The 72089-nt window shown below is 38.8% G+C and overlaps 2 protein-coding genes across 2 annotated transcripts; one reads left to right on the top strand and one right to left on the bottom strand.

The window, feature by feature from the left end:
* Positions 1 to 260: 260 nt before the first annotated feature.
* Positions 261 to 32091, bottom strand: WBP2NL (WBP2 N-terminal like). Its single transcript, XM_037847336.1, has 6 exons — positions 32069 to 32091; positions 31634 to 31742; positions 31217 to 31358; positions 30924 to 31016; positions 22679 to 22792; positions 261 to 700 (listed from the first exon to the last, which is right to left on the bottom strand). Exons 1-6 carry the CDS (start codon positions 32089 to 32091, stop codon positions 261 to 263), a joined length of 921 nt encoding a protein of 306 aa, XP_037703264.1.
* A 25944-nt stretch (positions 32092 to 58035) lies between these two features.
* LOC119542538 (acidic repeat-containing protein-like) lies at positions 58036 to 59261 on the top strand. The gene is given in 2 exon segments (XM_037847337.1): positions 58036 to 58759; positions 58761 to 59261. Coding segments are annotated over 2 exon segments (1113 nt in total). The 5' UTR covers positions 58036 to 58147.
* The last annotated feature ends 12828 nt before the right edge of the window (positions 59262 to 72089 follow it).

The following is a 72089-nucleotide window of genomic DNA, read 5'->3' on the forward strand; positions in this document are numbered from 1 at the left end:
GGTTTACGGAAACTCTGTATTTTCTGCATGATTTTTCTGTAAACCTACAGCTTCTCTAATAAAAAAATAAATTTATTAAAATTAAAATTAAAAACAAATCTAGGCTTGGAAGAAAAGCTTCACCATCCTTCTAAGATTGTCCTTCCAAGGGCTGGAAAGAACTATCCTGGATATACCCTGGTATGATCACATACCTGAGTTCTCCTCTCCATCCTGACATGAATTTTAGGATGCCACTTTGCTTGATGAATCTTCAAAGCTTACTTCTTCGAAGGTGGAGAATGGGCCTGAGAAGATGAGGTAGAAGGATGAGAAGCCTCATTTCCAGGAGACTGTGATGCCACATTTCCTGCAGGTGGGGCTCCATATCCCTCAGGTTGTGCTTCATATCCCATAGGTGGGGCTTGATATCCCCCAGGTGGGGCTTCATATCCTACAGGAGCGGCTTGATATCCTGGAGGGGGACCTTGATAGCCCCCAGGTGGGGCTTCATAGCCCATAGGTGGAGCTTGATATCCTGCAGGTGGGGCTTGATATCCTGGAGGAGGGGCTTGATATCCCCCAGGTGGGGCTTGATATCCTGCGGGTGAGGCTTGATATACCAGAGGTGGAGCTCCATATCCTGGAAGTGGAGCATCATATCTTGGAGGCAAGGCTCCATATCCTGCAGGTGGGGCTCCATAGATAACAACTGGGACCGCTATAATGAAAAGAGAAAAAAATTTAGTTACCAATTTTTTTAGTGGTAAATGTAAACAAGGAAGAAATGAAAAGAAAGAAGATAAAACATAATAGTGAAGACCTCCATTTCCAGTCCAACATGTAAAGAGCTTAGAAGTCATTACTCTAATCCTCACAACAACAAAAGAGCTGAACAAACCAAAAATCAACAACTCTTCTTAGAAAACTGAGGTCTCACCAGGGAAATTGCCAATCTGAAAAGTGGAAAAACAGGTGAAGTCAGAGAACCACAAAAGACACCACTGGAACCAGCAACTGGTAGGAACAATTAAAGGGTAATTAACAACTGGAGGCCAAGAAAGGATTAGCTTGAGGGATAAAAACTGCTGGGAGCCCAAGGTTAGGAGTTTTACCTCAAGAGTCCCACCAAGTTCTCAGGATGAAGTCTGGAGAAAATTTCCCCTCATGCTTCTGGCAGGGGGAGGCAAAAAGTAACCATTTTGAAATATGCTTAGAACATTCTGTTTTCTTTAACAAAGACCTACTCTTACAGGAAAATATCTTACCAGAGCCTAACCAACATGAGTTTTACTAGAACCTAACCAAAGTAGGTTTTACCAGAGCCTAACCAACATGAGTCAGCAAAAAATATGCAACAACAGCCACTGTAGCTTTCCTATCTCACCTAATATAGGAGGTGAAAGTCACAGCCCAGGGCACAGGTCCATCAAAAGACTGAGACCTAATCATAGGAATACAGAACATTTCTCTTGTCCCCACATCTTACCACCAAATCAACAGCACTCCTGAATAATAGTAGATTAAGCTGAAATAGCTGCAAGGTTCAGACTCTCTTTAAAGAGTCTCTAGGGAAACACAAATTCAACAGGGAAAATAAAAACTGAACACTAGAAGAAATTTTATTTTATGACACCTACAGATATGGCAAACAGTAAACACAGTCTAACTCCTAGCCTGATAAACATAAAACCTCACACTAAAGGGCTATTTACCTAAGATGTTTTTACCTGATACATCACGTCTGCTTTCAACAAAAAATTACCAGACATGCTAAAAGGCAAAAAACAGTCTTAAAAGCCAAAGCAGGCATCCAAACAAGACTCAGATACGGCACAGATTTTGGAATTATCATACCAGGAATTTAAAATAAGTATGATTAATATGCTAAGGGCTCTAGAGGGAAAAGTGTATACATGAAACAACAGATGAATAATGTAAGCAGAGAGTGAAAACTCCAAGAAAGAATGAAAAGGAAATTCTGGAAATAAAAAACACTGTAACAGAAAAGAAGAATGCCCTTGATGGGCTCATCAGTAAATTGGACACAGCCAGAGAAAGAATCAATGAACTTGAAAATATGACATTATAAACAACCCAAACTAAAAAGCAAAGAGAATAAAGAATGAAAAAAAAAATGGTACAGAATATCCAGGAACTGTGAGACAATTAATTACAAAAGGTATAACACACACATAATGTGAATACCAGAAGGAGAAGAAAGAGAGAAAAGAAGAAATATTTGAAGCCTAATAGTGGCTGAGAATTTTCCAAAATTAATGAAAGACACCAAACTACAGAGGCAGGAAGCTCAAAGAACACCAAGCAGAAAAAATACCAAAAATCTGCATCTAGGCATACCATATTCAAACCACAGAAAATCAACCTCAAAGAGAAAATCTTGAAAGGATCCAGAGGAAAAATACATCTTACCTATAAAGGAACAAGAATAAGAATTATATCAGTCTTCTCAGAAAGCATGAGATCAAGAAGATAGTAGTGTGAAATATATTAAGTGCTGAAAGAAAATAAATCACCAACCCAGAATTCTTATCCAGGTAAATTATCCTTCAAAAGTGAAGGAAAGGAACAGGACTGCGGGAAGATGGCAGAGTAGGAAGCTTTAGGAATTGGTCCTTCCACCAAAACAACCATTGAACTGGTAGGAATTATTCCAGAATCAACTACTTTGGAACTCACATTTGCAGAATCCAGGAAGAGCTAGCTGAAGAGGCTGGTAAATTTTTGTAACATTAGCAAACGTCAATTTCTCTGAACTGGCCACCCACCCCCATCACCCAACCACAAGGCATGCAGCTGTGGGGACTGCTTGTGAGACTTGCTGGTGTCAGGCTGGGTGATAAGGAACTTCTCTTTCAAAACCTGCGGGTGTGTGGTGTGACTGCTGGACATTGCTTTTGGTCATTGCTTTTGATAACTGTGGAGTTCCATGGAGAGCAGTCATTGTTTCAACTCCTACAGGCAACTGCAGCAGAGGAGTCTTAAAGACACAGAATCATTTTTTTCCTTCCTTTTCCCCATTTGGAAGCAAAAATAGTTTGGAAAAGTCATATCTGATGGCTCCAGCCCACAAGAAAAAAAAACAGCAATATCAGAAGAGTAGAAGACTTAAATTTACAGTTACAACATAATACTCCAAATATCTAGTTCTCACCAAGAAAATAAAAAACACATAAAAGAAACAGGAAAGTATGGCCAATTCTCAGGGGAAAAAATCTTTTGACAGAAATCATGCCTGAGGAAGCGCATACATTGGAATTATTAGTCAAAGACATTAAATCAATTGTCTTAACTATGTTCAATGAGCAAACTGAATCCCTGAAGAAAGAACTAAAGGATATTAGGAAAAGATTGTCTGAATAAAACAAAAAGACAGGAATTATAAAAAGGAAACAGACAGAAATTCTGGAGCTGCAAAGTACAATAACTGAAATGAAAAACTCACTAGAACGATTCAACAGCACATATGAGCAAGAAGAAAGGATCAGCAAACTTGAAGACATGATGATTGAAATTATGCAGTGTGAGGAACAGAAATTAAAAAAAATTTTTTTTAATAAACAAAGCCTACAGGACCTGTGGGACACCATCAAGCATACCAACAAATGCATCACTGGTGTCCCAGAAGGAAAAAAGAGAGTGAAAGGGGCAGAAAAGTATTTGAGTAAATAATGGTCAAAACTTCCCAGTCTGATGAAAGACATGAATATACACATCCAAGCATCTCAATAAATTCAAAACACAATAAACTCAAAGAGATTCACACCAAAACATTATAGTGAAACTGTCAAAATCCAAAGACAAAGGGAGAATTTTGAAAGCAGAAAGAGAGACGTGACTTTCACATTCAAAGCATACTCACTAAAATTAGCAGCCAATTTCATATCAGAAACCATGGAAGTCCAGAAAGGTAGTGGGATGACATATTTAAAGTCCTTAAAGAGAAAAACTGTCAGTCAAGTAAAATCAAAGTATATATCAAGCAAAAATCTCTTTCAAGAATGAAGGAGAAATTAATACATCTAGAGATAAACAAAACTGAAGGAGTTCATTACTAGAAGACCTGCCCTACAAGATATGCTAAAGGGGGACCTTCAGGCTGAAATTGGAGGACACTAGATAGTAACCTGAAGCAATAAGAAGAAATAAAGAGCACAACAACATGAGTAAATATAAAATTCTATATTAGCCTCTTTAAGATCAACAATCAGATGAAGCCCCCATCCCCATACTGTCGATATTACTTTTCAGTATGAACAAGTTAGGGTGCTCACTGCTTAGACACCCCTGAAGATGGAGAAAGAGATTAAATGAGAGAAAGGGGTAGCAACAAACAAGATAATATTAACAAATGTCTATGAATGGTTAAACTTAAATATAAATATAAATATATATATTTACATGCTGGGGTGTTGGAATAGCTGGAAGGAGGTAAATGACATGGTGGAACCGTAACCTATAACATCCTTTGAAATTTTCTCTATAGCTACTCACTGAATTGTGCTTTGAAAGTCTTCACCTTTCTGTATATACCTTATATTGCATAAGGTGGAAAGAATTGAGACTGTGGAACTGTAAACCATAACAATTTTAGAAAGTACATAACTGCTTGTCAAGCTGTACATCAAAAATTAACATCTTTTTATATGTATGACATATTTTACAATAATGGAAATAGCTGAAATTGTGGAACTGTGACCCATGACATTCTTTGAAATTTGCTCTCTAACTACTTGTTGAATCTTACTTTGAAAGTTATCAGTATTATGTATATATGTTAAAGTTCATAATTTAAAAAAAGTGGTTGTAGGAGTAGCAAAAGACAAGATAGGATTTAACAAAGGATTATGACTACTGATATACAGTATATACAGATATTTCTTTTTAGTCTCTACTGTATTAGAACAGCTAGAAGGAAATAACTGAAATTGTGGAACTGTAATCCATAACATACTTTTAAATTTGCTCTATAACTACCTGTTAAACTGTACTTTGAAAATGATCACTTTTCTGTATATATGCTATATTTCACAATAAAAATGTTTTTTAAAAATCCTATATTACACTTTTTGTAACAGTTTTTTCCTCCCTACATAACTTAAAAAGGTAAATGTGAAAAATAATAATTAATATCTATGGATGGGCATACATGTAAGCTGAGACCATAACATTATAAGGGAGAAGGATGGAAATGACTAGGAGTAGAGCATTTGTACACTACCAAAACTAGGTTGGTATTAATCAAACCAAATATTAAGATCTTAATTATAATCACAAAGGCAACCACTAAGAAAATTACTAAAAACTATACAGAAAAGGAAAGAAGAGAATCAAAATGGTACAATACAGATTGTGGTTGAAAGGGGAGGTTTAGGCTCCTTATATGTCATTAGAAGGAAAGCTAGAGGATGAAACATGGGACTGTATAACATAGTGAACCCTACTGTGGATGATGAACGTGATTAATAGTGAAAATATATGAATGTTTTTCCATGAACTAGAACAAATGTATTTCATTATTAGAATGTGTTAATAATAGAGTGGAATATAGGAAAAAATATACCTAATGTAAACTATGGACTATAGTTAACAGTGATATTTCAATATTCTCTCTTCAATTGAAACACAGGTACCACATCAAGGCTATGTATTAATAATAAGAGGGTATAAGCAGTATATTTAAAAGAAGAAAACAATATATATTTTCTTTTTGGAGCAATGAAAATGTTCTAAAATTGATTATGGTGATGCATACACCACTCTGATTATAGTGAACCACTGACTGTATACTTTGGATGGATTGTATGGTGTGTGAATAAAACTGCTTAAAAATGGTACACAACAAAAAATCAACTAAAAGAAAAAAGTCAGTAATGAGATACATAAGGAACAAATATATTTTGTTTTCTAATTGCTTTATAACATTTCTGTTTAAATAGCAAAGTTTAAGTCCTTCCTTAACAGCTATTACCTTAAATGTAAATAGATTAAATTCTTTTATTAAAAGGCAGTAACTGCCAGACTGGATGAAAAAACATGATATGTGATCTACAAGAGACTCACTTTAGATACAAAGACACAAAGGAGATGAAAGTTAAAGGGCGGAAAAAAGTTTTCCATGAACACAGTAAGCAAAAAAGCCAGGGTGGCTATATTATTGCCATAAAAATATAGTCTTTAAGTTAAAAAAAAAAAAGTTTACCAGAAACAAAGAAGGACATTATATATTGGTAAAAAGTTCAATCCAGCAAGAATATTAATGATTACAAACATATATATACCTAACAGCAAAGACCAAAAATATATGAAGCAAAAACTGAAAGAAATGAAGGGAGAAATAGATAGTTCTACAATAATTGTTGGAGACTTCAATATACCACTTTCAATAATTGACAGAATATCTAGGCAAGATCAATAAGGAAACAGAGGACTTGAACAACACTATAAACTAACTATAACTAATGAACATATATAGAACACAAGGGTGGTTCAATATAAGAAAATCAATGTAACACACATTAAGAGGATGAAAGAAGAAAACAATGAAAAATCAATTGACCTCAACTGATGCAGGAAACAGATCTGACAAAATCCAACATCCTTTCATGATAAAAAAGAAAACTAGGAAGAGAATGGAATTTCCTCAACATGATAAAGGGCATATATGAAAACCACAGTTAACATCATACTCAGTGGCGAAAGACAGAGTGCTTTCCCCCTAAGATCAGGAAGAAGACAATGATGCTCACTTTCACCACTACTATTCAACATTGTACTGGAAGTTCTAGCCAGAACAATTAGGCAAGTAAAAGAAATAAAAGGCATCCAAATGGGAAAGGAAGAAATAAAACTTTCCCTGTTTTCTGCTGACATGATCCTAGATATAGAAAATCCCAAAGAAGCTACAAGAAAGCTACTAGAGCCAATAAATTCAGCAAAGTGGCATGGTACAAGATCAACATGCAACAGTCAGTTGTGTTTCCATACACCAGTAGTGAACAACCTGAAAAGAAACTTAAGAAAACAATGACATTTGCAATAGCAATTAAAAGAACAAATTATCTGGGAATAAATTTAACCAAGGTTGTAAAGGACTTATACACAGAAACTACAAAACATTGATGAAAGAAATTAAATAAGACCTAAATAAATAGAAAGACATTTGTGCTGGTTTGGATTTATGTCCCCCAAAATGCCATGTTCTTTAATGCAATCTTGTGGGGGCCGATGTATTAGTGTTGATTAGGTTGGAATCTCTGGATAAGGCTGTTTCCATGGAGATGTGACCCACCGAACTGTGGGCAATACCTTTGATTAGATTATTTCCATGGAGGTGAGGCCCCACTCATTCAGTGTAGGTTTTGATTAGTTTACTGGAGCCCTATAAAAGATCACAAACAGAAGGACCTCAGAGCAGCTGTAGCTTAGAGACATTTTGGAGAAACACCATTTTGAAACGCAGCCTAGGAGCAAGCAGACGCCAGCTCCATGCCTTACCAGCTAACAGAGGTTTTCCAGACACCATCAGTGCTCTTCAGTGCAGGTACCCTACTGTTGATGCCTGTTCTAGTTTGCTAATGCTGCCAGAATGCAAAACACCAGAAATGGATTGGCTTTTATAAAAGGGGGTTTATTTGGCTACACAGTTACAGTCTTAAGGCCATAAAGTGTCCAAGGTAACACATCAGCAATCGAGTACCTTCACTGGAGAATGGCCAATGGTGTCTTGAAAACCTCTGTTAGCCAGGAAGGCACGTGGCTGGCGTCTGCTCCAAAGTTCTGGTTTCAAAATGGCTTTCTCCCAGGACATTCCTCTCTAGGCTGCAGTTCTTCAAAAATGTCACTCCTAGTTGCACTTGGCGTATCTGTCCTCTCTCAGCTTCTCCAGAGCAAGAATCTGCTTTCAATGGCCGTCTTCAAACTCTCTCATCTGCAGCTCCTGTGCTTTCTTCAAAGTGTCCCTCTTGGCTGCAGCTTCTCTTCAAAATGTCACTCTCAGCTGCACTGAGTTCCTTCTGTTTGTCAGCTCATTTATGTGGCTCCAGTGATTTAATTCAGACCCACCCTGAATGGGTGGGCCAACACCTCCATGGAAATTATCCAATCAGAGTCATCACCTACAGTTGGGTGGGGCTCATCTCCATGGAAACACTCAAAGAATTACAATCTAATTAACAGTGATAGGTCTGCCCACACAAGATTACATCAAAGATAATGGCGTTTGGGGGATATAATACATTCAAACTGGCACAACGCCTTTGTTTGGGCATTTGCATGGACATAAGACTATAACTTTGTAACCAAATAAACCCCTTTTTATAAGAGCCCATTCATTTCTGGTATTTTGTGTAACAGCAGCATTACCAAACTGGAAACAATATCCCATGTTCATGGATTGGAAAAAATTCCAGCAAGTTTTGTTCTTTCAGAAATGGAAAAAACAATCCTCAAAATCATAGGGAACTGAAAGGGGTCCCAAATAAGCCAAAACCATTTTGAAAAGGAAGAACAAAGTTGGAGGAGTCACACTTCTCAATTCCAAAATGTACTACAAAGCTACAGTAATCTAAACAGTGTGATACCGGCATAAGGGTAACACCAACGGAACAGAATTGAGAGTCTAGAAATAAAACCATACATGTATAGCCAGTTGGATCTCTATAACGGTGCCAAATCCACTCAATGGGGAAAGAAAAGATTCTCAATAAATGGTGCTGGTGCAACTGGATATCCACATTCAAAAGAATGAATTTGGACACCTACCTCTCACCATATACAAAAATTAACTCAAAATGGATAAACAACCTAAATATAAATGCTAATAGTATAAAACTCCTAGAAGAAAACATAGGAAAATATGTTAGGGCCTTGTATTAGGCAATGGAGTCCTAGACCTTACATCTAAAGCATGAGCAACAAATGCAAAAACAGATACGCTTTACTTCATTAAAAATTAAAACTTTAGTGCTTCACAAAAGCGAAAAGACAACCTACATAATGGGAGAAAATGTTTGGAAACCACATATCTGATAAGTGTTCAGTACCCAGAATATATAAGAACTCCTACAACTCAACAAAAAAGACAAACAACCCAATTTTAAAATGGCCAAAGGACAAGATATTGAGGGTGATCTTAATGATATGGGAATGCTCAGGTGTGATTAATTTTCTCTTGGTATGGTAGGAGTATATTGGAAGGAATGAAGTCATTTCAGGATATTTGTTTTTCCCATTGCTTTGCTTTGTTTTGTTTGGAAATGTTTTTTGTTTGGTAAATAAAGTAATTTTAAATAAAAAAAGATAAAAGTGGAAATGATAAAATAAAATAAAATGGCCAAAGGATCTGAATAGACATTTCTCTAAAGAAAATATACAAATGGCCAATAGTTACATGAAAAGATGTTCAACATCATTAGCTATTTAAAAATACACATCAAAACTACAATGAGATACTATTTCATACAGCTAGGATGGCTATTACCTTTAAAATAGAAAATAACAAGTGTTGAGAAAGACGTAGAAAAATACGAACCCTAGCACATTGTTGATGGGACTGTAAAATGGTGCAGCTGCTGTGGAAAACAGTTTGGTGGTTCCTCAGAAAGTTGAAAATAGAATTACCATATGACCCAGCAATCCCACTTCTAGGTATATACTCAAAAGAATTGAAAGCAGGGATTTAAACAGATATTTGTATCCCAATGTTCATAGTAGTATTAGTCACAATAGTTAAAAGGTATAAACAACCCAAGTGTCCAAGAGCATATGAACGGATAAAAAAATGTGGTACATTCACACAATGGAATATTATTCTGCTATAAAAAGGTACATCCTACAACATGAACGAACCTTGAACACATCACGTTGTGTGAAATAAGCCAGACACAGGACAAATATTGTACGGTCATACTTACGTGAAATACCTAGAATAGAAAAATATAGAGAGACAGAAAGTAGATTACAGGTGTGGGGATGGGAGTGGGGAATGGGTACAAATTTCTGTTTTGGATGATGAAAATATTCTGGAAAGAGTGGTGAAAGTTAAGCAACATTTTCAATGTACTTAACTTCACAGAATGAAAGGAAAAGCTACAGACTGAGAGAAAACATTTACAAACTACATATCTGATAAAGGACTAGTATGTAGAATATGTAATAACGCAAAACTCCATAGTAAAATAAACAAACAACCCAATTAGAAAATTGGGCCAAAGACATGAAGAAACATTTCACCAAAAAGGATATATAGACAGCAAATAAACACATGAAAAGATGTTCAACATAATTAGCCATTAGGGAAAGGGAAATTAAAACTACAATGAGATATCATTATATGCCTATCAGAATGACTAAAGTAAAAAAATATTGACAGCACCATATGCTGGAGAGGATGCAGATAAAAATGAATCACTCAGGCTACTCCTATAGGGCAGCTGGTAAACAGCCAGGAAATGTATGAAACAGTTGATTCGGGAATTTCTGCAACAAGTCAGTCACCCATCATACACCAATGTGGAACAGGTGGAACTCCTGTGATTGCAGCAAAAAACTGTAAGTTTCCCCAGCCAGGGGGCTGGCAACCCTCTCCCCCAGGCACAGCAGACTATCTTGGAGCTGATTCCCAAGGGAAAAAGAAACAATCTGAACTGGGAGCAAGGAGGGGGCTCAACCCAGCACCAACTGCAGAATTAATTAACAAATTCGGATTGCTGAATAAAAGCTCCAAGCACAGATAAACCAGCCTTGAGAACCAAAGGAGCTGGGAGGAATCCCCCCCGTCCCCCCCACCCACCCCCAGCAGAGAGGAGGCAGGGCTGACAACAACAACAACTAAAAAAAACAGAGACTTGTAATCGGAAGTGTTCAGAATACTGGAAAAGGGCTGGGCTCCAAGAAAAAGGAGCACATAGAAACTGTTACTAAATAGGGCTCTGGCTTCCAAATCTGGGGAGCTAGGGTCCTGTTCTGGAAAGGGTTTTCTTTTCTTCTTTCTTGATCGCTGACTCTTCATATTTTTAGTTTTCAATAGCACATCAGAACTCCTGCTTCAGCACTGCCCCAGGCAAGGGGAATTTTTTGAAACAACTATTCTAAGTCCTTCATTACAATTACAGAAAGTCTCAGATATTTGCAGTTGGTCCCTGGATCCAGGCAAGGGTGGAACTAAGATAGGTCTGAGAGACAAAGAAGACAAGGGGGGCAGGGCCCAGCTCATGAGGTGGGCTTCCCTCAGAGAACTCAGACCCCAGAGGCTGGAAACCAGAAACCAGCCTGAGTCAGCCATACCCCTGGCAGGGACAGGATCTGCAGAGAATTAAAGGCACCTGCCACACCTCTTTACACTGATGGGGAGCTGTGGGCTGGCAAGCACCACCTGCTGGACAGGATAGGAAAAGCACAGAGTCTAGAGGATTCACAGGAGGGTCTGACAACCTGAGGAATCTCATTCTCAGAGAAACTTCACACCCCCTTCCTGAGACCTGGGCCTCTCTGGAATGGGAAAATCTGATTGGGGTAGATTGTATCTGGGAGACCCTCTCACAAAATACATCGAGTCAGGGCAAGAACAAGAAAAAGAAGAGGTGAAAACTTCTGATTAACTAAACAGAAGCTAGGTTAGAGGTCTAGAATAAGGTGAACTGCATGCTAAAGAACAGAGAACAAAGTCAACCAACAAGAAAACCGTAGGTAAAAGAGGGAAAACAAACTCCAGAATAGACTAATCAAGAAAATCACATGCCTAGACAGCTAAAAATAATGAAACATACTAGGAAACACAAAAATATGGACCAGCCTAAGGAACAAACTAATACTTCAATAGAGATACAGGAATTGAAACAACTGATTAAAGATGTTTGTGAAAAAGAGACCTGTGCTTCAAGAAATACTAAAGCGAGTGCTACAGGCTGATAGGAAAATACAGGTTTGGAGAAGAGTGTAGAAATGAACAATATCAGGAAGGGTAAAAGGACAGAGACAAAAAATAAGACAAGACATATGTGATGGTTAGGTTCATGTGTCTACTTGGCCAGGTGATGGTGCCCAGGTGTCTGGTCAAGCAAGCACTGGCCTAACCACTACTACAAGGACATTTGTGGCTGGTTAATAAACCAGAAGGCTGGTTTATTAAATCATCAGTCAGTTGGCTGCAGCTGTGACTGATTACACCCATGAAGGGCATGTCATCCACAATGAGAATGCAATCAGCTGGATTTAATCCAATCAGTTGAAGATTTTTAAGTGAGAAAGATAGAGGACCTTCACTTCTTCTTTAGCTGACCAGTGAAGCATTTCCTGAGGAGTTCATTATAGCCAGTTTGTTGTCTGAGAAGTTCATCGAACATGTTCATCAGAGTTGCCACTTTGCTGCCTGAGGAGTTCACTGAACATCTTCATTGGAGTTGCCAGTCTGCTGCCTGCCCTATGGAATTTGGACTCATGCAACCAAACAGTTGCATGAAACAGTTTTATAAAATCTTATATTTAGATAATCTCTTGTTCATTCTGTCTCCCTAGAGAACCCTAACTAATACAACATATAAAAGCCAAAAGAGAAAATGGTAGAAGAAACTACTGCCCTTAGAGTAATAACACTAAATGTTAATGGATTTTAACCCATTTAATTCCCAATACAAAGGCAAAGACTGGCATAATGAATTAAAAACCAAGACCCAGATATATGCTATCTACAAGAAACTCATTTTAGACAAAAGGACAAAAATAGGATGAACATGAAAGGTTGGTAAAAAAAAACACATGTCATGTGAACAACAACAAGAAAAAAGCAGAGTAGCTATATTACTATCAGACAAATTAGACTTCAAATGTAAAACAATTAACAGAGACAAAGGACACTACATATTAATAAAAGGGACAACTCATCAAGAAAACATAACAATCATAAATATTTATGCACTGAGCCAGAGTGCCCCAAAAGATGTGAGGAAAACACTGACAACACTGAAGGGAGAAGTAGATACCTTTACAATAGTTGGAGACTTCAATACACCGCTCTCATCAATGGACAGAATATCTAGACAGAGGATCAGTAAGGAAACAGAGATGCTGAATTGTATGACAGATGAACTAGACTTGACAGATGTTTATACAACACTACACCCTACAACAGCAGGATACACATTCTTCTCAAGTGCTCATGGATCATTCTCTAGGATAGACCACATGTTGGGTCACAAAGCAAGTCTCAGCAAATTTTAAAAAATTGATATTATATAAAACACCTTCTTAGATCATAATGAAATAAAGCTGGAAATCAATAACAGGCAGAAGGTCAGAAAATTCACAAATATATGGAAGCTAAATAACACATTCTTAAACAACAGTGGATAAAGGAAGAAATTACAAGATAAATTAGTAAATACTTTGAAACAAATGAAAATGAAAACACAAAATACCAAAATTTATGGGATGCAGCAAAGGCGGTGCTGAGAGGGAAATTTATTGCCCTAAATGCCTATTTTAAAAGAAAAGAAAGAGAAAAAAATTGAGGAATTAACTGCTCACCTGGAGGAACTAGAGAAAGAACAGCAAACCAACCCCAAAGCAAACAGAAGGAAAGAAATAACAAAGATTAGAGCAGAATGAAATGAAACTGAGAACAGGAAAACAATAGAAAGAATCAACAAAAACAGAAGTTTGTACTTTGAGAAAATCAATAAAATCAATGGACCCTTAGCTAGGCTAACAAAAATTAAAAGAGAACGGATGCAAATAAACACAATTAGAAATGGAAAAGGTGACGTAACTACTGACCTGACAGAACTAAAGGAGATAATGAGAGGATACTATGAGCAGATACACACTAATAAATTAGACAATCTAGATGAAATGGACAACTTCCTAGAAAAGCATGAACAACCAACATTGACTCAAGAAGAAATGACCTCAACAAACCAACCACAAGTGACGAGATTGAGTCAGTCATCAAAAAGCTCCCAAAAAAGAAAAGCCCAGGACCAGATGGCTTTACATGTGAATTCTACCAAGCATTCAAGAAGGCATTAATACGAATCCTGCTCAAACTCTTCAAAAAAAAAAAAACACTGAAGAGAGGGAAAGCTACCTAACTCATCCTATGAAGCCAACATCACTCTATTACCAAAGCCAGACAAAGATACCAAAAAAAAAAAAATTATAGACCAATCTTTTTAATGAATATAGATGCAAAAATCCTCAACAAAATACTCACAAATTGAATCCACCAGCACATTAAAAGATTTATACACCATGACCAAGTAGGATTTATTCCAGGTATGCAAGGCTGGTTCAACACAAGAAAATAAATTAATGTAATACACCACATCAATAAATCAAAGCAGAAGAACTACATGATCATATCAATCAATGCAGAAAAGGCATTTGACAAAATTCAACATTCTTTCTTGATGAAAACACTTCAAAGGATACGAATAGAAGGGAACTTTCTCAATGTGATAAAGGCAATATACAAAAAAACCCACAGCTAACATCTTCCTCAATGGGGAAAGATTGAAAACTTTCCATCTAAGATTAGGAAGAAGACAGGTATGCCCACTGTCACCATTGTTATTCAACATTGTGCTGGAAGTTCTAGCTAGAGCAATTAGGCAAGACACAGAAATAAAAGGCATCCAAATGGAGAGGATCTAAGATGGCAGCATAGAGAGGAGTGGAAGCTAACTAGTCTCCCTGAAACAACTAAAAAACACCAGAAACAACTAGTAAATAATCCAGAATAACTGCGGGGGGACAAATGTGACCGTCCACTCATCATACACCAACCTGAATTGGGAGGAATGCCAGAGATCACAGCATAAACTCTGTAAGTAAAAACTGCAGATCCAAGCTGGGAGACCTCTACCTCCACAGTACGAGCTGCAAAGCTTCATGGTGCCAGAGAGAAGCTCTCTCCAAGCAAGTGACCATAGCTCAGCTGAGCTCCAACTGGGGTTTTAATTAGCAAGTGTGAACTGCTCACTATGAGCTACAAATCCCCAACAAGCAGACAGAGGCTTTGGGTGACAACTGACCTTGGAGAGCTGGGGGGCGGGTAGCCGCAGACTAGCTCTGAAGGGGACTTCCTGTTCCTTTTTTGGCTTCGTGAAGAGAGCCTCAGCCATTTTCAGTTCCCAAGGCTCTGACTGGGACAGGGGAAGAGGTAGCACAGGCAGAGAGAGACCATTGAAATGCTAATGATCTCTCCCTAGGGGATCTATCTTCTCTAAGAGGAAAGGGGTGGGTCCCAGCTCTACTACCCACCTTCCATTCAAAACCAGACCCCAGAGCCTGGGGGAAAACAGCCATGGGCCACACCTCCTTACACCAGTCTGGAGTTACAGGCTAACAGGTGCCACCTGCTGGGCAGAAAAGCACAGTGACCTGAGGCATCACAGGGTGTACCAATTTTCTAAGACACACCCTCAGGGGAACTAGATACTGAATAGTTCTTCCTTCTGAGACCTGAGCCCATTCTGGTCTGGGAAAACCTGATTTGGGTAACCAAGGAAACCATGCCTAGACAAAAGAAAACTACAACCTACACTAAGAAAATGAAGTTATGGCCCAGTCAAAGGAACAAACTTACACTTCAACTGAGATACAGGAATTTAAACAAGTGCTAGATCAATTCATAAACTTTAGGGAAGATATGGCAAAAGAGATGAACCATATAATGAAAACACTCGGCGTACATAAGGTAGAAATTGAAAGTTTGGAAAACCAACTGGCAGAATCTATGGAAATCAAAGGCACAACATAAGAGATGAAAGACACAGTGAAGACATACAGCAGCAGCTCTCAAGAGGCAGAAGAAAACACTCAGGAACTGGAGAACAAGGCACCTGAAAGCCTACACACAAAAGAACAGATAGAGAAAAGAATGGAAAAATGCGAGCAATGTCTCCAGGAACTTAAGGACAAAACAAAAAGCAAAAATGTACGTGTCATTGGTATCACAGAAGGAGAAGAGAAGGGAAAAGGGGCAGAAGCAGTAATAGAGGAAACAATCAATGAAAATTTCCCATCTCTTATGAAAGACATATAATTACGGATCTAAGAAGTGCAGCATACCCCAAACACAATAGATCTGAATAGGCCTATGCCAAAACACTTCATTATCAGATTATCAAACATCAAAGATAAAGAGAGAATCCTGAAAACAGCATGAGAAAAGAGATCCATCACATACAAAAGAAGCTTGATAAGACTATGTGTGGAGTTCTCAATAGAAACCATGGAGGCAAGAAGGAAGTGGTGTGATATATTTAAGATACTGAAAGAGAAAAACCACCAACCAAGAATTCTATATCCGGCAGAACTATCCGGACAAACAGACAATGACAGAGTTTGTGAACAAGATACCTGCTCTACAGGAAACACTAAAGGAAACACTGCAGACAGAAAGGAAAAGACAGGAGTGAGAGGTTTGGAAAACAATTTTGGGAGATAGTAGCACAGCAATGTAAGTACACTGAACAAAGACGACTGTGAATATGGTTGAAAGAGGAAGGCTGGGACCATATGGGACACCACAATAAAAGACAAATGATAAAGACTGGGACTGTGTAACTCAGGGAAACCCAGGGTGATCAATGATCGTAATAAAAGGTACAACTATGTTTTTACATGAGGTAGAACAAATGAATGTCAACATTGCAAGGTGTTAAAAATAGGGTGGGATTGGGGGGAAAATACAGTCAATGTAAACTAGAGACTGTAATTAACAGAAACATTGTATTATGCTTCCTTTAATATAAAAAAGGCAATATACCAAAGCTAAATGAATATGGGGGAGGCGGAATAGGGGAACGGTTATGGGACACCTGGCATGGTGATGTTGTCTGACTCTTTATTCTACTTTAGGTTAATGCTGTCTTTCCTTTTGTCGCTTTCTAGCTATCAAGTTCTGTTTTTTTGTTTTTGTTTTTCTCTTTCTCTTTTCTTTTTCTTTTGACTCTCTGCCTTCTTTGACTCTTCCTCCATCTTTATGGAAGAAATGGAGATGTCCTTATATAGATAGTGGTGATGGTGCTGAATACATAAATACGTGACTATACAGGGAACCAACGACTGTTTACTTAGAACAGAATGTATGATGTGTTATCAAAACCATCTTAAAAGAAATGGGTTGATGAAGAAAACGTGAGGGCACTATAATGAGTGAAATAAGACAGACACATAAAGGCAAATATTGCAGGGTCTCACTGATATGAACTAATTATAATATGTAAACTCATAGACATAAAATACAAGTTACCAGGATATAGAACGAGGCTAAAGAATGGGGAGTGGTTGCTTATTATGAGCAGAATGTTCAACTAGGGTGAACTTAAATATTTGGAAATGGACAGGGGTGACGGTAGCATGTTGTGAGAATAACTAACAGTGCTGAATGGTGTGTGAAGGTGGTGGAAAGGGTAAGCTCAGAGTCACGCATGTCACCAGAAGGAAAGTTGGAGGTTAAAAGATGGGAATGTATAATACAATGAATCTTGTGGTGGACAATGTCCGTGATTAACTATACAAATATTAGAATTCTCTCTCATGAACTAGAACAAATGTATGATACTATAACTAGAAGTTAATAATAGAGAGGTATATAGGGAAAAAATATATACCTATTGAGAAAAAAATTTTAATTGTGGTGACAGGTGCACAGGTGTATAATGGTATCATGGGCAATTGATTGTACACTGGATCTTTGGATAATTTTATGGTATGTGAACAATCTCAATAAAAAATACAGGAATGTATAAAACAGTGAAAAAACATATGAAAAGATGCTCAACTTCATTGGGTATTAGGGAAATGCAAATCAAAACCACAGTGAGATATCATTTCTGGCCATTAACAATGAAACAGAAAATCACAAGTGCTGGAGAGGATGTGGAGAAAAAGGTACAGTTATTCACTGTTGGTGGGAATGTAGAATGGTGTAGCCACTCTGGAAGGCAGTGTGACAGTTCCTCAGGAAGCTAAGTATAGAACTGCCATATGATCCAGCAATTCCATTACTAGGTATATATTCAGAAGAACTGAAAGCTAAGACATGAACAGACATTCGTAAACAGATGTTTATAGCAGCATTATTCACAATTGCCAAGAGATGAAAACAACCCAAATGTGCCTCAGTGGACAAGTGGATTACCAAACTGTGGTATATACACACAATGTAATATTATGCAGCTGTAAGACAGAACAACGTCACAGAACATATAATAACATGGATGAACCTTGAGGACGTTACGTTGAGCAAAGTTAGCCAGAAACAAAAGGACAAATACTGTATGGTCTCACTAATATGAACTAACATTAATGAGCAAACTTTGAGAGTCAAAAGCTGAGAAACAGGCTGTCAGCAGATAGAAAGAGGGTAGAGATCAGGCACTTGATGCTGAAGGAGTATAAAATGTTCAATAGGCAATGATGAAGACTAAATATACAAATATAAAAATGTTGTTACATGTAGGAGAACAAATGAATGTGAACCTTGCAAGGTGTTGAAAAAAAGATGGCATTGGGGAAAAATATAATCAAAGCAAACTGGAGTCTACGGTTAACAGTAACATTGTAATATGCTTCCATTAAATGTAACAAAGGCAATATACCATAGCCAAATGTCTATGAGGGGGGATATAAAGGAGGGGTATGGGATTTTTGGTGGTGGTGGTGTTGTCTGACCTTATTATTACATTGTACTGTATGGTATTTTATTTTTTTCATCTTTTTATTATTCTTTTAAAAAATTTTTTGAAGTAATGAATATGTTCAAGTGCTGACTGTGGTGACGAATGCACAACTATATGATGATACCGTGAACAATTGACTGTACACTGTGGATGACTGTATGGCATGTGAATATATCTCTATAAAATTGCTGGGGAAAATGTAAACAGAGGGATACAAGTGCTGGAGAAAACACAGCGAGAGAGATATACTTATTTACTGTTGGTGGGGAAGTAGAATGGAGTAGCCTTTCTGGAGGACAGTGTGGTGGTTCCACAAGAAGCTAAGTATGTAGGCGACATAAGGTCCTGCAACCTCATTATGGGGTATGTACTTGGAGGATCTGAGAGCAAGGACACGAATGGACACTTGCACACTGGTGTTTATGGTGGCAGTATTCACAATTTGAAATAAACGGAGGTGGCCTATGGGTACATCGACTGACAGAAGGGTGAACTGTGGTGTATGCATACAATAGAATACTGAGCAGCTGGAAAAAGGAATGAAGCTGTGAGAACACAACTAGGTGAATGGATCTAGAAGATAGCATTTTGAGTGAGGTATACCAGAAACAAAAAGAAATATAATGCCTCACGAATATGGACTAACTATAATGTGGAGACTCTGAGAATTGAGTCTTAGAGCACAGCTTCTCAGGGGAATGCTTATTGTAATGGTCCCTAGATTGTAAGCTCTTGCAGCAGTCACATCTATTCCTGAGTTGTAATGGTTATCTCTAAATTCTGAGATGCTGAGCTTGCTGTGTATGACCTGGTCGGTCTCTGGAACTTTGGGTATCTGTGTGACACCCGAAACTCAGAGCTAGAGCTTGGCAGCTGTGAATGTCAGTATTACCTCACGCAGTAACTGTTTAAAAAAAACTGAAAAAGAGCTCAGACCTCAGTTAGAGATATGAATGAAGCAGACTTGGTTAGGACTAAGGCAAATCAGACCAAAGGGTAAAGGACAATATTGACTGTGTTTTAAAACTTCAACTTCTGTGTGAGACCAAAGGAAGAGATGAGATGTTTATTTGGTGCAGGACCTATATTTTCTGTAGCATACTAAATAATATAACTTGTACAGTTTATTCAAATACTATAATTACATGGAACTTTGAATAGGAAGTGAGAGATGGTAGGTTTGTACAGGGATGTATTGGAATTTAGTGTGAAATTCCAATACATCCCAAAGTAATTTGGGCAGAGAATGATGATATATTTGCAGGGAATCCTGGGGAATTGGGGAAGAATGCAGAAAGGTTGGACTTCCCCAGCTGGCTTGTTACTGGTGTTCTTGCAAATGCTAGGACTGACAGTTTGGTAGGATGAGCCCTTGATCTTGGGATGTGCCCTTGTGAAGCCTGTTGCTGCAAAGGAGAGGTTTATAATTGTGCCTAAGAGTATCCCCCAGAGAACCTCTTTATTGCTCAGATGTGGCCCTCTCTCTCTCTCTAAGCCCATGCAGCAGGTGAACTCACTGGTCCCCCTCAACTGGGACTCGACTTCCAGGGGTATAAATCTCCCTGGCAACAGGGGACATGGCTCCTGGGGATCAGCCTGGGCATGGCATCAGGGGATTGAGAAAATCTTCTTGACAGAAAGGGGTAAGTGAAATGAAACACAACAGTTTCAGTGGCTGAGAAATTTCAAATGTAGTTAAGAGGTCTCTGGAGGGCATTCTTATGTGTTATATAGATCCCTCTTTTTAAATTTTTAATGTACTGGAACAGCTAGAAGGAAATACTTGAAACTGTCAAACTGCAACCCAGTAGCCTTGATTCTTGAAGACAATTGTTAACTATGTAGCTTACATGGTGTGACAGTGTGATTGTAAAAACTTTGTGGCTCACATTTCGTTTGTCCAGTGTATGGACAGATGAGTAGAAAAATGTGGACAAAAATTAAATGAAAAATAGCGTGAGATGAGGGGCAATGGAATATTTTGAGTGTTTTTTTTTTTACTACTATTTTCATTATTTATTTTGGAGTAATAAAAATGTTCAAAAGGTGATTCTGGTGATGAATGCACAAGTATATGATGGTACTGTGAATAGCTGATTGTACACTGTGGATGACTGTAGGGTGTTTAAATGTATCTCAATAAAACCATATTAAAAATGAAAGAATGTAAACTGAAACAATCACTCTGAAAAACACCTTAGCAGTTTCTTAAAAAACTAAACATGCGACTACCATACAACCCAGCAATTGCACTCCTTGGCATTTATCCCAAAGAAACGAAAATTTATCTTTACACAAAAGCCTGTGGAGGAATGTTTATAGAGCCTTATGTGTAATAGCTAAAAACCGGAAACAATCCAGATGTTCTTCAACTGCTGAGTGGTTAAACAAACTCTGGTACATCCAGATGATGAAATATTACTCAGCAATAAAAAGGAACAAACTTTTGATACATATAACAACCTGGATGAATTTCCAGTGAATTATGCTGAGTGAAAAAAGCCTAGCCCAAAAGGTTACATACTGTCAGATTCCATTTATATAACATTCTTTAATTGAGAAATTATAGAAATGGGGAACAGATTAGTTGTTGCCAGGTGTGAAGGAGGTAGAGGGGGGTAGGTGTGGCTATAAAAAGGCAACATGAGGGATCCCTGCCATGATAAGAGTGTTCTGCATCTTGGTTGTATCCATGTCAGTCTCCTGGCTGTGATACTGTACTGCAGTTATGCAGATATTACCACTGTGAGAAATTGGGGAAAAGGTACAAGAGATCACTATTATTACATACAACTGCATGTGACTCTATAATTGTCTTAAAATAAAATGTTTAATTTTAAAAACCTAGCAACTCTTACTTTAGATTATAGACATTAGATTTTAGTAACCTTTTAAAAACTAAGGTAGCTATCGAGGTAACAAAGAAGCAGCCTTTAGTTGCATATAAAACTAAAAGCCCAAGGTATACTCATTATGCTGTGGTGAGAACCCAAAAAAGGACATTTGGGGTCTCATGACAGTCTGTCAAGAGATCTCTTGAGGCCCACCAGTAGATAGTGGGCCACATTTGAGAATCATTAATCATTCTGAGCAAAACTGCACGGGGTAACTGTTAAAGAATACAGACCATGAAGCCCAAGGCTTGAGTTCCTCCATGAGGTTGAAGAGAGCATCACACAGGCAAGATGGCTATGCTTGTGTGAGAAGGGTAGGGAGAAGCAGGAAAAAGCATAAGTTTCTGCTCAGACTGTTTAGTGATTTAGAGTTATATACCCCAGGAAAACATGTTCTTAAACTTAATCCATTCCTGTGGATATGAATCCATTGTAAGTAGGACCTTTTGATAACCATTACTTTAGTTAAGGTGTAGTCCAACTCAATGACAATGGGTCTTAATCCTATTACTGGAGTCCTTTATAAGCAAAATGAAATTCAGACAGAGAAAAAGAAAACCACAGGAAACAAGAGCTGAAGGTCAGTGGGACATGGAAGAGAAGGGAGAGGCCAAGAGAGGCTGCTATATGCACTGCCATGTGGAGGAGCCCAGGACGAAGGATCACTGGTGGAGTGCCAGTCTTCAAGAAGAAAGCATCACTGTAAAGACACCCTGATTTGGACTTTTTCTAGACTCAGAACTGTGAGCCAATACATTCCCATTGTTTAAGCCAACCCACTGCATGGTATTTGCTACAGCAACCAAGGAAACCAAAACAGGTGGTAAGCTGGTGATTCTTCCCACTAATGGGAGTTGCCCAGGTTTGTTTCATGTTTGTACATAAAAGTTAAAGAAAGCCCAAAACCAAAGCCAGTCACTTGCTGACTTGCCCCTGGGTTACATTGTAGAAATAAAGTCTTGGACTCAACCATTTTCCAACCTCCTAAACCTCTCCTGCTTCTCCTGCAGGAGATTTGGAGGTGAGTCTTCAGTGGCAAGTCTTGGGACCCTGGTATATCTTCCAGCTACCAAGAAGAACCGCCCAGCCATATCTTACCTGCACAAGGCGTCTGTGGAGTGCACATCATGTTCCCCTGCCCAGAAACAACCACATACATTCCTGGAGGGCCATACCAGTAATTTATAGTTCTGAGTGGAGCTCCTCTGGCAGCTGAGAAGACACAGTTAACAAATCAGGACTTGTTTACTCTTTTAAGTCAGATGTACAGCAGCTATCCACCCAATAATTAACAGAGTATTAACCACAAGGTTATATGTGTGACCAACAATGCTTCCAGGATCTAAGATAAAAAATATGCACGCCCATTGTTCTAAGCAGCGTGCTTCTTAAGGGCAGAGATTGTGTCTCACTTGGCTATTCATGATCTAGGAGAGCATATACCATAACACTTTTTCAGAAAACATTTCCAAGTGAGGATTCTATCAAGTTGACAAGATACGTGCTTTAAAGAAAAAAGTAAGGGCATTATCAGACAGACCTGGTTTCTAATCCAAGATCCATTACCTATAAACTTTGCAACCTTGGGCATGTCATATATCTGCCCTATTCTGTAAACTAGGATAACAACTGCTACATAGGATTGCTGTGCGGGTTTATTAATGATTGGCATTTTAATGAGTCAAAACATCATGATCATTCTCATCATAAATTAAAAGCAAGGATTCTGCAGGAAAGTGACTGTTCCTAAATGGATTGGGACACGGTACAGGGGAGGGGGTCAGAGGCTGAGATTCTGATACTGTTCAGAGACACCTGGGTACCAATTCTGCTTTCTCCCCTTTAATGAGGAGGTGGCTTGACTGTTGCTGAATGTGGCTCAAAAGTCCAAACAGCCAAGAGTGTGCAGTTACCTTAAATGGAAACGCATAGATTCTTACCATAAATTCTTCCAGAACTTCCAGAAGGTCCCTGTATAATCAAGCAGTGGCACAGCAAGAATCAAGCACACCCACCCAGGAAAACCCTACCTTCAGGGAAAGCATCACAACAGCCATGAGTCTCTGTCCTCACTATTTATGTCTTAGGATCTCTATTCAATTTCACTAATATTTTTAAAAATTTTATCCAATACTCTGTCTTTTGGTAGTTATTCTTCTATAAGAGCTTTAAAAAGGGTGAGGATATTGTCTTTCGTTTATAAACCATCCTCTTGTATTATTATATATTTAATCTGCCAGGTGAGTTTATCCATTTATCAAGTTCAATGAAATCCCCCTGGGAGTTGAATGGGCATTGCATCACATGAGCACATTTACTTTGTGCATATTGTCACCTGTATGATAGTTTTCTGAAGCGAAAGCAAAACATTGTTTCCACTCATGTTTTAAATTTTATTTGAATAAGTCCCACATTCCCTAGTTAATAATAATAGCTAACATTTACCAAGTACCCACTGTCCTCATTTAACAGATGAGGAAACCCAAACATAGGGAAATCAAATAACTTAACCAAGGTTACAAAAAAGCTACGGAATGTTAGTGCTGAGATTTGAGACCAGACACTCTGATTCTAGAGCCCTGGAGCCTGCCCCCTTTGCCACTACAGTATACCATCTCTCCAGAGTTAATTCCCAAGCTTTTGATATTTTGTCCCTGTGTGTAAGCTTTTTTCACTGAACTTCCTAATTGTATGTCCCAAATATTAAAAAAGAAAATACTAATGATTTGTGAGTTTAGTTTTTCAGTCGTGAAACTTCCAAATTGCTTTGATAACTCTATTTTTTATTGATTTTCAAGCATAAAATAATGTCACCTTCAGTGTGTTCTTTTTATCTATTCCATTTCTAAAAATATGTCTTTCATTGCTTCCTCATCTCTAAAAACTATACTCAACCATAACAAGCTTCACAGATATGGCAGCTGTAGCTACCAGGCACTGTGCTAGACTCTGTAACAGGAATGAAAGAGACAGACTTCCTCCTTTTAGAAGCTCACATTCTAATGGTGGGGAGAGACAGATAAATAAACAACAAATTATTGCACAGTGTTATAAGAGCTATAACAGAGGGATGAAAAATATACCATAGGCACTGTATCTCAGTGGAAGGATATGGGTTTACCAGATAGAGAAAGAAGAAAAGGCATTTGAGAAGGAGGGACATTTGATCTCCAGTAAGGACATTGTGGAAAACACCTTGATGAAGCTAGCCCTGCAGGGAAAGCACAGGACAAACAGGAACCTGGGAAAAACATCTTGGGCTCCAAAAATGGCAAGCTCTTAATGATTTACTTGAGGCTAGGGAACCTCACCCAGAGTGAGCCCTTGTGAGAGACAGGTAAGTGGAGATAACTCTGGCTATGACACACACCCTGCATTTAGTACCAGTATGGATCCAGATCCAGAGACAAACCCCAAATCACCCTGAATAATAAAAATAGGTAACATTTATCAAGTGCTTACTATGGGCCAGGTATGTTCTAAGCACTTAACATGTATTTACTCATTTAATCCTCACAACCGGTCCATGATGGACTTAATATTATTACTCTCATTTTACAGATGAGTAAACTGAGGCTCAAGGAGGTTCTGTGACTTGCCAAAGGTCACCCAGCTAGTAAGTGGCAGATTTGAGATTCAAACCCAGGCAGTTAGGGGGATAGGGAAAAGGAATTAAAGCACATTGTTTTTATTTTATTCAAATATGTCTTTCTGATTTTTTCCCAACATTCAAAACCCATAGCAAAGTAAGAGAGGGGTGGATATGTGATCCTAAAGATTGGATTGCATTAAGGCAATCTGGGGTGAACTTTGGCCATCCCTTCAGACATGAAAACACTGTTTAAGATATTTTACAAATATGGTCACATTTTATCTTCAGAACAACTCTGCAAGATATGTGTTTAGTACCCTCATTTTACAGGTGAAGAAACAGATTCAGAGAGTATGGGTACCCAGGGCTCAGGGCTTTCCCCAAGTGCCTTCAAGTCTGTGCACACAGCAGCTTGCGTGACCTAGGTCAGTTAAGGTTTGACCTATTCTCCTTGTAAAATCAGGCCTCCAGCACTGAGTATCATCTATAGCTTGCCTTTCTGAAACTACCTCCTCCCTGAAACTCCTGAGGTACTTTATCTAGAAGATAATCTATAATCCTCCCCTCTTCTTTGTTCACTACAATCCCTCCCTATGTCACAAGACCCCCGCCCCTGTGCTTATGTTCTCATACCCATCTGAATGCCTTTGTCCTAACCCTTATAAACCACTCCCTGGCACCCCTTGCTTTTGCGAAATATCTTCACTTTGAACTCTGAATCTGCCATCATTTGGAGCAGCTCCTGAATCCAGGCAACACGACCGACTTCCATTTCTTTGTAAGTAAGCCCCAAATAAAAACTTCATGCCTCTGAACATGTCCAGCATCTTCTTTGGCCTCTCGGCAGCAAAGACCCACTTGGGCCATGACAGAGAGGTTCATGCTCAATCAAAAGGGACAAGGTTTAGACGTCAGGTCTGACTCCAGAACTCATGCTGGTCCTAGAGGACCACCAGCAGCTGTCAAATGGGTGCAGCTTGTACATTCCCTGGCCTTACTCTCCTTGCACTGTTAAAACTAAAAGTAATGGTAACCAATGTTCCTACTTCTCAGCCTCCTGTAATCTGGCTCCCCTACTACCTTTCTCCTCCAGCACTTTGCTGAAACCGCTCATTGAGACTATTAATAAACTCTAATTTCTACATACCATGCACATCTTTCAGTCTTCATTTTCTCAAACATGTATGCAGCAGCTAACACAGATGACCAACCTCTATTGCTTTAAACTTTCTCCTCCCTTGACTTCTAGGGTAATAAATTCACTCAATTCTTCTCCCTCTCTGTCCAGCCCTTCTGAATGTTCTTTGCAGATAACTCTTCTTCTGCCCATCCCTCAAATGCTGAGGACCACTCTTCAGATGCACCTCATCTCCTGAGCTCCAGAATGCACATCCAGTGGCTTTTTCCATCTCCATGTACCTCATGATTTATGGTAAAAGAATTAAGAGTGTAGGTGCAAAAGAACACACATCAGCTATGTGGTATTCCTGCAAAAATGCATGACCTGAATATAATCATAAGGAAACAGACAAACCCAAATTGAGGGACATCCTACAAAATAATGAGCCAGTACTCTTAAAAATGTCAATGTCACAAAAAAAAAAAAGCAAGGCTGAATATATTCCAGATAAAAGGAGACGAAACAAATATAACAGTCAAATTCAATGCATGATCTGGAATTAGATCCTGCATTAGAAAAAAAAAATGGTACTATTAGGAACAGTAATGGGATAATCATTTGAATCTGAAAATAAACAATATATTAAATAATAGTATTATATCAATGTTGAATTTTCTGAATTTGGTAAGTACATAGAGGTTATATAAGAGAATGTCCTTATTCTTAGGAGATACAATCTCAAGTATTTAGGAATGAAAGTAATGATCTGTGTAACTTGCTCCCAAATAGTTCAGCAAAAGCAAACAAACAAAAAAAGAATAAGACAAATCAAATGTGGGAAAATGGTTACAATGGATAAATCTAGATGAAGGATTCATAGGAGTTCATTGCGGTATTCTTAAAACCTTTCTACAGCTCTGATTTTTTTCCAAATAAAGTTAAAAGAAAGAAGAAGAGATTAAGGGTTCAAGGTCCATTTCCATCACTACATCACATTTGCTAACTGTAAATTATATAACATTTTGACTCGGTTTCCTCAGCTTTAAATAGGAGATTATGATAGTACCTACCTCAGAAGGTTGTTGTGAGTATTAAATAAGTTAACACATGCAAAGGGCTTGGAACACCGCCAGTGTATGGTAAAGCATTCAATAAATGTTAGCTAGCATTATTTCTAAAGTTGGACTCATTTCCTCTCCAGCTTAGGATGCCTCTTATAGTCTTGACCTTGGTTTATAGCATCATGATCCATTTAGTCTTCTAAGCCAAAAACTTCACTCCATCCTTCTGGGTATCCCCAGCACTTTGTTCTTGTCTCTGTTACAGCGCATGCCATAAGTATGATAATATATTCACGTATGGGTGTCTGTTTCTACTAGATTGTGGGCTCCTCAAAGGTGGGGGGCACTGGTCTGTATCTCTAATATCCAACAAAATGAATGGAACTGAGGAGGTGTTTTATAGAGACTTGATGATCAGCATAAATTAATGAATACATGACTGAGTAAATGAACAAACACATGAGGTCAATTCTTGCCAGGTTCCAAAACCACATATTTTTATATTGTTTGTTATGCTAGTTTTACATTCAGGTATACATTCCATTTGGTCATAATGAACTTTTTTCCACATACCATTCTATCATTTTTCCTACAGGTTTTTACATCCATTCTCTTAAACAAGAATAACAATAATTTTCATTTTTATTATTAATATATTGGTAAGCTTTGGGGATTAAAACCACAAATTGTGTGTGTTTAGAGGGGGTTTAAACCTAGAATCTCCTTAAATCTCTCTTATCACACCAATTATAAGCAAAATTTTGTCAGTAAGTGCTTTTCTTTTGAAGAAAGAATCCATAAATTTCATCAGATTCTCAAAGTGGTCTGTGATTTAAGAAACATTGCCTTACCTGTAACCCACAGAGTAGCACTACAAATATAAATAAGTGTCTGCATAATATACTGCTAAGGTATGACACTAGTACAAAGAGTTAACAACAGAGTGGATATATGGAACAACTACCCATTACATATTATAGATTATTAAATTTAATAGGAATATCTTACCAGCACTACACTAATACTAGGGATGATTAATTAGCAGCTGATAAGAGCTCTGGGATGTTTTGTGTTATGACAATTATTTTTAAATTGAGAGTGATGATTGTACAACTAAGCGAAGATAATGTGACACACTGATTGTTTATCTTGGACAGAATATATGCTATGTGAAATTAGGAACCCCCCACTTAATAAGTCAAGCACTCAATTTTGAGGCTTGCCCTTGTGAAACTTAGGGCTGTAAATGGGAGGCTAAGCCTTCCTATAATTATGCCTAAGAGGCACCTCTAGATAACCTCTTTTTTTGCTAAGATGTGGCCTTTCTCTCTCTAAGCCCAACTTGGCAAATAAATTCATTAACCTCCCCTCTACATGGGACATGACTCCCAGGAGAGTGAATCTCCCTGGTGACACAACTCCCAGGAATCAGCCTGGCCCTGGCAGCAAGGGATTGAAATGGCTTCTTGACCAAAAAGGGGAAAAGAAAGGTAGCAAAATAAGGTTACAGTGGCTAAGAGATTTCAAATACAGTCAAGAGGCTATCCCAAATGTTTCTCTTATGCAAGCTCCAGCTAGACATCCCAAATGGCCACAGTATGCCATGCCCTTACCAACAGTAGGCCTGAAATACCTAGGTCCCCATCTGAGATTCTATAAAAGTTTCACTCACTAAGTTTATCTTTCAGAAACTTAAATTCACCAGAGCGTTCCTATGCCAGACGAGTCCTAAAACCCAAAGGCAACAGCCTCTTTAGGAACAACAATCAGATGCAGCCCCCTTCCCCATAATGTTGACACCAACTTTCAATGTGAACAGTTTAGGGTGATCACTGCCTAGGCACTCTTGAAGATCGAGAAACAATTAAATGAGAGGGAGGGGTAGAAACAGATAAGATAGGATTTAACAAAGGATTACAAATACTGAATCTTTATATAAATGCAATTTTTTAGATGCTAGGGTATTAGAATAGCTAGAAGGAAATAACTGAAATAAATGGTGGAACTGTAACCCATAACATTCTTTGAAATTTACTCTACAGCTACTCAAATTGTACTTTAAAATTATCACTTTTCTGTATATATCTTATATTTCACAACAAGGAAAGATCTGAAACTGTGGAACTGTAACCCATAACATTCTTTGAAATTACCTGTATAACTACTTGTTAAATTGTACTTTGAAAGTTATCACCTTTCTGTATATATGCTATATTTCACAATAAGGAAATAACTGAAATTGTGGAACTGTAACTCCTAACATTCTTTGAAATTTGCTCTCTAACTACATGTTAAATAGTACTTTGAAAGTTATCACTGTTATGTACACAAGTTAAATTTCACAATAAAAAAGTATACAAAAAATACAACCTAAAAAAATTGCCTTATAAAATACAGCTTAATTTACTTAAAAATAATATGGGGAGGGAGTAAGTGTGAGTGGATACAGGTGAAACAAGATGTCCATGAATTAATAACTGTTGAAGCAGGGTGACGAGTACATAAAGGTTTAATATACCACCCTATTTATTATGTATATATGCATATATTTATATACTCTTTTTCAAAATAAGAAGTAAAAATGATAATGAAGCATCACTTCTGCCAGTCAGGCACTGAATATTTGAGTGTTTATCAAATTTCTGGAACTATGCTAGGCACTAGGGAGTTAGTGATGACTAAAAGAAATATGACCACTGCCCTATCAGACCTTCTATTTTTGTGAGGAAAACAGTCATTAAATAACAGGGAGACCTGGACTAACCTGGAGGGGCAGAGGAAGCTTCTCTAAGGAAGTGATATTTCAGCTGATACATGAAGCATGGGAAAGTGTTAGGCAAGTTCAGTTCCAGTGAGGGGTGGACGGCCAGGGAGAAGTATGAAGAGCAATCCAGGCACAGCAAGCAGTGTGAAGGTGCAGAGAAGACAGAGAATGAGGCACAAAAGAAGTCCATTCTGATTGGACTATAAAAGGTGAGAGAGAAGGAGGGGGATATGAAGTGAGGCTAGACTGAATAAAAGCATATCATAAAAGGATTATTTTTATTCTACGTGTGGAAGAGTACTTTGGTACATCCATTAGATAGGTGCTGTAGGGATGGCCTCTATCCCCTTCTCGTGGAAGACTGGCACTAAACCTAGTTCATAGCCAGAGTGGAGAGAAGACAAAAAGTCATACCAGAGAAAGAATAGCTATGGCAACTGGGGCTCCCTGACTAAAGAAGAGCCCATTCAATGGACATATGAGAGCAGTGTTCAAATGGACAAAGAACTATCAGGTCTCATTAGTCGTCTAAGTATCTGACTGTCAGCTTCCACTAGACTGAACACTCCTTCAGGGCAGGGAGGGACTGTATGTATGTAAGGAGAGTATGAATCTTTGTGTTCCCTGCATGGAGTATGGTACTTGGCACACAGTAGGTAGGCTCAGGAAATGCCAGCTGAATATCTGCACAACTGCCAACTGCCTGACCACAGAGGCCAGAAAACCTTGACTGGGCAGCAGTCCTACCTCAATTCCACAGACCTCAAAAGCCCAAAGGGCTCAATATTTTTATCAGCATCACTCACCAGCAGAAGCAGCTTTTGTCATCAACTGGGCAAACTGGATCGCACCTCCTTTTCGGAAGGATAATTTAAACATGGCCTGTCCTTCCCAGCCACCTGGGGGAAGAAATCGCACACCAAGTGACTAGCACAGCTGGCCACAGAAAGACAGCTACAAACGCTGAGAGCAGCACTACCCAAAGACGCAGAGCAGCTTTTGTTTGAATTCCAATATAAGCCAAGTCTGCATCTTAATCCTTCTGGAAGCTTTTAAGGAAAAAAAAAAAAAAAACATACTTCTGAGGAGGAACACTTACCATCCGGAGCTGCCATAATGGTTCCTTTAATGAAGTTGGGGGCAAAGATGGGTTGTTCAACAGAGCAGTCCTTCATCAGATTGAATGGCATCATAAAAGACAACATGGGATCGCTAACTGTGTGTGAAGTCACGAAGAGCACCTAAGAGATAGGAAAGAAACTTTGGAAAAAGTGTAGAGAATTTGTCCATGGACTGAGATATGTAAGAGCAAATCTAAGGATGAGGCTGCTCTGGCACCCTGGCCTAACTGAGAAACATCACTCATTTTCTTCTACCACTCTTCAATATGGAAAACCTTAAAAGTGCAAATGTTTAAAAACACTGTGTTAAAAATACTTCTGTTTAAAAACTTCCCTCCATTTTAAGGAAAACATACATAGAGTTCAAAGCAGATCAAAGTAGAAGTAGAAATTACCCGGTATGAAGTGAGAAACAACGTTCCCCTCTTTGTCCCACTAAAGAGAGTGGATCCCTCTGGCTGCCGTGGGAAGGAGAGCTCCACATCCCGACACTGCTGCAAGACACTGAGGAGAAGAGCACACAAATGAGAAGGCATTTAAAGTGACACATATAAAGCTTTTATAGCACAATTCCTAGCCCAAAGTAAGCACTCAGTAAATATTAGCTGCTGTTGCTATAGGTACTACTATTTCTATTATTATTGTAACTGACAACTCACTCACATTTTCCTTCTCTTCCTTTGTCTCTGGATTGATTTCTTTTTCTTGTCTAACCAACTTCTACTTTCAAAGTTTATTCATTTCTTGATTCTTATACTCTTGTGCACTAAGTATTATGAAAGAGAGGAAATGTTTCTTTCACTCTGGTAAAGAAGGTAAGGTGCACAGACTTTTCCAGTGCCCTCTGACTCATTGTTCCCTCTGCCTGTTGTGTTGTCTCCCCAATATTAATTTGACAAACTCGGACTCATCTATTCTCACATGTAGAATTCTGTTCAGTTTTTCTTCCATAGTAATTATTATGTATTTATGTGTATGTTTGTTCAATATCTCCCCCAAATGATCATTAGGGACCATGTATGCCTTCTTTGCCACTGTAGCTCAAACACACAGTGGGTGCTACTAAATATTTATTGAAAGAATGAATGAAACATAAAGGCAGATAATAATAGAAGCAATATATGATATGCATCACATAAATTGCACAAAAATGTCATAGCAACTTACTGGAAGGAGAGATTAATTTTGGTTGAAGTAACTAGGAATGGCCTCAAAGAAAGGTTGTGATATGAGCTGATTCTTTTTTTTTTTTTTAATCTTCATTTTATTGAGATATATTCACATACCACGCAGTCATACAAAACAAATCGTACTTTCGATTGTTCACAGTACCATTACATAGTTGTACATTCATAACCTAAATCAATCCCTGACACCTTCATTAGCACACACACAAAAATAACAAGAATAATAATTAGAGCGAAAAAGAGCAATTGAAGTAAAAAAGAACACTGGGTACCTTTGTCTGTTTGTTTGCTTCCCCTACTTTTCTACACATCCATCCATAAACTAGACAAAGTGGAGTTTGGTCCTTATGGCATTCCCAATCCCACTGTCACCCCTCATAAGCTATATTTTTATACAACTGTCTTCGAGATTCATGGGTTCTGGGTTGTAGTTTAATAGTTTCAGGTATCCACCACCAGCTACCCCAATTCTTTAGAACCTAAAAAAGGTTGTCTAAAGTGTGCGTAAGAGTGCCCACCAGAGTGATCTCTTGGCTCGTTTTGGAATCTCTCTGCCACTGAAGCTTATTTCATTTCCTTTCACATCCCCCTTTTGGTCAAGAAGATGTTCTCCATCCCACGATGCCGGGTCTACATTCCTCCCCGGGAGTCATATTCCACGTTGCCAGGGAGATTCACTTCCCTGGGTGTCTGATCCCACGTAGGGGGGAGGGCAGTGATTTCACCTTTCAAGTTGGCTTAGCCAGAGAGAGAGGGCCACATCTGAGCAACAAAGAGGCATTCAGGAGGAGACTCTTAGGCACAAATACAGGGAGGCCTAGCCTCTCCTTTGCAGCAACCGTCTTCCCAAGGGTAAAACTTATGGTAGAGGGCTCAACCCATCAAACCACCAGTCCCCTATGTCTGTGGTCATGTTAGCAACCATGGAGGTGGAGTAGGCGAATACCCCTGCATTCTCCACAGTGAGCTGATTCTTAAAAGACCAGAGGTGGAGGCAGGGGACAAGCCAGATAAGGAGCAAATAGCATTAATGGACATGCAAAATCAGATTCCAGAAAGCAAACTGTATGTTGAGGAGCAGCTCAGTGGTGTCACTTCATCAAAATATAGCATGAGAGAGGCGGGCCAAGATGGAAGAGTGGTGAGGTTTGGTTTTAGTTACACCTCCAGGGCAGTAACTGGAAAGCCAGGAACTGCATGGACTGGACACCAGAGAGCAATTTGACTTTGGGCATACTTCATAAAACACCCATGAGCGCGTAGAGCAGCTGAGATCAGCAAAATCTATAAGGTCTCGTGGCCAGGGGACCCATGCCCCTCCCTGCCAGGCTAGTCCCGTGGGAGGAGGGGCTGTCAGTGCTGGGAACGAGGAGGGAGAACTGCAGTTGCGGCTCTTACCAAAATCTCAGACAGCTGATCCAAACTCCAAACATAGACAGACTGAGACCAGACACTGGAGAATACAGGAGCAGTCAGCCCAGCAGAGAGGAGATAGGGCTAGCAAAAACAGCAAAGAAAACCCAAAAATAAAAGCAGAGACTTTTTGGAGTTCTGATGAACATAGAAAGGCGAAGGGCAGGGCTCAGACAGTCAGGCTCATATGCAAATCCAGAAGATGAGTTTCCTTGTCTGAAGAGCCAGTTTCTCTGCTTTCTTAATTGTTCCTTAATGGCCGTAATCTCCTTGTCTCTTAGCATTTCAATAGCCCATTAGATCTGCAAGGAGGGCCCTTCTTTTTTTTTTTAATCTTTTTCTCTTTTTCTAAAACAATTACTCTATGAAGCCCATTACTGAAAGCCTAAAAGACTTGTAATTTGGACCCAGACAAGAGCAAAGTTAAGAGAGCTCTGAGACACAAGGCAATAAGTCCAGTGGCTGAGAAAATTCGCTAAACACCACAACTTCCCAAGAAAAGGGGGGTGTCCCCTTACAGCCATCTTCCTGGTGGGCAGGGAACACTCCTGCCAGCACCAGCGCCACAGCCCAGAGCTGCCTCAAACAACCCAGTGGGACAGGAAGTGTTTCCAACAACACACACACATACCACAATATCCAGCATGTACAGTAGCCTTTCCCAAACCCTCAGCTAATTGTCCCAGAGCTGGGAAGGCAGAGCTGTGTGAAAAGGGGGAAATTAACACGCCCCATTCAGACATCCTTTCAGCAGACTGGGAATGCTCGTACACAGTCCTGCAGCCCAGAACCTCCCTTGGGGGACGGTGCTCACCTGTGACACAGCACAGTCATCCCTCAGCAAAGGACCTGGGAGTGCACACCTTGGAAGAGGGACCCACTCACAAGTCCCAGGGACCATACGCCAATACCAAGGACTTGTGGGTCAGTGGCAGAGACAAATTATGGCAAGACTGAACTGAAAGATTAGACTATTGCAACAGCTTTAACTCTCCAGGTACACCTGGGAGATTTGATTATTAAAGCCGCCCCCCCAACCACTCAGACACATGCCCCATATGCAGGGCGGGCAACACCAACTACACATGCAAGCTTGGTACACCAATTGGACCCCACAAGACTCACTCCCCCACTCACCACAAAGACAAAGTGGGGGAGAACTGGCTTGGGGGGAATAAGTGGCTCGCAGACACCACCTGCTGGTTAGTTAGATAAAGTGTACTCCACGAAGCTGTAGATCTGACAAATTAGAGGTAAGGGTTTCAATCAGTCTACATATCCTAAAAGAACCCTATCAAGTTAAGCAAATGCCAAGAGGCCAAAAACAATGAAAATTCGTCTAGAAAAAAACAGATGATATGGATAACCCAAGCCCAAACACCCAAATCAAAAGATCAGAGGAGACAAAGTACTTGGAGCAATTAATCAAAGAACTAAAGATGAACAACGTGAGCATGGCACAGGATATAAAGGACATGAAGAAGAGCATGGCACATGATATAAAGGACAAGAAGAAGACACTAGAAGGGCCTAAAAAAGAAACTGCAAGAATAAATAAAAAAAATAGATAATCTTATGGAAATAAAAGAAGCTGTTGACCAAATTAAAAAGATTCTGGATACTCATAGTACAAGACTAGAGGAAGCTGAACAGTGAATCAGTGACCTGGAGGATGACAGAATGGAAAATGAAAGAACAAAAGAAAGAATGGAGAAAAAAATTGAAAAAATCAAAATGGACCTCAGGGATATGAAAGATAATATAAAATGTCCAAATATAAGAGTCATTGGAGTTCCAGAATGGGAAGAGAAGGGTACAGGTCTAGGAAGAGTATTCAAAGAAATTGTTGAGGAAAACTTCCCAAATCTTCTAAACACCATAAATACACAAACCACAAATGCCCAGCAAACTCCAAATAGAATAAATCCAAAGAAACCCACTCCAAGACATATTCTGATCACACTGGTAAATACGGAAGAGAAGGAGCAAGTTCTGAAAGCAGCAAGAGGAAAGCAATTCACCACTTACAAAGGAAACAGTATAAGACTAAGTAGTGACTACTCAGCAGCCACCATGGAGGCAACAAGGCAGTGGCATGAGATACTTAAAATTCTGAGAGAGAAAAATTGCCAACCAAGAATTCTTTATCCAGCAAAGCTCTCCTTCAAGTTTGATGGAGAGCTTAAATTTTCACAGACAAATGCTGACAGAATTTGCTAATAAGAGACCTGCCCTACTTGAGATACCAAAGGGAGCCCTACCAACAAAGAAACAAACAAAGGAGAGAGAGAGATGGAGAAAGGTTCACTATTAAAGAGATTCAGCATGGGTACATTAAAGGACATTAAGACAGAGAGGGAAAATATATATCTGACAAATATAAACCAAAGGATAAGATGGCTGAGTCAAGAAAGGCCTTCACAGTAATAACTTTGAATGTAAATGGATTAAACTCTCCAATTAAAAGATATAGATTGGCAAAATGGATAAAAAAAAGTGAACCATCAATATGTTGCATACAAGAGACTCATCTTAGACACAGGGACACAAAGAAATTGAAAGTGTAAGGGTGAAAAAAATATTTCATGCACACTACAGCCAAAAGAAAGCAGGAGTAGCAATATTAATCTCAGATAAAATAGACTTTAAATGCAAAGATGTTATGAGAGACAAAGAAAGCCACTACATACTAATAAAAGGGGCAATTCAACAAGAAGAAATAACAATCATAAATGCTTATGCACCCAATCAAGGTGCCACAAAATACATGAAACAAACACTGGCAAAACTAAAGGAAGCAACTGATGTTTCCACAATAACTTTTGGAGACTTCAACACATCACTCTCTCCTATAGATAGATCAACCAGACAGAAGACCAATAAGGAAATTGAAAACCTAAACAATCGGATAACTGAATTGGATTTAACAGACATATATAGAACAATACATCCCAAATCACCAGGATACACATTCTTCTCTAGTGCTCATGGAACCTTCTCCAGAACAGATCATATGCTGGGACATAAAACAAGCCTCAATAAATTTAAAAAAACTGAAATTATTCAAAGCACATTCTCTGACCACAATGGAATACAGTTAGAAGTCAATAACCGTCAGAGACTTAGAAAATTCACAAATATCTGGAGGTTAAACAACACATTCCTAAACAATCAGTGGGTTAAAGAAGAAATAGCAAGAGAAATTGCTAAATATACAGAGACAAATGAAAATGAGAATACAACATACCAAAACCTATGGGATGCAGCAAAAGCAGTACTAAGGGGGAAATTTATAGCACTAAATGCATATATTAAAAAGAAAGAGCCAAAATCAAAGAACTAATGATCAACTGAGGAAGCCAGAAAACAAACAACAAATCAATCCCAAACCAAGTAGAAAAAAAGAAATAACAAGGATTAAAGCAGAAATAAAAGACACAGAGAACAAAAAAAAAAAAGAGAGAGAGAGGATAAATAACACCAAAAGTTGGTTCTTTGAGAAGATCAACAAGATTGACAAGCCCCTAGCTAGGCTGACAAAATCAAAAAGAGAGAAGACCCAAAGAAACAAAATAATGAATGAGAGAGGTGACATTACTGTGGATCCCGAAGAAATTAAAAAAATTATAAGAGGATACTATGAACAACTGTATGCCAACAAACTGGATAATGTAGAGGAAATGGGCAATTTCCTGGAAACATATGAACAACCTAGACTGACCAGATAAGAAAGAGAAGACCTCAACCAACCCATCACAAGCAAAGAGATACAATCAGTCATCAAAAAGCTTCCCACACCTCGTTTCCCCCTCCTGCTAATACCACATGTCTGAGAGGGCAGCAGGACCTATCAACTCTCCTTTCAAAAGATGTCCAGAATCCGACCACCCCTCACCACCTCCATGGCTGCCAGCCCGTTGGTGCAGGTCACCATTGCCTCAACCTGACTGCAGCCCCAGCCTCTTGACAAGTCTCTCAGCTGCAACCCTCTTCTGTCTATTCTCAATTCAGTAGCCAGAATGGTCCTGTCAAAATGCAAGCGGGACTTGGGTGATGAAGATGTTCTGGAATCGATCATGGTGATGGCTGCCCATATCTGTGAATATACTAAAAGCCATTGAATTGTATACTGTAAATGGATATTGAATTGTATGGTATGTCAACTTTATCTCAATAAAGCTGTTAAAAAATAAAATAAAATAAAATAAAGCTTCCCACAAATAAATGCCCAGGGACAGGTGGCTTCACAGGGGAATTCTACCAAACTTTCCAAAAAGAACTGTCACCAATCGCACTTAAACTCTTTCAAAACATAGAAGAAAATGGAACACTACCTAACTCATTTTATGAAGCTAATATCAATCTAATACCAAAACCAGGCAAAGATGCCACAAAAAAAGGAAAACTACAGGCCTATCTCCCTATTAAGATGCAAAAATTCTCAACAAAATCCTTGCAAATCGAATCCAAAGACACATTAAAAAAATCACACACCATGACCAAGTGGGGTTCATTCCAGGCATGCAAGGATGGTTCAGCATAAGAAAATCAATCAATGTATTACAAAACATTAACAAATCAAAAGAGAAAAATCAAATGATCATCTCAGTAGATGCTGAAAAAGCATTCGACAAAATCCAACATCCCTTTTTGATAAAAACACTTCAAAAGGTAGGAACTGAAGGAAACTTCCTCAATATGATAAAGAGCATATATGAAAAACCCACAGCCAGCATAGTACTCAATGATGAGAGACTGAAAGCCTTCCCTCTATGATCACGAATGAGAGAACGATGCCCGTTGTCACCACTGTTACTCAACATTGTGCTGGAAGTGCCAGCCAGGGAAGTACGGCAAGACAAAGAAATAAAAGGCATCCAAATTGGAAAGGAAGAAGTAAAACTGTCATTGTTTGCAGATGATATGATCTTATATCTGGAAAACCCTGAGAAATCGATGATACAACTACTAGAGCTAATAAGCAAATTTAGCAAAGTAGCAGGATAAGAGATTAATGCACATAAGTCAGTAATGTTTCTATATGCTACAAATGAACAAATTGAAGAGAAACTCAAGAAAAAGATACCATTTTCAATAGCAACTAAAAAAATCAAGTACCTAGGAATAAACTTAACCAAAGATGTAAAAGACCTATACAACGAAAACTATATAACTCTACTAAAAGAAATAGAAGAGGACCTTAAAAGATGGAAAAATATTCTATGTTCATGGATAGGAAGGCTAAATGTCATTAAGATGTCAATTCTACCCAAACTCCTCTACAGATTCAATGCAATCCCAATCAAAATTCCAACAACCTACTTTGCAGACTTGGAAAAGCTAGTAATCAAATTTATTTGGAAAGGGAAGATGCCTCGAATTGCTAAAGACACTCTGAAAAAGAAAAACGAAGTGGGAGGACTTCAAAGCTTATTATAAAGCCACAGTTGTCAAAATAGCATGGTACTGGCACAAAGATAGACATACTGAGAAATGGAATTGAATTGATAATTCGGAAATAGACTCCCAGATTTATGGTCAACTGATCTTTGATAAGGCCCCCAAAGTCACTGAACTGGGACATAACAGTCTTCTCAACAAATGGGGCTGGGAGAGTTGGATATCCATATCCAAAAGAATGAAAGAGGACCCCTACTTCACACCCTACACAAAAATTAACTCAAAGTGAATCAAAGATCTCAATATAAAAGACAGTACCATAAAACTCCTAGAAAATAATGTAGGGAAACATCTTCAAGACCTTGTATTAGGTGGCCACTTCCTAGACTTTATACCCAAAGCACAAGCAACAAAAGAAAAAATAGATAAATGGGAACTCCTCAAGCTTAGAAGTTTCTGTACCTCAAAGGAATTTGTCAAAAAGGTGAAAAGGCAGCCAACTCAAAGGGAAAAAATGTTTGTAAACCATGTATCTGACAAAAGACTGGTATCTTGCATATATAAAGAAATCTTACAACTCAATGACAATAGTACAACAGCCCAATTATAAAATGGGCAAAAGATATGAAAAGACAGTTCTTGAAGAGGAAATACAAATGGTCAAGAAGTACATGAAAAAATGTTCAGCTTCACTAGCAATTAGAGAGATGCAAATTAAGACCACAATGACATACCATCTCACACCAATTAGAATGGCTGCCATTAAACAAACAGGAAGCTACAAATGCTGGAGAGGATGTGGAGAAATTGGAACTCTTATTCATTGTTGGTGGGACTGTATAATGGTTCAGCCACTCTGGAAGTTTGGCAGTTCCTTAGAAAACTAGATATAGAGTTACCCTTTGATCCAGCGATCACACTTCTTGGTATATACCCGGAAGATCTGAAAGCAGCGACAGGAACAGATATCTGCATGCCAATGTTCATAGCAGCATTATTCAGAATTGCCAAGAGATGGAAACAACCCAAATGTCCTTCAACAGATGAGTGGATAAATAAAATGTGGTATATACACACGATGGAATACTACGCGGCTGTAAGAAGGAACGATGTCGTGAAACATATGACAACATGGATGAACCTTGAAGACATAATGCTGAGCGAAATAAGCCAAGCACAAAAAGAGAAACATTATATGCTACCACTAATGTGAACATTGAAAAATGTAAAACAAATGGTTTATAATGTAAAATTGTAGGGGAACTAGAGATAGAGAGCAATTAAGGAAGGGGAAATGATAACCCAATAAGAACAGATAAGCTATTGTGGGTAAATTTAACATTCTGGGAATGCCCAGGAATGACTATGGTCTGATAATTTCTGATGGGTATGGTAGGAACAAGTTCACAGAAATGTTGCTATATTAGGTTATTTTCTTGGGGTAGAGTAGGAACATGTTGAAAGTAAAGTAGGTATCTTAGGTTAGTTGCCTTTTTCTTACTCCCTTGTTATGGTTTGTTTGAAACGTGTTTTTTTTAAATTGTATTTTTTTTATTTTTTTTTATATAGTTGATTCAAAAAAAAAGAGTTAATGAAAAAAAATGCAGAGCCCCCTTGAGGTGGAGAATGCAGGGGTATTGGGCTTCCCCACCTCAATGGTTGCTGATGTGCTCACAGACATGGGGGACTGGTGGTTTGATGGGCTGAGCCCTCTACCACAGGACTTGCCCTTGGGAAGACTGTTGCTGCAAATGAGAGGCTAGGCCTCCCTATAATTGTGCCTAAGAGCCTCCTCCCAAATGCCTCTTTGTTGCTCAGATGTGGCCCTCTCTCTCCAGCTAAGCCAACTTGGCAGGTGAAATCACTGCCCTCCCCACTACGTGGGATCAGACCCCCAGGGGAGTGAATCTCCCTGGTAACATGGAGTATGACTCCTGAGGAGGAATCTAGACCCGGCATCATGGGATGGAGAACATCTTCTTGACCAAAAGGGGGATGTGAAAGGAAATGAAATAAGCTTCAGTGGCAGAGAGATTCCAAAAGGAGTCGAGGGGTCACTCTGGTGTGCACTCTTATGCACAATATACACAACCCTTTTTAGGTTCTAATGAATTGGAATAACTAGCAGTAAATACCTGAAGCTATCATACTACAACCCAGAACCCATGAATCTGGAAGATGATTGTATAAAAATGTAGCTTATGAGGGGTGACAATGTGATTGGGAAAGCCACATGGACCACACTCCTCTTTGTCTAGTTTATGGATGGATGAGTAGAAAAATGGAGGAAAAAAAGAAAAGGTACCTAGTATTCTTTTTTTACTTCAATTGTTCTTTTTCACTTTAATTTTTATTCTTATTATTTTTGTGTGTGTGGTAATGAAAATGTCAAAAATTTATTTTGGTGATGAATGCACAACTATATAATGGTACTGTAAACAATTGAATGTATGCTTTGTTTTGTATGACTGCATGGTATGTGAATGTATCTCAATAAAATGAATAAAAAAATGTAATGAAAAACAAAAAATATATATAGCATGGGAATGACGTTGGTGGGAATCATGAGATGAAGCTGGAAAGGCATGTCAGGACTAGAGCTCAGAGAGCCTAGACATTATGTGATAGCCAGTGAGGATCTGTGAGCTGCCAGATTCTCAGCAGGGCAGTCACATGATCAAGGACATGGTGGTATATAGGAAAAAACAGTTTCTAAAATAGTCTTGATGTGAGGTAGTAAGAACTAGAACTAGGGCAGCGGCTATAAGAATGAAAAGGAAGAGAGAGATCTTTAAAAGACTGAAGATACAGGATGTCCATGAAAACAGCAGAAAAGGGAACCCCAAAAGTCTATCCCTCCACAGAAGAAATGAATAAACTGGCAAAAACTGTCAGAATCAACTTTTTTGAATACTGGAATATAATTGAAAGCTTACAGCAACCAGGAGCATGCTTAACCAAGAAAAAACATCTGAAATTAGGTACAAGAGCTTTGTGGCATTTTAACATAACCTGATACCATCTTTCACTACCAAGCTCAGAGTAGCCTGGAAGACAACAGCACATATCCCCAGTACAAGTAATTAGTACCAGAGGAGTAGAATGTACCTATCCTCAAAGTGAAAATCCTTCTTGATGGACCAATTCAAAGGGTATGCACCAAACTTGGAACTCTCCCAGGACTCAGACAGCTATCAATGAGGCATTTGTCAAAACCATTGAAGTTTTAAAACATTCAGTTTCAACCTTTACCCTTTGGCCTGGTTTGCCCTGGTCTTAACCAGACCTGCTTCATTCATATCACTTATTGAAGTCTGGGCTCTTTTTCAGCTTTTTTTTTTTTTTTTTTTTTTGACAGTGGCTGTATGCACTAATACTGACATTCATATCTGCCGAGCTCTAGCTCTGAGTTTCAGGTGTCTCAGAGATATGCATTGTTCCAGAAACCAATCAGGTTATACGCTAGAGGATCAGCATCTCAAAGTTTAGAGATAGGCATTACAATTCAGGGATAGAGTTAACTGCTGTAAAAGCTTACAGTCTAGGGACTATTACAATTATTATGTCCATGTTAGGCTATGTTTTAGGATTCAACCCTGAGTTTACACACCACAGTTAGTCCCTATTGATGAGACATCATCCCTCTCACCATGTTTTCTCCAACACTTTTACTCCTATATATATATTTTCCTACAATTTTATAGAGTTATATTCACATACCATACATTTATCCACAGTGTACAATCAGTTGTTCATGGTATCATCATAAAGTTGTACATTTATCACCACAATCAGCACTTGAACATATTGATTCCAAGAAAAATTGTTTTTTTTTAGCAATAAGAAAAAAAATGATAAAAATAAAAACAACGTCATACAATACAATATACTAGTAAAGACAGCAAATAACACTACTACCAAGAATCCCATATTCCTCCCCTATATCCCCCTCTCATATACATTTAGCATTGGCATATTGCCTTTGTTACATTTAATGGAGGTATATTACAATGTTACTGTTGACCATAGACTCCAGTTTGCTTTGATTATGTTTTTTCCTGAACACCATCCCCTTTTCAACTCTCTACATGGTTGACATTCATTTGCTTTCCCACATGCAAAAATATTTTTATATTTGTATATTTAGTAACAGTCATTGGCCACTCCAATTTTTGCCATGTTATACAGTCCCAGTCTTTATCATCTATCTTTACCTCTAGTGTCATACATTCTCCTATCCCACCTCTTTCAGCTTTACTCACAGACATCTTTGTTCAGTGTACTTACAATACTGTGCTACCATCACACAATATTATGCTATCTATTTCTGGATCTATGAAATCAATCCTAAACATTCTGTAGTCCTTCAGCATCAAATGGCTGGTCTCTGCCCTCTTTCTATCTCCTGGTCGCCTGTGTTGTCAGCTTTTAACTCCCAAAGTTTGTTCATTAATGTCTGTTCATATTAGTGAGACCATACAGAATCTGTCCTTTTGTTTCTGGCTAACTTCACTCAACATAATGTCCTCAAGGTTCATCCACATTATTACATGATCCATGTCTTTGCTCTGTCTTACAGCTGCATAATATTCCATCATGTGTATATACCACAGTTTGTTTATCCACTCGTCCTTTGATGGACATTTGGGCTGTTTCCATCTTTTGGCAATTGTGAATAATGCTGCAATAAACATCGGTTTACAAATGTCTGTGTCTTTGGTTTCAGTTCCTCTGAGTATATACCTAGCAATGGAATAGCTGGGTCATTGGCAAATCAATATTTAGCTTCCTGAGGAACCTCCACAATGTCTTCCATTCTACATTCCCACCAACAATGAATAAGTGTGCCTCCTTCTCCACATCCTCTCCAGCACTTGTCATTTTCTGCTTTTTGGATAATGGCCATTCTGGTAGGTGTGAGATGATATCTCACTGTGGTTTTGATTTGCATTTCCTTAATAGCCAGTGAAGTTGAGCATTTTTTCATATGTTTTGAGCCATTTGTATTTCCTCTTCAGAAAAAATGTCTGTTCATGTCTTTTGCCCATTTTTTAAATGGATTGTTTGTCTTTCTGTTATTGAGATGCAGGATTCCTTTATATATTCGGGATATTAAACCCTTATCTGATATGTGGTTTCCAAATATCATCTCCCATTGTATAGGCTGCCTTTTTACTTCAACTTCCATATGAGACCAAGGGAAGAGATATCTATTTGGTACAGGATCTAAATTTTCTGAACAGTACAACTTCTAAACGGTACAACTCTACAGTCGATTTGTTCAAACACCACAAATGCATGGAACTTTGAATAGGAAGTGAAATACGGTAGGTTAGTATAGGCTGGAGTGAAATAGCGACATATCCGAGTAATTTGGGCACATAATAAAAAACATATTTACAGCCTCGCCCTCCCCAGCCCCAAGGATCTGGGGGAAGGTGCGGATGTGTTGGACATCCTCACCTGGACTGGTGTTGATGTTGTCACAAAATTGCGACTGGCGGATTGATGTGCTGAGCCCTCGATCATGGGACTTGCCCTTAGGAAGCTCGTTACTGCAAAGGAGAGTCTAAACTTGCATGTAATTGTGCCTAAGAGTCTCCCCCTGAGTACCTCTTTGTTGCTCAGATGTGGCCCTCTCTCTCTCTCACTGAGCCATCTCAACAGGTGAACTCGCTGCCCTCCCCCCTACGTAGGACCCGACTCCCAGGGGTGTAAATCTCCCTGGCAATGCAGAATATGACTCCCGGGGATGAATGTGGACCCGGCATCGTGGGACTGAGAGTATCTTCCTGACCAAAAAGGGGATGGAAAATGAGACGAAATAGTTTCAGTGGCTGAGAGATTTCAAATGGAGTCGAGAGGTCACTCTGGTGGACATTCTTATGCACTATACAGATAATACCTCTTAGGTTTTAATGTATTGGAATAGCTAGAAGTAAATACCTGAAACTACCAAACTCCAACCTAGCAGTCTGGACTCCTGAAGACAATTATATAATAATGTAGATTACAAGGGGTGACAGTATGATTGTGAAGACCTTGTGGATCACACCCCCTTTATCTAGTGTATGGATGAGTAGAAAAATGGGGATAAAACTAAAGGACAAATGGGGTGGGATAGGGGGATGATTTGGGTGTTCTTTTTTCACTTTTATTTTTCATTCTTGTTCTGGTTCTTTCTGATGTAAGGAAAATGTTCAGAGATAGATTGTGGTGATGAACGCATAACTATGTTATCATACTGTGGACAGTGGACTGTATACCATGGATGATTGTATGGTGTGTGAATGTATTTCAATAAAACTGAATTTAATTTAAAAAAAAAAAAAAAACATTTAATGTCCAGTGTATTAACACTGACACCTAGGGCAAGGGATAACAGTTAGGACAAACAATAGGTAAATGGAAAATCCTAAGAGGAAAGACTGGGGAATGAAATGCTGTGAGGAATAATGGCTTTGTAAAGCTCCCACATAATACCAGTGATAGCACATGGAAACACAGAATGCCATGTGCATGCTGAGGACTGGGCACATGCTCAGGTAAGAACTTAGAAGGACCTAAACTCTCACCACTGGCTTATCTTCAGGCTCCGCATAAGCAGAAAGGGAAGGCTAAGGCTGAATTGCAAACTGCCTGGCTGAGTGTTGAAAGCACATGCACAACACACACAAACAACTCACTAGCTGATCACTAAACTGAGACAGAAACTTAAGTGACTATACATGAGAAAGAATATACACTTTACAGGGGTAGTTCAGAAAAGTCACTAAAAGAACAAACAAAAACAACTACAACAAACAGTAACAACAAATTCTGACGAGGGCAGAGAATTTGATTTCCAGAATTTCCATATTATAATATTTAAGCTGTTCAGTTTTTAATAAAACATTATGAGGCATGCAAATGCATGGTCCATATACAGGAAAAAAGAAATTAACAGAAAATGTCCCTAAGGAAGCCCAGCCTTTAGACTTTTCAGACAAAGATTTTTAAATCAACTTTCGTAAATGTCTTCAAAGAACTAAATGAAACCATGTACACAGAACTAAAGGATCCAAACCATTAGAATGGCTACTATTTTTTTAAAAATAAAGAAAATAATGAGTGTTAGAGAGGATGAGGAGAAATAGGAACACTCATTCATTGTTGGTGGGAATGTAAAATGGTGCAGCTGCTGTAGAAAGACATTTTGGTGATTCCTCAGTAGTTTTAAATATAAAACTACCATATGACCTGGCAATCCCTCTACTAGGTATATACCCAAAATAATTGAAAGCAAGGACTCAAACAGATATTTGCACACCAATATTCATAGCATTATTCACAATTGCCAAAGGATGCAAGCAACCCAAGTGTCCATCAAAAGATGAATGGATAAAAACAAAATATGATATATATACACAATGGAATATTATTCAGCCATAAAAAGGAATGGCGTCCTGATACATGCAATAACATGGATGAACTTTGGAAGATATCATGTTGAATGAAATAAGCAAACACAAAATGACAAATATTGTATGATCTCACTGTTTTGAAACAATTACAATAAGCAAACTCATAGAGTCAGAATCTAGAATACAGGTTACCAGGGGATGGAGTGGGGATAGAGAATGGGAAGTTAAGGCTTAAAATATACAGGGTTCCTGGAAATGTTTTGGTAATGCATGGTGGTGATGGTAGCACAACACTGTGAACACAATTAACAACACTGAAATATATATCTGAGTGTTATTAGAAGGGGAAATATTGGATCGTATATATGGTAACAGAATAAAGATTTAAAGAAAAGTCCATGGAACAACACTACATGGACAGTGAGCCCTAAGTTAAACCATGGACTTTATTTAATAGTACAATTATAAAAATGTGCTATGGTAAATTGTAACAAATGTTCTACACCAATGCAAGGCATTGTTGGTAGGGTGGTAAATGGGAATCCTGTATTTTATTCATGATTGTTCTGTAAACCAACAACTTCTCTAATAAAAGAAAAGGTAAAAACCAAAAAGAACTAAAGGAAAATATGAGAATCATACCTTACCAAATAGGAAAATACCAATTAACAGAAATTATAAAAAAGGAACCAAACAGAAATTGTGGGATTGGAAAGCACAATAACTGTAATGAAAAATTCATTAGAAAGTTTCAACAGCAGATGTAGAAGAATCAAAAAACTTAAAGATAGGTCAATAGTCAGCCTGAGAGATGCAATGAAGCATTCTTATAAGAATTGGAAAGAAAGGGGCAGAAGACATACCCAAAGAAATAATGGCCAAAAGCTTCCCACATTTGAAGAAAAACGTTAATCTATACATCCAAGAAGCTCAACAATCTCCAAGTAAGACATACTGAAAGAAATCCACGCCAACCTACATTATAGTCAAACTACTGAAAGACAAAGACAAAGTGAGAATTTTGAAAGCAATAATAGAGAAATGACACATGGAATACAAGGGATCCTCAGTAAAATTAACAACTTTCATCTCATTAGAAACTATAGAGGCCAGAAGGTAGTGGGAAAATATATTTAAAGCGCCAAAAGAAAAAGGCTGTCAACCAAAGATTCTATATCCAGCAAAACTGTCCTTCAAAAATGAAGAATTACAAGGAGTTAATAACAGAGGGGTATATGGGGGGGGGAAATGTAACTATTGCAAACTATGGACTATAGTTAATAGTCATATCTTAATGTTCTCTCATCAACGGTAACAAAAGTACCACCCCAATACTATGGGTCAGTAATGCGGGGGGTGCAAATAAGGAATATGGGAGGATTGGGATTTTCTTTTTTATTTTTATTTCTTTTCTGGAGTAATGAAAATGTTCTAAAATTGATCACAGTGATGCGGGCACAACTATGTGATGATACTGTGAGCCACTGCTTGAATACTTTGGATGGTTTGTATGGGGTATGAATATATCTCAATAAAATTGCATTAAAGGAAAAAACAAAAACAAAAAAAAAATGAAGGACAGAAGGACTGTGAGAAGATGGTAGAGTAGGAAGCTCCAGGAATCTGTTCCTCCACCAATAACTATAGAACTGGCAGGAAATATGTGAATCAATGATTTTGAACTCTGGAGTATAATGGAATACTCCACAGCATTCAGGGAAGAAAATCTAGTGGAATATTTTCTAGCATTTGGGGAAAAAAATAAAAGAACACTAGACAGTAAGTTCAAGCAATAAAAAGAAATAAAGAATATTGGTAGATGTAACTACATATGTAAATATAAAATCCTCTATTATTGTAACTGCTTCTTCGTCCCTATATGACTTACAAGGCAAAAGCGTAAAATAATATTTAAAATCTAAGTTAACTGGCATACAATGTATAAAGATGTAATCTGAGACAATAACAATATAAAGGGGGAGGAATAGAGTACATAGGAGTAGAGAGTTTACTACTGAAACTAGGTTGGTACTACTCAAACTAGGTTATTATTAGTTTAAGATGTTAATTGTAATTACAAAGTTAAACACTAAGAAAATAACTAGAAAATACAGAGAAAAGAGAAGAGGAGAGTCAAATGGTACAATACAAAAAGCAACTAAATTTTAAGAAGGAATAATTGAAAAAAGACATAAAGAAAATAAATAGCTAAATGGCAGAAGTAAATCCTCCTTAGTTATTAACTTGTTAATGGCTTAAACTCCCTATTTAAAAATAGCTATTGGTAGATTAGATGAAAAAGCATGATCCGTCTATATATTGCCTATACTTTAGGTATAAAAATACAAAGCGGTTGAAAGTAAAAGATGGAAAAAGATATTCCATCAAAACAATAATCAAAAGAGAGCTAGGGTGGCTATATTGTCAGCAAAAATAGACTTTAAGTTAGAAAGATTATAAGAGACAAAAAGGATATAATATAGATAGATAGATAGATGGATGAAATGTTCAATCCAGCAAGATATGATTACAGGCATATATGTATCACACAATAGAGCCCCAAATATATGAAGCAAAATTTGACAGAATCGAAGGGAGAAAAAGATAGTTCCATCAAAATAGTTGGAAACTTCAATATACCACTTTCAATAATTGATAGATCATTTAAACAAAGGATAAATAAGAAAAGAGGACGTGAGCAACACTATTAACCAATTAGATGTAATGGATGTATATAGAACACAGTAGAATACACACTCTTCCAAGTGTACATGGATCATTTTTCAGGACAGATCATATATTAGGTTACAAATTATATCTTAAAATTTAAAATATTGGAATGTGCAAAGGACCACAATGAAATAAAGCTAGAAATCAATAACACAAGGAAAATTGGAAAATTTACAAATATGTGGAAATGAAACGACACACTATTAAACAACCAATGAGTCAAAGAAGAAATGACAAGGGTAATTAGGAAATATCTTGAGACAAATGATAATGAAAATACAACATACCAAAACTTACGGGATGCAATGAAGGCTGTGTTCAGAGAGAAATTTTATGTCTCTAAATGCATAGACTAAAAAAGAATGAACTCGGAGAAACTAAGATGGCGGCTAGCTGAGACAGGGCGAAAAAAAGGTCTCTGTGAAAAACACTAGCTAAAAACCAGAAAGTGACCGAGAATACCGGTTACAGCGATGTGCCCGGTGGACGAGGGCTCCTAGCTCCAGAGGGGCCGTATACTTGGTGAAACCAGGAGTCGGCATTCTGAAATGAGTGAGTAAACTGGCTGGAAGACCCGCAGCCACGCGGCAGGCTGGGGAAGCCAGGGTTCAGTGTTTGGAGACCAGCTGGCTCTTTAAAAAAGAAAAAAAAAAAAGGAGAGGCTCCAGCAGCAATTGTGGGAACCATGCAGTAAAACACAGCAAGAGGGGGCTGGGCTGGCCTCTTGCTGTCTGGCCAGGAAAATAGCCCACAGAACATATCCTGGGTTCGGGGGAACGGAGAGGAGAGCCGGAAGCAGAAAGAAACCCCGCAGCTCGCAGCTGGCACCCTGGAGGGCTGGATAAACTCCTGCCTGGGGCCGTGCCCACAGCCCAGAGCCCCGCCAGTTGTCCCAGAGCTGGGAAGGAGGAACTGTGCGAGGAGGAGGGGGCTGAGACACCCCATTCGGCCATTTTTGCTTCGGGCTGGGAGTGGACCGCTGCACAGGCCGGTGGCCCAGGGCTTCCCTTGTGGGACGGCGCGCACTGGTGACGTAGCACCGCATTCCCTCAGCTGAGCTCCTGGAGGAGCGCGGCTGGGAGGGGGGATCCGCTCGGAGAACCCAGGGACACTACGCCAAGTCCAGTGATGTATGGATCAGCGAGAGAGAGGGTCTGGGGCTGAACTGAAATAAAGGCTTAGACTCTTGTGGCGGCCTTGAATCTCCAGGATCCTGGGGGATTTGAACATTAGAACTGCCCTTCCTCCCTGGCCACCCATACACACGCCCCACATTCAGGGCGGACAGCTCCAGCAACACACCCAAACTGAGTTCTCCAACTGAACCCACAAGAATCATTTCCCCACACACCACGGAAAAAAGGTTGAGAACTGACTTGAGGGATATAGGTGACTCACAGACGCCATCTGCTGGTTAGTTAAAGTGTACATCACCAAACTGTGTACCTGAAAAATCAGATCGATATCCCTTTTTCTTTACAACTTGAAAGAACCCTATCAAGCAAAACAAATGCCAAGAGGTCAAAAACAACAGAAAATCTTAATGCATATGATAAAACCAGAAGATATGGAGAATCCAACTCCAAGCACACAAATCAAAATATCGGAAGACACACTATACCTCGCAAAATAAATCAAAGAACTACAATCGAGGAACGAAAACATGGCAAAGGATTTAACGGACATCAAGAAGACCATGGCCCAGGATATAAGCGACATAAAGAAGACCCTAGAAGAGCATAAAGAAGACATAGCAAGAGTAAATAAAAAAATAGAAGATCTTATGGAAATAAAAGAAACTGTTGGCCAAATTAAAAAGACTCTGGATATTCACAATACAAGACTAGAGGGAGCTGAACAACTTCTCAGTGTCCTAGAAGTCCAAAGAACAGAAAATTAAAGAACAAAAGAAAGAATGGAGAAAAAAATTGAAAAAATCGAAATTGATCTCAGGGATACGATAGATAAAATAAAACATCCAAACTTAAGACTCATTGGTGTCCCAGAAGGGGAAGAGAAGGATAAAGGTCTAGAAAGAGTATTCAAAGAAATTGTTGGGGAAAACTTCCCCAACCTTCTACACAATATAAATACACAAAGCATAAATGCCCAGCGAACTCCAAACAGAATAAATCCAAATAAACCCACTGCAAGACATATTCTGATCAGACTGTCAAATACTGAAGAGAAGGAGCAAGTTCTGAAAGCAGCAAGAGACAAGCAATTCACCACATACAAAGGAAACAACATAAGACTAAGTAGTGACTACTCAGCGGCCACCATGGAGGTGAGAAGGCAGTGGCATGACATATTTAAAATTCTGAGAGAGAAAAATTTCCAACCAAGAATACTTTATGCAGCAAAACTCTCCTTCAAATTTGAGGGAAAGCTTAAATTTTTCACAGACAAACAAATGCTGAGAGACTTTGCCGATGAAAGACCTGCCCTACTTCAGATTCTGAGGGCAGCCCTTCTGGTGGAGAGACAGGGAAAGAAGAAAGAGATACAGAGAATTTTAACAGACATATGTAGTACCTTACATCCCAAATCACCAGGACACTCACTTTTCTCTAGTGATCACAGATCTTTCTCCAGAAGGGACCATAAGCTGGGACATAAAACAAGCATCAAGAAATTATAAAAAAAAAAAAAATTGAATATACTCAAAGCACATTCTCCAACCACAATGGAATACAAATAGAAGTCAATAATTTTTGAACTGTAATTCCACTAGTTACTTCCTACATGATATAAAATACACAAACTCTAATAACAAATCAGTGGTTTTGAACTCAATGTAAAATATGTAATTTTAGACAACTATATAAAGGTGGGGGAATGAAGGAGTATAGGAACATAGTTCATGTGTCCTATTGAAGTGAAGGTGGTATCAAAGAAAAACAAGATTGATACGGATTTAAGAGGTTAATTTTAAGCCCCACAGTAACCACAAAGAAATTATCAGAGAATATAACCATAGAGATGAAAAGTAGAGTTTGGGTTAAGAGAAATGGGGGAAGGGGCAATGGGGAGTTAAGAAATGAGTGTAGGGTTGCTGTTTGAGGTGAAGGGAAATTTCTAGTAATGGATGGTGGGAAAGAGCATTACAACATTCTAAACGTGATTAATCCCACTAATGAAAGGCTAGGGAGGGGGTGGAATGGGAAGATTTAGGCTGTATATATGTTTCCACAACTGAAAAAAAAAAAGACAGTCTACCTAGATGACAATTGAATGCTAAGGATGAACTTAAATGGGACTGGAGGATAGAGGACAGGTGGCTCAAAGGGACACAGTTGAGACATAAGGAAAAGGAAATATAGAATGTAAGCTTTGTATCATTGTTGAATCTATTGTACTTCTTAGCTGCACTTAATGGGATTGCATAAAAGAATGCTCTTGTTCATGGGAAGTGTATACGTGAATTATAGTGTATGCTCAAGGATGTGTGCAGCTAACTCTCATACGTTCAGAAGACAGAGCAATAGATGATGGATGATAGATAGCGAGGGAAAGAAATAGCGATGTGACAGCATGTTAAAGTTAGTGGATTGAGCTTTCGGGGGAGGGGGGTCAGGGTATGATGGAATTCTGTGTATGGGGCTAGTATTGTTTTTGCAACTGTTCATATAACTTTGAATTTATTTCAAAAAAAAAACTCTAAAAAAAAAAGCAAAAATGCTATATATATTCTATATTCCTGTATTTTTTAGTAAAGAAGAAGAGGAGAAAGAGGGAAGATTAAGTTTTATGAGTCAAAGTCAGCCATTCACTCAGCATACTAGCATTCCAGGCTACGGGCTGAGACTGGAGTATCTAAGGATGAATAATATAAAGTTCCTGATGTTGAGTTTAGAGTCCACTCTGGAAGACAGTCAAATAAAGATTACAGCCTTTGTTGACAAGAAAAAGTTGGAAGTAGCTCCAAGGACAGTGGGAAAACAAAAGGAAACAATCTATCCTGGGAGTCAGGTACATCTACGTGAGGAGGTGATTTTTAAGCTGGATTACAAAACAACAACAACAACAAAGATAATAATCATGACCATACTATAACATTCATGGTGTACTTCCTAAATGCCTCAAAGTACATTTGCTGTGTTACAAATTAATCCCAAATATAATTGGTTAAAAGAAAAAAAGATTACAGCACAATTTCTTAGAGCTAGGTATCTGAGAAGAGCTTAGCTGTTTGGTTCTGGGTCAGGGTTTCTCATGAAGTTGAAGTTAATCTGTTTTTTAGACTTACAATCATCTGTAAGCTTAACTAAGGCTGGAAGATCCACTTCCAAGCTCACTCACATGCCTGAATTCCTTGCCACTTGGGCCTCTCCATAAAGGCTGTCATGCCATGACAACTAGAGTCCTCCAATCAAGTCATCCAAGAGAGAGACAGATGGAAGCCAGAGTGACTTTTATAACCCAGTGTTGGAAGTAACATTCCATCACTTCTACTGCATCCTATTGGTCATACAGACTATTCCTATGCAATGTGGGAAAAGATTACACAATAGCATGAATACAAGTGGGAAGGGATCATTGGGTAGCAGGCTGGTTACCACATATGGTAAACACTATGCACTTAAGTGGCATGAAAACAGATGTAGAATTTGGGAAACTGCAATTAATTCACTATGAATGGAGTAGAGTGTGACAGTCCTAAAGGAAGGCGCTGGAGAACTATTAATTTTAACTTTATAATTTAAAGTATTCTCATAAGTTCTAACATGAGTTTGTTAACTTTGCATAACTAAATCAGGATTTTAGGCATGGTACTGAGTTGGCTCTTGATCTACAGGATATGCAAGGTGAGGTAGAAGATTTGTAGACTGATGCAGGATCAGTGAGGATGCATTTGTCATTCGGATGGTGTTCCAGTTTGTTCATGCTGTCATTTTGCAAAACACCAGAAATAGACTGGTCGTTATAAAGGGGGTTGTGCCGGTTTGAATGTATTGTGTCCCCCAAATGCCATTATCTTTGTGGTCTTGTGGGACAGACGTTCTGGTGCTGGTTAGATTTGCTTGGAATGTGCCCCACCCAGCTGTGGGTGGTGACTTTGGTGGGATACTCCCATGAAGGTGTGACCCCACCCATTCAGGGTGGGCCTTGATCAGTGGAGCCATATAAAACATGCTGACTCAAAGAGACTGAACGGAGTGCAGCTATGAGTGACGTTTTTAAGAGGAGCAAGCTTGCTAGAGAGGAACATCCCGGAAGAAAGCCGTTTTGAGGCCGGAGCTTTGGAGCAGACGCCAGCCACATGCCTTCCCAGCTAACAGAGGTTTTCCGGACGTTTTGCATTCCGCAGCATTAGCAAACTAGAACAGATTTTGGTACCGAGAGTGGGGTGCTTTTGCTGCTGAGTTCGCAAATACCAAACATGTTGGAACAGCTTTTTAAATGGATAAGGGGAAGTTTCTGGAAGAATTGTGTGGAGCTTGATAGAAAAGGCCAAAACTGCTTTAACGAGACTGCTTGTGGAAATATGGACTCTAAAGATACTTCTGATGAGGTCTTGAACAGAAATGATGAATGTGTTGTTGCAAACTGGAAGAAAGGCGAACCTTGTTTTAAAGTGGCAGAGAATTTGGCAAAATTGAGTCCTGGTGTCAGATGGAAGGAAGAATTTAAAAGTGACAAACTGAAATACTTAGCTGAGGAGATCTCCAGACTACCTGTGGAGGATATACCCTGGCTTCTCCTTGCAGCTTATAGTAAAATGCGAGTGGAGAGAGATAAACTTAGAACTGAACTCTTGGGTTCAAAGAAACCAGAAGTTGATGGCTTGGAAAATTACAGGCTTTCAGGGGGTGGAATCCCAGAAGCTACAGCCCAACATGAGGATGTAACCAAACATGGAACCCAGCCGCCATTTCAGTACAAGCCAAGATTGGAGATGGAATTATCCAGAAAGGATTTGTGGAAAGTCCTATTGTCTGATGGCTTTGACCCCTGCATGCTTCATGCAAAGCCAACAGAATTTTTGCGAGATCTTTATAGATGGAGCCATTGCCGGTCTGGACTGGAGGAGACAGACAAGGAACAAACTGAAGGAAAAATTTATTCAAAGGCAGAGCCACGGAGGTTGAGGTCTGGAGTCAAGAGGTCTCAGGCTGGGAGAGCGGAGCAGCCCACATGCATGGAAAGGGTGAGTTTGCCCTGGAGGTCGAGGGCGGGCTTTCTGCCTGGATGCTCTGGAAGAGTTTTGCCACCCGAGGTCCCAAAGAGGGTGGAGCACATTCCCAGGGAATTGGGGAGAGCCTGGCTGCCACCACACTGTTCTGAAGGGGTTGAGCGTGTGCCCCGGAGATGGAAGGGAATCCGGGTGCTGCCCCAATGTTTGAGGAGGGTGGGGCCGAGAAGGTGGTCTCCCCAATGTGTGGGTATGTTGGAGCACTCACCTAAGCGTTTGGAGAGGAAAGGGCTGCCGAAAAGGCCCTTAGGAAGGGTTAGACTCCCGCTCTCTCAAGCCCCAAAGATGCAACGTTGTTCTGTAAATGACTCTCAGACTTTGAAATCTAATGGAGTTTGTCCTGCAGGTTTTAGGAACTGTTTTGGTCCTGTTAACCCTGTTTTCCTCACTGTTTCTCCATATGGCAATGGAAATGTTCATCCTATGAATGTCCTTCCTTTGTATATTGGAAGCATATAACTTGTTCTAAGTCCACAGATCCAAAGCTAAAGGAGAATTGTGCCTTAGGACCCACCATGCCTGTAATTGATTTTGATGGGATTTTGTACTTAACTTTTGCTACTGAAATGGTTTAAGTTTTTGTGGTATTGTGATGAAATGAATGTATTTTGTATTTGGAAAGATAATGTCATTTTGGGGTCCAGGGGGTGGAATGTGCCAGTTTGAATGTATTGTGTCCCCCAAATGCCATTATCTTTGTGGTCTTGTGGGACAGACGTTCTGGTGCTGGTTAGATTTGCTTGGAATGTGCCCCACCCAGCTGTGGGTGGTGACTTTGGTGGGATACTCCCATGAAGGTGTGACCCCACCCATTCAGGGTGGGCCTTGATCAGTGGAGCCATATAAAACATGCTGACTCAAAGAGACTGAACGGAGTGCAGCTATGAGTGACGTTTTTAAGAGGAGCAAGCTTGCTAGAGAGGAACATCCCGGAAGAAAGCCGTTTTGAGGCCGGAGCTTTGGAGCAGACGCCAGCCACATGCCTTCCCAGCTAACAGAGGTTTTCCGGACGTTTTGCATTCCGCAGCATTAGCAAACTAGAACAGGGGTTTATTCAGTTACAAAGTTAACAGTCTTAAGGCCATAAAGTATGCAGGCTAGGCATCAATGATAGAGTACCATCACTGGAAAAAGGCTACTGGCATCTGGGAAACCTCTGTTAGCTGGGAAGGCACGTGACTGGCATCTGCTTGTTCCCAGGCTGCATTTCAAAATGGTGTTCTCCAAAATGTCAGCATCAGCTTTCAATGGCCATCTTCAAACTGTCTCTGTAAGCTGCAGAACACTGAGCTCCTTGTCTGAGCTTTTACAGGGCTCTGGTAAACCAATCAAGACCCATGCTGAATGGGTGGGGCAACACCTCCATGGAAATAATCTAATCAAAGTCATTACCCACAGTTGGGTGGGTCACAGCTCCATGGAAACAACATAATCCAAAGATTCCAATCTAGTCAACACTAATACATTTGCCCCCACAAGACTGCATTTAAGAACATGGCATTTTAGGGGACATAATACATCCAAACCAGCCCAGATGGTATGACGTGAAGCAAGGAATTGTTTTTAAGGTAGTATCAACAGAGCCTGTTTCTTATTAGAGGGTTTCTGGATGATTCTATCCTCAGGACCTCACTAATCAATAGCCACCACACATATTCCCAAAAAGTTCCAAATTCCAGCCTTAATTCATTGATTAATAGCAATATTTTCTGAGGTATAGAATAAAAGAGAAGTTTAGAAATAATAAAATTTTATTTGGGAATGACTGAATTTGAGGTCTGAGGGAGGGCAGAGGATGCTTTATTCCTTTGTTAGGGAATACAAACAATTATAATTTAGACTGAATGATATTGTGATTTCCTTGCTATTTTTTTAAGCAATGCACCATTTTCTTTGGGAAGTCAAAGCAGTTTTCAGTTTCCTTTTCCAGGAATTAAAAAAAAGAGTGTGAGACAGTTGCTCAGCCTCTCGCACACCTCTGACGTATAGTCGGAGGTGAGCGAAGAGTCAAAGGAGGGAAAGGAGGAGCAACAATCAGACTCCTCGAGCGACAGAAAGAGAGGTGGAAATGTCCAAAGGAAGAAAGGCTCACGGATTGCAGATCCAGGATGAGGACTGGTCCTGGAATGTAGCCAGTCTCCCAGCATCAAAGTGATGCTCATTGCAGCATGACTCCTCTGGGCTGGATTTTGGATCTCTGTAAGAAATGGCTAACAATGGATATCCAGTCACCTTCTCTCTGATTTGCTGAATGATTCTGAGCAGGAATATGCTTTGCTTCACCGCAGTTACATTTTTACTGTTGACTCAAGCGGTGATAAAGAATTTGAGGCCATTGTGGCCAGAAAGAAAGTGGAAAAGATGAGACAAGTTGGCTGCCTGGTGATTGATGACTCAGACCCTGATGAGGACTACTTATTTGCAGGAAAGAGACCTAAGATAATGGATATAAGAAGTGGAAATGAGGTTCTGGAAAAGTCATTTGATACTGAAGAGGAGGCTTCCACCCAGCAGCCTCCAGTACTTATTATTGATAGTGACTGAGAGGACCCAGTGGTGACAGAAGAGTCTTCATGTGATATGGGCCAAAATTCCTCAGTTGAAAAAGAGCAGGATGAATTTTCTGCCCCTAAAGGCAATTCTTCCAAAGATGTTGGTCAGCAGAATCTTGGTGAAAAAATCTGCCAACCGCCAGAGGAGCCTGAGGCTGCACTGATGCTTTTAGAAGAACATTTGCCACCTGTTGAAGAGCCTGAACCTGTGGTAGAACAACCAAAGAAAAGGAAAGCTAAGACCAAAAATATATCTGAGACACCTGCTGCTACAGGACGAAAGAGGCGTGCACCTTCAAAGGAGAAACCTAGCTCAGTAAAAACTGAAAATTGCAAGTCTGGACTGGATACAGCCTACTGGCCACCAGTTTACACTAAACCAAGGCAAATGCAATGGAAAAGAAGGAATGTACGTAAAGTACCTGGATGTTTCTTGCTTGGCCTGGAAAACTCCAAGCAGTATTCTGGAAAGAATTATAAGCACAATAAGGATGAACTGGTTCAAAGAATGTATAGCCTGTTTAACAGCTCCATCTTTGATAAAAAGCTGCCAGAGAAGATAGACATAAGCTGGAATAAAAAGATGCTTAGTACTGCTGGCTTTTGCACAACTTGCGAGATCCAGAACTCTCAAGAGAGAGCGCTATGCCAAGATTGAGATTTCTCTGAAAGTCTGTGACTCTGCAGACCGACTCCGGGACACGTTGATCCATGAAATATGCCATGCAGCTTCCTGGCTCCTTGATGGTGTCCGTGATTCCCATGGTGACGTGTGGAAGTATTATGCCCAAAAATCCAATATGGTGCACCCTGAGCTGCCCAGGGTGACCCGCTGCCATAACTATAAGATTAACTACAGAATTAATTATGAACATACTCAGTGCAAATCCAGGGTTGGCCGCTACACCAGATCATTGAACACCGATCGCTTTATCTGTGCTAGATGCAGGGGAACTCTGGTCATGTTGCCGCTAACTCGAAAAGATGGAACCCCCATTAAACCACATGTGAGACAATTTGCCAAATATGTGAGGGAGAATTATAATGCAGTTAAGCATGAGGTGGAAGGGATCAGCCATGGGGATGTGATGAAAAAGCTCAGTAAGGATTATGGTGCCAAAAAACAACAGCAAGATCCTTGAAGTTATCTGAGAATATGTTTGTACAGGCTGAGTCCCCTCCTACCAAAATTTATTAAAAAATCTTTTTCTCTGAAGTAACAAATATTAGAGTTCAAATACTTGTTTTAGCTTCATGTTGTTAATGATCATTGTTCTTAACTAAAGATTCTATTGCTAACCATTTTGTGGCCTTGACAGTATTCTGAGACCTTTTCCAATCCATCTTGGGTCTTACTTTGACTCCATAGTTTAGACGTGTAGAGCAAAATGCAAAAGAAAAGTGAGTTTTCGAGAGTGGCAGGTTGAGAGAATGAAAATAACGCTGGAAAGGGAACAAGTCTTAAAAGGCAGCACTTCAAAACCAAAACCAGGGCTGCTGTCAGATATAACCTGTTATACCTACCTAGAAATAAAAGACAAACATGTTTCACGAATTTAGTTGCTGTCGACATTGAATGAAGCCTTCCTGAGCCATGTAATTTGTTCACAAAATAAAATAAACTGTTTTCTGCATTTCAAAAAAAAAAAAAAAAAAAAAAAAAAGTGAGAAATCAAAAATCAAAAAAAAAAAAAAAGAATGACCTCAAATCAAAAACCTAACCTCACACCTAAAGAAACTAGAGACAGAAGAGCAAACTAAATCCAAAGTAGGTAGAAGGAATGAAATAGTAAAGATTAGAGCAGAGAGAAATGAAATAGACAACAGAAAAACAACTGAGAGCAACCAAAAAACCAAAAGTTGGTTTTTGGGAAAAAAAAAAATCAATAAAATTGGCAAACCTCTAGCCAGACTGACAAAGAAAAAGAGAGAGAAGATAAAAATAACTAAAATCAAGAACTAAAATGGGGACATTACTAATGACTTTACAGAAATAAAGAAGACTATAAGAGGATACTATGAACAATTACAAGCAAATTAGAAAACCTAGATGAAATGGACAAATTCCTAGAAACATAAAATTTACCTAATATGACACAAGAAGTAGAAAACATCAATAGGCCTGTAACAAGTGAAGAGACTGAATCAGTAATCAAAAACCTTCTAATAAAAGAAAACTCCAAGACTGGATGGCTTAACTGCCATCTTTAAGGAGATCTAACCCCAATCCTTCTAAAATGCTTCCAAAAAAATAGAAGAGGAGGGAATACTTCCTAACCCATTCTATGAGGCCAGCATTAACCTGAAACCAAAGGCAGATAAAGGCTGCAATGGAAAACAAAATTACAGACCAGTATCCCTTTTATACATAGATGCAAAAATCCTCAACAAAATACTGGCAAACCAAATCCATCAGTATACTTAAAGGATTATATATCATGACCAAGTGGGACTTATTCCAGGAATGCAAGGATAGTTCTACGTAAGAAAATCAAATAGGGTAATACACCTCATCAACAGAATGAAGAAAAACACACATGATCATCTCAATTAATGCAGAAAAGGCATTTGACAAAACCAAATATCCTTTCATGATAAAACACTCAGAAAACTAGGGGGAAAGGGAGCTTTCTCAACATGATAAAGGGTCTTTATGAAAAACCTGCAGCAAATATCATATTCATTGGTGAAAGACTGAGAGCTTTCTGCCTAAGATCAGGAATGAGACAAGTATGTATACTGTCACCACTGTTATTCAATATTATACTGTAATACACAGCAATAAAGCAAAAGGAAGAAATAAAAGGCATTCAGATTGGAAAGGAGAAAGTCAAATTATATCAATTCGCAAAAGACATGACCCTACATATAGAAAATCCCAAAGAATCCACAAGAAAGCTACTGGAACTAATCAGTGAATTCAGCAAAGTTGCAGAATACAAGATAAACACATAGAAGTCGACTGGGTTTCAATACACTGGTAATGAATAATCCAAAAGGAAATCAAGAAAATTATTCCATTTACAATAGCACCCAAAAGAATAAAATACCTAGGAATAAATTTAACCAAGGAGGTGAAAGAATTGTACAATGAAAACTACAAAACATTGCTGGAGGAAATTAAAGAAGACCTAAATAAATGGAAAGGCATCCTACGTTCATGGATTGGAAGGCTTAATATTGTTAAGCCCCACTGTTAAGAGGTCAATATTATCTAAAGTGATCTACAAATTCAATTCAATGGAAAAGATGATCCTCCAATTCATATGGTATTACAAGGCATCCCAAATAGCCAAAACAATCTTGAAAAAGAAAAACAAAGTTGGAGGATTCACACTTCCTGATTTCAAAACTTACTACAAAGCTGCAGTAATTAAAACAAATGTGGTACTGGCATAAGATAGATACATAAGCCAAAGAAATGGAATTAAGTGTCCAGAAATTAAATCCATACATCTACAGCCAGTTGATTTTTGAGAAGGGTGCCATTCCATTCAAATGGAGAAGAACAGTCTCATAAATGGTGCTTGGACAACTGAAAATCCATGTGCAAAAGAATGAATGCGGACCCCTACCTCTCACCATATAAAGAAGTTAATCCAAAATGGATCAATGACCTAAATATAAGAGCTAATACTATAAAACTCTTACAAGAAAACACAGGGAAATTTTTCAGGGCTTTGAAGTACAGGATCTTGTAGTTCAGAACCTGTTACAGATTTTGAGATTTTTACATCAAAAGCACAAGCAACAAAAGAAAAAAAATAGATAAAAATGGACTTCATCAAAATTAAAAACTTGTGCATCAAAAGACATTAGCAAGAGACGGAAGAACACAGTAGCATAGAGAGGAGTGGAAGTTAGTCAGTCCCCCCAGAGCAACTAATAAACAACCAGGAACAACTAGTAAATGATCTGGAATAACTGCTGGGGGACAACTATGACTGTCCACACATCGTGCACCAACCTGGATTGAGAGGAATGCCTGAGATCACAGCATGGAATCTGTGAGCAGAAAACTGCAGACCTGAACCAGGAGCTCCATCCCCCCACGGCAGCCCAAACTGCAAAGCCTCACTGTGATAGATAGCACCACTCTCTGAACAAGCAAATATACCTCAGCCTAGGTCCAACTGGGGTTTCAGTTGGCAAATGTGGGCTGCTCAATGCAAGCTACAAATCCCCAACAAGCAGACAGAGGCTTTTATTGACGACTGACCTTAAAGAGCCAAGGGACTCCTCTGTCACAGGAGGGGGAGCCCAGGGGACTGGGTGCTATCTCTGGCCAATGGGTGAAACTGGAAGCCATGGGTGGCCCTGAAAGGGGGCTTTCTGCCCTTTTTCTTTCTTTCAACTTGAGTGGCTCAGTGGAGAAAGCCTTAGCCATTTTCAGTTCACAGTGCTCTGACCCAGAAAAAGGTGGACATAGTAGAGTCAGAGAGACAAAGAACCTATTTAAATGCAGATGATAACCTCCTAGGGGGTGTATCTTCCCTAAGAGGAAGGAAGTGGTGCCCAGCTCTACTACCCGCCTTCCTTTCAGAAGCAGACCCCAGAGCCTGGGGGGAAAACAGCCAAAACAGAAACTAGGCAGGCCACAACTCCTTACAGCAGTCAAGAGATACAGGGTGACAGGCACCACCTGCTGGGCAGGTTAGGAAAAGCACAGCAGCTTGAGGCCTCATAGGTGTGTCAACCTCCAAAGACACACCCTCTGGGAAACTGGATACTGAATATTGCCCCCTTCTAGGACCTGAGCCCGTTCTGGTCTGGGAAAACAAGATTGAGATAACCAAGGAAACCAGATGTCTAGACAGCAGAAAACTACAACCTACACTAAGAAAAACAAAGTTATGGCCCAATCAAATTTAACAAACTTAAACTTCAACTGAGATACAGGAATTGAAACAACTAATGCCAAATCAAATCAAAAAGTTTAGGGAAGATACGGCAAAACAGATAAAACATATAATGAAAACGCTGGGCATACATAAGGTAGAAATTGAAAGTTCAAAACAACAACTAGCAGAATCTACGGAAATGAAAGGCACAACACAAGAGATGAAAGACACAAGAGAGACATACAACAGCAGATCTCAAGAGGCAGAAGAAAACACTCAGGAACTGGAGAACAAGGCACCTGAAATCCTACACACAAAAGAACAGACAGGGAAAAGATTGGAAAAAATATGAGCAATGTCTCAGGGAACTGAATTACAACATGAAACTCATGAATGTACATGTCGTGGGTGTCCCAGAAGGAGAAGAGAAGGGAAAAGGGGCAGAAGAAATAACAGAGGAAATAATCAATGAAAATTTCCCATCTCTTATGAAAGCCATAAAATTACAGGTCCAAGAAGTGCAGCGTACCCAAAACAGAAGAGATCTGAATAGGCCTATGCCAAGACACTTAATGATCAGATTATCAAACATCAAAGATAAAGAGAGAATCCTGAAAGCAGCAAGACAAAAGCAATCCATCACATACAAAGGAACCTTGATAAGACTATGTGCAGATTTCTCAGCAGAAACCAGGGAGTCAAGAAGAAAATGGTGTGATATATTTAAGATACTGAAAGAGAAAAATCACCAACCAAGAGTCCTATATCTTGCAAAACTGTCCTTCAAATATGAGGGAGAGTTTAAAATATTCTCTGACAAACAATGACAAGAGTTTGTGAACAGATACCTGCACTACAGGAAATACTAAAGGGAGCACTACAGACAGACAGGGAAAGACAGGAGTAAGAGGTTTGGAACACAATTTTGGGGGGTGGTAGCACAGCAATTTATAAGTACACTGAACAAAGATGACTGTATGGCTGAAATAGGAAGGTTAGGAGCATGTGGGACACTGGAAGGAAAGAGGAAAGATAAAGACTGGGACTGTATAACTCAGTGAAACCTAGAGTGCTCAACAAATGTGATAAAATGTACAAATATGTTTTTTCATGAGCGAGAACAAATGAATGTCAACCTTGCAAGATGTTAAAAATAGGGTGGTATTGGGGGAAAAATACAATCAATGCAAACTAGAGACTATAATTAACAGAGACATTGTATTATGCTTCCTTTAATGTAACAAAGGCAATATACCAAAGCTAAATGCATATAAGAGGGGGACATAAGAGAAGGGTATGGCACTGCTGGCATTGGTGATTTTGTCTGACTCTTTATTCTACTTTAGTTTAATGCTATCTTTCTTTTTTTTGCTTCCTAGCTGTCATTTTTTTCTCTTTCTTTTTTCTTTTCTTTTGTTTCTCTACCTTCTTTGACTCTTCCTCCTTCTTTGCGGGAGAAATGGAGATGTCCTTATACAGATAGTGGTGATATGGTGAATACATAAATATGTGACTATATAGGGAACCATTGCTTGTTTACTTAGGACGGAATGTATGGTAGGTGAACAAAACTATCTTTAAAAAAACGGGTTTATGACGAAACCTTGAGGGCACTATATTGAGTGAAATAAGTCAGACACATAAGGACAAATATTGCAGGGTCTCAATGATATGAACTAATTATAATATGTAAACAAGAAATATAAGTTACCAGGATATAGAACAAGGATAAAGAATGGGGAGTGGTTGTTTATTATGAGCAGAATGTTCAACTAGGTTGAACTTAAATGTATGGAAATGGACAGAGATGACAGTAGCATGTTGTGAGAATAACTAACAGTGCTGAATGGTACATGAACATGGTGGAAAGGGGAAGCTCAGAGTCACGTATGTCACCAAAAGGAAAGTTGGAGGTTAAAAGATGGGAATGTATAAAACAGTGAATCTTGTGGTGGACAATGTCTGTGATTAACTTCACAAATATTAGAAATCTCTTTCATGAAGCAGAAAAAATGTATGACACTATAACTAGAAGTTAATAATAGAGGGGACATATAGGGAAAAAATATATACCTACTGCAAACTATATACTACAGTTAGTAGTATTTTAACATTCTTTCATCAACAGTAACAAATGTACTATACCAATACTATGAATCAACAATGGATGGGAGGTAGTTAGGGGTATGGGAGGATTTGAGTTTCCTTTTTTTTGTCTGTATTTCTTTTCTTCAGTAATGAAAATGTTCTAAAAATTGAAAAAAAAAATTAATTGTGGTAATGGATGCACAGCTGTATGAGGGTACCGGGGGCAACTGACTGTACACTTTGGATCTTTGGATAATTGTATGGTACATGAACAATCTCAATAAATAAAAAAATTTTTAAAAAATAATAATGGAGGGGGGTGGTTAAGGGTATGGGAGAATTTGAGTTTCCTTTTTTTATCTTTCTTTTCTGGAGTAATGAACATGTTCCAAAAATTGAAAAAAAATTAATTGTGGTGATGGATGCTGTGCCAGTTTGAATGTATTGTGTCCCCCAAATGCCATTATCTTTGTAGTTTTGTGGGGCAGAAGTTTTGGTGCTGGTTAGATTTGCTTGGAATGTGTCCCACCCAGCTGTGGGTGATAATTCTGATGAGATGTTCCCATGGAGGTATGGCCCCGCCCATTCCGGGTGGGCCTTGATCGGTGGAGCTATATAAATGAGCTGACTCAGGGGGAGGAAACTGAGTGCAGCTGGGAGTGATGTTTTGAAGAGGAGCAAGCTTGCTAGAGAGGAATGTCCTGGGAGAAAGCCGTTTTGAGGCCGGAGCTTTGGAGCAGATGCCAGCTGCCTTTCTAGCTAACAGAGGTTTTCCAGATGCCGTTGGCCATCCTCCGGTGAAGGTACCCGATTGCTGAGGTGTTACCTTGGACGCTTTGTGGCCTTAAGACTGTAACTGTGTAGCGAAATAAACCCCCGTTTTATAAAAGCCTATCCATCTCTGGTGTTTTGCATTCTGCAGCATTAGCAAACTAGAACAGATGCACAGCTGAATATGGTACTGGGGGCAAATGACTGTACACTTTGAATCTTTGGATAATTGTATGGTGTGTGAAGAATCTCAATTAAAAAAAAAACATCAGCAAGAAAATTAAAAGACAACATACATAATGGAGAAAATATTTGCAAATCATATATCTGACAAGGATTTAATATCCAGAATATATAAAGAACTCCTACAACTCAACACAAAAAAACAACTCAATTTAAAAATGGGCCAAGGATTTCGATATACATTTTTCCAAAGAAGACATTCAAATGGCCAATAAGCACATGAAAAAATGCTCTACATCATTAGCCATTACAGAAATGCAAATCAAAGCTACAATGAGATACCATTAGAATGGCTAATGGTAAAAAATTAATGATAAATGTTGGCAAGGATGCAGAGAAATAGGAATCCTATACATTGTTGGTGGGAATGTAAAATGGTGCAGCCACAGTGGAAAGAGTTTGCCAGTTCCTCAGAAAGTTAAAACATAAAATTACAATATGACCTAGCATTTCCACTCCTATGTATATACTCGAAATGAACTGAAAGCAGGTACTCGGACAGATATTTGTACACCAATGTTCACTGAAGCATTATTCACAATAGCCAAAAGGTGGAAACAACGTAAGTGTCATCAACAGATGAACTGCTAAACAAAATGTGGTACATATACACAAAAGAATTATTATTCAGCCACAATGGAATGTTATTCGGCCATAAAAAGAAATGTAGTGCTGGTACACACAATATGGATAAAGTTTGAATACATCATGTCGAGTGAAACAAGCCAGATGCAAAAGGACAATTTATTGTGTAATTTCTCTTATATGAAATACTTACAGTAAATTCATAGAGACAGAAAGCAGAATAGTAGTTACTGGGGGTGGAGTAGGAGGAATGGGAAGTTATTGTTAAATGTATATGAGTTCTGAATTAGAAGGAGGTTGGGCAAGATGGTGGCATAGAAAGGAGTGGAAGCTAAGTAGTCCCCCTGGAACAACTACAAAAAAAACAGAAACAACTAGTAAATAATCCAGAATAACTGCGGGGGGACAAACGAGACCATCCACTCATCATACACCAACCTGAATTGGGAGGAATCCCCAAGAACACAGCATAAAATCTGTAAGTAAAACCTGCGGATCCAAGTCGCAAGACCCCCTCCCCCATAGCCCGAGCTGCAAAGCCTCCTGGTGCCAGAGAGAAGCTCTCTCCCAGCAAGCAAATATAGCTCAGCTGAGCTCCAACTCGGGTTTTAAGTAGCGAGTGTGAACTGCTCACTACAGGTACACATCCCCAAAAAACAGACAGAGGCTTTGGGTGACGACTGACCTTGGAGAGCCGCAGGGTCGCCTTGGACTGGGTCTGAAGGGGACTATCTGTTTCTTTTTTGGCTCAGTGGAGAAAGCCCCAGTCATTTTCAGTTTCCAGGGCTTTGACTCATAGAAGGGTGGAGACAGCACAAGCAGAGAGAGAGACCACGGAAATGCTAATGACCTCCACCTGGGGGGTCTGTCTCCTCTAGGAGGAAAGGGGTGGGGCCCTTTCCATTCCGAACCAGACCCCAGAGCCTGGGGGAACACAGCCATACCTCGTCACACCAGTCAAGAATTATAGGCACAGGCATCACCTGCTGGACAGAAAAGCACAGTGACCTGAGGCATCAAAGGGTGGAGCAATTTTCTAAGACACACCCTCAGGGAAACCAGATACTGAATATTTCTTCCCTCTGGGACCTGAGCCTGTTCTGGTCCGGGAAAACATGATTTGGATAACCAAGGAAACCATGCCTAGACAATAGAAAATTACAACCTACACTAAGAAAAACAAAGTTATGGCCCAGTCAAAGGAACAAACATACACTTCAACTGAGATACAGGAATTTAAACAACTAATGCTAAATCAATTCAAAAAATTTAGAGAAGATATTGCAAAAGAGATAGAGACTGTAAAGGAAACACTGGGCATATATACAGCAGAAATCAAAAGTTCAAAAAAACAACTAGTAGAATCTGTGGAAATGAAAGGCACAACACAAGAGATGAAAGATACAATGGAAACATACAACAGCAGATCTCAAGAGGCAGAAGAAAACACTCAGGAACTGGAGAACAAAACACCTGAAAGCCTACATGCAAAGGAGCAGATAGAGAAAAGAATGAAAAAATATGAGCAACATATCCAGGAACTCAAGGATGAAACAAAGTACAATAATGTATGTATCATTGGTGTCCCAGAAGGAGAAGAGAAGGGGAAAGGGGCAGAAGCAATAATAGAGGAAATAATTAATGAAAATTTCCCATCTCTTATGAAAGACATAAATTACAGATTCAAGAAGCGCAGCGTACTCCAAACAGAAGAGATATGAATAGGCCTACGCCAAGACACTTAATAATCAGATTATCAAATGTCAAAGACAAAGAATCCTGAAAGCAGCAAGAGAAAAGCGATCCATTACATACAAAGGAAGCTGAATAACACTATGTGCGGATCTCTCAGCAGAAACCATGGAGGCAAGAAGGAAGTGGTGTGATATATTCAAGATACTGAAAGAGAAAAACCACCAACCAAGAATCCTATATCCAGCAAAGCTGTCCTTCAAATATGAGGGAGAGCTCAAAATATTTTCTGACAAACAGACAATGAGAGACTTTGTGAACAAGACACCCACCCTACAGGAAATACTAAAAGGAGCACTACAGAGTGATACAGGACAGGAGTGCGTGGTTTGGAACACAATTTTGGGAGATGGTAGCACAACAATGTAAGTACACTGAACAAAGATAACTATGAATATGGTTGAGAGAGGAAGGTGGAGAGCATGTGAGACACCACAAGAAAGGAGGAAAGATAAAGACTGGGACTGTGTAACTTGGTGAAATCTAGAGTATTCAACAATTGTGATAAAATGTACAAATATGTTCTTTTACGAGGGAGAACAAGCAAATGTCAACCTTGCAAGGTGTTAAAAACGGGGAGGCATTGGGGGAGGGATGCAATCAGCATAAACTAGAGACTGTAACTAATAGAATCATTGTATTATGCTTCCTTTAATGTAACAAAGGTGATATACCAAGGTAAATGCAGATAAGAGGGGGGGATAGGGGAGGCATGTTAGACACTTGACATTGGTGGTATTGTCTGATTCTTTATTCTACTTTGATTTAAGGTTATTTTTCCTTTTGCTGCTTCCTAGCTGTCATTTTTTTTTCCTCTTTTGCCTCTCTACCTTCTTTGACTCTCCCTCCTGCCTTGTGGAAGAAATGTAGATGCCCTTATATAGATAGTGGTGAAGGTGGTGAACACATAAATGTATCACCATGCAGAGAACCATCGATTATTTACTTGGGATGGAATGTATGGTGAGTGAACAAAACCATATAAAAAAAAAATGGGTTGATGACAAAACCTCAAGGGTAATATACTGAGTGAAATAAGCCAGACACATAAGGACAATTATTGCAGGGTCTCACTGATAGGAACTAATTATAATATGTAAACTCATAGACATGAAATATAAGGTACCAAGATATAGGACGAGGCTTAAGAATGGGGAGTGGTTGCTTAGTATGAGCAGAATGTTCAATTAGGATGAACTTAAATGTTTAGAAATGAACAGGGGTGTTGGTAGCAAGATGTGAGAATAACTAACAGCACCGAATGGTGTGTGAATGAGGTGGAAAGGGGAAGCTCAGAGTCATATATGTCACCAGAAGGAAAGCTGGAGGTCAAAAGATGGGAATGTATAAAACTGAATCCTATGGTGGGCAATGTCCATGATCAACTGTACAAATACTAGAAATCGCTTCCAGGAACCAGAACAAATGTATGACAATACAATTAGAAGTTAATAATAGAGGGGCATATGGGGAAGAAATATATACCTATTGCAAACTATATACTACAGTTAGTAGTATTTCAACATTTTTTCATAAACAGTAACACATGTACTATACCAACACTACAAGTCAACAATTGAGGGGGGTTGGTTAGGGATAGGGGAGGATTAGAATTTCCTTTTCTTTCTTTCTTTTTTCATCTTTCACTTTATTTCTTGTCTGGAGTAATGAAAAGTTTCTAAAAATTGAACAAAAATTAAGTGTGGTGACGGATGCACAACTGTATGAGGATACCCAGGGGCAAGTGATTGTACACTTCAGATCCTTGGATAATTGTATGGTATCTGAACAATCTCAATAAAAATGAAAAAAACAAACAGAAAAAAAAAAAACAAAAAAATGTATATGAGTTCTGATTTAGGATGATACAAATATTCTGGAAATAGTGATGAAAGTTACACAATACAGTCAAAGTACCTAATGTCACAGAATTGTTTACTTGAAGTGGTCAAAATGATTTTATATTATGTATATTCTAACATAATTTTAAAAACTATTTTTACACTTAAAAATTTTTTAATAAAGATGATGTGGGTTTACAGACCATTCATGCATAAAATACTGGATTCCCATCCACCACCCACCACCTACACCTTGCATTGGTGTGGAATACTTTTTGTAATTGTACTAACTTTTTTAAAACAGTGGTTAACTTTTTACAATTGATGAAAAATTACTAAAATAGTACTACTAACTATCGTTCTAGTTTATATTAGCTATATTTTCCCATATACCACCCTATTATTGACTCCTTGTATTAGTTTCATACATTTGATACAATTCATGAAAGAACATTCTTATACTTGTACTATTAACTATACTCCATCAAGACATTAACAAGTTTTGTGTCCATTAGTAAATTCATTTCTACATTCCATTGACAGAACAACAATAAATCTTCCTCAAATTCTCTTTTGAACCTATATTAATATCTTACTTTTTCTCTAAAAACTAAGGAGTTTAATAAGATTTTTGACAAGTTAATTTTATATTTGCCTAAGTCCTGCTTTTCACTTTTTGAAAATTATATGTTAGCTAACAGGAACTCTGTACCAATTAAGCATTAACTCTTCATTCACTACTCCCGTCCTCACCCCCAAAACCTATATTCTAATTTCTGAGTGTATGAATTTGCTTATTCTAATTATTTCACATGAGTGAGATCATGCTATATTTGTCCTTGAGTATCTGATTTTAGTCATGCAATAGGATGTCTTCAAGGTCCAACCATTTGTAGCATGCATCAGAACTTCCTTCCATTGTGTACGTATACCATGCTTTCCTTATCCATTCTTCTGCTGATGGACACTTGGGCTGCTTCTACCTCTTGGCAATTGTGAATAACAAGTATCTGTTTGAGTCCCTGTTTTCCATTTTTAGGGGTATATACCTAGAAGTGGGTTGCTGGGTCACATGGTAATTCTATATTTAAGTTTCTGAAGAACTGCCACACTTTTTCACAGCACTGTGCCATTTTACATTGCCACAATGTATAAGGATTCCTGTATCTCCACATCCTTGCCAAAACTTATTATTTTCCATTTTTTTAATAGTATCCATACTAATGGTAAAGAATTATACCTCATTGTGTTTTTCATTTGTGTTTCCCTAATGGGTAAAGATGTTGAGCAACCTTTCATGTGCTTATTGACTATTTGTATATATTTGGAGAAATGTCTATTTAATTCCTGTGCCTATTTTTAAATTGGGTTGTCTTTTTGTTGTTGTTTGTGGGAGTTCATTATATATTCTGGATATTAATCGCTTATTAGACATGAGGTTTACAAATATATCCTCCCATTCTATAGGTGGCCCCTTGATGTACAAAATTATAAATTTTGATTTAGTCATATTTATCTATTTTTCCTTTTGCTGCCCGTGCTTTTGGTGTAAAGTCTAAGAAAACACCACATAATACAAGGTCCTAAAGATGTTTCCCTATGTTTTCTTCCAGGAATTTTATAGTTTTGGTTTTTATATATAGGTCTTTGACCTATTTTGTATATGGTGTGAGGTAAGCACCCATTTTCATTCTTTTACATATGAATATCCATTTTTCCCAGCACCAATTGTGGAAGAGACTATTCTTTTCCCATTGAAAGGATGTGACACCCTTGTCAAAAATCAATTACCATAAGGATTGTGGAAAGATGGCAGAGTAGGAAGCTCCAGGAATCAATATCTCCACCA

This window comes from Choloepus didactylus, chromosome 8 (assembly GCF_015220235.1).
Source record: "Choloepus didactylus isolate mChoDid1 chromosome 8, mChoDid1.pri, whole genome shotgun sequence".
NCBI lineage: Eukaryota > Metazoa > Chordata > Mammalia > Pilosa > Megalonychidae > Choloepus > Choloepus didactylus.

Coding starts and splice junctions, on each gene's coding strand:
- WBP2NL (XM_037847336.1), bottom strand. CDS start 32,091: ATGAGTCAGAGGGCACTGGAAAA. Junction 31,743..32,068: donor AGTCAGAGGGCACTGGAAAA/GTCTGTGCACCT, acceptor TCTTCTCCTCAG/TGTCTTGCAGCAGTGTCGGG. Junction 22,793..30,923: donor GACAAAAGCTGCTTCTGCTG/GTGAGTGATGCT, acceptor GTGTCTTCTCAG/CTGCCAGAGGAGCTCCACTC.